This window comes from Coffea arabica, chromosome 11e (genome assembly GCF_036785885.1).
Source record: "Coffea arabica cultivar ET-39 chromosome 11e, Coffea Arabica ET-39 HiFi, whole genome shotgun sequence".
In the NCBI taxonomy this organism is placed as follows: Eukaryota; Viridiplantae; Streptophyta; class Magnoliopsida; order Gentianales; family Rubiaceae; genus Coffea; species Coffea arabica.
Window position 1 is genome coordinate 62,048,468 of NC_092331.1, and position 66,826 is coordinate 62,115,293.

At 36.4% G+C, this 66,826-nt stretch overlaps 6 protein-coding genes and 1 pseudogene across 22 annotated transcripts in view; 2 read left to right on the forward strand and 5 right to left on the reverse strand.

Annotated features, from left to right (window-relative positions):
* Positions 1–2,864: 2,864 nt before the first annotated feature.
* Positions 2,865–7,973, reverse strand: LOC113718828 (agamous-like MADS-box protein AGL9 homolog). Of its 9 annotated transcripts, none has more exons than XM_027243745.2 (8): positions 7,311–7,970; positions 5,324–5,438; positions 4,593–4,660; positions 4,402–4,501; positions 3,744–3,785; positions 3,610–3,651; positions 3,341–3,474; positions 2,865–3,117 (listed from the first exon to the last, which is right to left on the reverse strand). In XM_027243745.2, exons 1-8 carry the CDS (start codon positions 7,493–7,495, stop codon positions 3,042–3,044), a joined length of 762 nt encoding a protein of 253 aa, XP_027099546.1. In that variant the 5' UTR covers positions 7,496–7,970; the 3' UTR covers positions 2,865–3,041. The 9 variants fall into 9 exon arrangements, with proteins under 9 accessions (XP_027099546.1, XP_027099547.1, XP_027099548.1 ...); XM_027243746.2 differs by having other exon boundaries at positions 5,324–5,423; positions 7,311–7,967; XM_027243747.2 differs by having other exon boundaries at positions 5,345–5,438; positions 7,311–7,966.
* Positions 7,974–8,760: 787 nt separating this feature from the next.
* LOC113718656 (uncharacterized) lies at positions 8,761–11,172 on the forward strand (annotated as a pseudogene).
* An 8,338-nt stretch (positions 11,173–19,510) lies between these two features.
* On the reverse strand, positions 19,511–26,079 carry LOC113718998 (teosinte glume architecture 1). Of its 5 annotated transcripts, XR_011825424.1 has the most exons (6): positions 25,760–26,079; positions 23,566–24,082; positions 22,128–22,261; positions 21,311–21,991; positions 20,602–21,170; positions 19,511–20,516 (listed from the first exon to the last, which is right to left on the reverse strand). XR_011825424.1 is itself a non-coding variant. In XM_072072667.1 (5 exons), the coding sequence occupies exons 3-5, from the start codon at positions 23,775–23,777 to the stop codon at positions 21,366–21,368; spliced, it is 972 nt and encodes a 323-aa protein (XP_071928768.1). In that variant the 5' UTR covers positions 23,778–24,082; positions 25,487–25,516; positions 25,760–26,078; the 3' UTR covers positions 21,194–21,365. The 5 variants fall into 5 exon arrangements, 3 of the variants coding, with proteins under 3 accessions (XP_071928768.1, XP_027099756.1, XP_027099757.1); XR_003454701.2 differs by having other exon boundaries at positions 19,511–21,170; XM_072072667.1 differs by lacking the exons at positions 19,511–20,516; positions 20,602–21,170 and adding an exon at positions 25,487–25,516 and having other exon boundaries at positions 21,194–21,991; positions 25,760–26,078.
* A 3,891-nt stretch (positions 26,080–29,970) lies between these two features.
* Positions 29,971–38,078, reverse strand: LOC113717940 (probable DNA primase large subunit). 3 transcript variants are annotated; one of them, XM_027242788.2, is made up of 21 exons: positions 37,862–38,078; positions 37,392–37,453; positions 37,178–37,281; positions 36,989–37,070; positions 36,804–36,863; positions 36,559–36,616; positions 36,411–36,430; positions 35,833–35,916; positions 35,683–35,747; positions 35,063–35,111; positions 34,934–34,981; positions 34,754–34,843; positions 34,552–34,611; positions 34,267–34,326; positions 33,973–34,047; positions 33,450–33,535; positions 32,995–33,088; positions 32,791–32,898; positions 31,934–32,005; positions 30,664–30,946; positions 29,971–30,423 (listed from the first exon to the last, which is right to left on the reverse strand). In XM_027242788.2, the coding sequence occupies exons 1-19, from the start codon at positions 37,995–37,997 to the stop codon at positions 31,985–31,987; spliced, it is 1,362 nt and encodes a 453-aa protein (XP_027098589.1). In that variant the 5' UTR covers positions 37,998–38,078; the 3' UTR covers positions 29,971–30,423; positions 30,664–30,946; positions 31,934–31,984. The 3 variants fall into 3 exon arrangements, with proteins under 3 accessions (XP_027098589.1, XP_027098588.1, XP_027098587.1); XM_027242787.2 differs by lacking the exon at positions 30,664–30,946; XM_027242786.2 differs by lacking the exon at positions 29,971–30,423 and having other exon boundaries at positions 30,637–30,946.
* Positions 38,079–39,762: 1,684 nt separating this feature from the next.
* On the reverse strand, positions 39,763–45,959 carry LOC113719386 (uncharacterized). 2 transcript variants are annotated; one of them, XM_027244596.2, is made up of 14 exons: positions 45,704–45,959; positions 44,973–45,046; positions 44,773–44,850; positions 43,867–43,945; positions 43,141–43,205; positions 42,634–42,735; positions 41,878–41,967; positions 41,702–41,776; positions 41,576–41,608; positions 41,397–41,477; positions 41,254–41,313; positions 40,711–40,779; positions 40,298–40,336; positions 39,763–40,207 (listed from the first exon to the last, which is right to left on the reverse strand). In XM_027244596.2, the coding sequence occupies exons 1-14, from the start codon at positions 45,744–45,746 to the stop codon at positions 40,019–40,021; spliced, it is 1,077 nt and encodes a 358-aa protein (XP_027100397.1). In that variant the 5' UTR covers positions 45,747–45,959; the 3' UTR covers positions 39,763–40,018. The 2 variants fall into 2 exon arrangements, with proteins under 2 accessions (XP_027100397.1, XP_071928592.1); XM_072072491.1 differs by lacking the exon at positions 45,704–45,959 and adding an exon at positions 45,275–45,415.
* Positions 45,960–57,079: 11,120 nt separating this feature from the next.
* LOC113718755 (probable WRKY transcription factor 75) lies at positions 57,080–60,526 on the reverse strand. Its single transcript, XM_027243667.2, has 2 exons — positions 60,013–60,526; positions 57,080–57,399 (listed from the first exon to the last, which is right to left on the reverse strand). The coding sequence occupies exons 1-2, from the start codon at positions 60,405–60,407 to the stop codon at positions 57,219–57,221; spliced, it is 576 nt and encodes a 191-aa protein (XP_027099468.1). The 5' UTR covers positions 60,408–60,526; the 3' UTR covers positions 57,080–57,218.
* Positions 60,527–66,534: 6,008 nt separating this feature from the next.
* LOC113719067 (sphingosine-1-phosphate lyase-like) overlaps positions 66,535–66,826 on the forward strand; it is a 6,444-nt gene continuing 6,152 nt past the window's right edge. Inside the window, exon 1 of one of the 2 annotated variants that reach the window (XM_072072365.1) lies at positions 66,535–66,826. This exon is cut by the window's right edge and continues 53 nt beyond it. In XM_072072365.1, coding sequence (XP_071928466.1) covers positions 66,674–66,826 — 153 coding nt within the window. In that variant the 5' untranslated portion in view covers positions 66,535–66,673. The other variant, XM_027244073.2, reaches the window with a different exon arrangement.

Sequence of the window (66,826 nt, forward strand, 5' to 3'; positions counted from 1 at the left end):
TGCCAAATTTTCTGAACTTACTTCTATTGGTTTTATTAATCTTATTCCTTTACTTGCCATAGCCTCTACATTGGCTTTATTTCTACTTTATATCTGGTTTTACTACTATTTGTTAATCTTCCTATAAATCCGATACTTATTGTTAAATTATCTCCTTGAAAATTTTCATATCCTTTAGTTTGTATTCCTATTTCTAAATTTTTTATATCTTCTAAGGTTATCATAAAATATGGGCTGCAATAAAATATTCCTCCATTCTGATTCATATCTACTTCTATACTGGCTATTAATGCATCTTCTACTTTTTTATGTCTCTTATCTAATACTGCTAATAATACTTTTTTCCCCAATCCTTTTCTTGTTAGTCCTTTAATTCCTATAACTATTAATCCTATATGCATATATGTATACTGTTTTCTAATTTGGTTTATGCTTTGTTGTGTTATCATTCTAAGATTTACGGGGTTACTTAATGCGCTCACTGGTTCTTCTCTGCTTTGTCTAAATAATCCTGTATTACTTCTGAGAAATCCTACTGAGTACAAGGTTCTTGGGTTTAATAAACTTATTTCATTATTCCTGTATATTTCCAAGTCTCTATCTACGTCTATTGCTTCTTCTAAATGCATGCTCCTACTCCTTCTTAATTGTCTCCCTATATTTAATACACTAGTTCCTACTTGTGTGTTTTCGTTGACTGTTCTACTAGGTCCTGAAAATGATGTTCTACTAGCCATCTTAAAATTTTTGTGGTTTAGGATTTACTGAAAATATATTACTAAGATGTGGTTTACTTTCTTTCTTTGTTACAGGTAATTTTTTAAATTGGTCCGTTATTTCTTCCAAATCTTTTTCAAACTTATCTATTTGTAGGACTCTGACCTTTTCTGTTATTGTATCTACTTTTTTATGTAAGGATATTAATAATGCTATTATAGAGTTATTTTGTTTAGGATATATTTTATCTGATGCACTAGCTCCTGAATAATCTGTTAATCCCAAAGAGTCTTGATGATAATATTTTAATTCTTCTAATGTTTTTAGATAATCTGGATAAAAGACATAATGTGAGGGAAGTGGCTTATTACTATTACTACTCATATATCAACTTAAAATGATTTTTTCTATTTTATGTAATAGTACTTCTACTTGATTGTAAGATTGTTTTAATTCTATAGATTTTTGTCTTATCTCTTCTAATACTTCTTTAGTTATTTTTTCTGTATTAATTTTATGTTCTATTTTTAATTGTTTTAGTTCTTCTAAATATTTTATTCTTTTTATTATTTTATTATTTTGTTCCTTTAAGTAATCCTGATTTTCTACTAGCGTCTTTATTACTTTATTTTTATTCTTTATTGATTCTAGTAAATTTTCTATTATCCGAGAATTATTTTCTTTATGTTTCTCTAAAGACTCCCCTAAAGATATTACTAGATCAATAAGGCTATTATAATTTTTATCTTCTTTACTATGTAAGGTATGTTTATAGGTGTTCTGAAAATAACAAATATGCTTATGATTATCTAAAGTTATTATATTCCTAGATTTATTTTTTATTTCTAGATCTAAGTATTCTAATCTTTTATCTATCTTTGACTTTAAGGAATCAGGCTCACCGGGAAGGCAAGCTTTGATACCAAACACTCTAGTGATTGAACTTTTACGGCTCCAATTAAAGACCTATGTTGGACTACACTATGTTGGACTTTTACGGCTCCAATTAAAGACCTATGTTGGATTACACTATGTTGGACTATGTTGGAATTTTACGGCTCTAATTAAAGTCTTTCGTGATTAATCAAATGTTAATCAGATGTTCTACAAACTTTATTACAAAAATTCCTTTTATTTTTATATTTTTCTTGTTCTTCTAATTTTTGTCTTTCTATTGATTTTAATTCAGAGTATTTATGCCAAAGTAAATCTACTTTTGCGTGTCTTAAATTTTACGGCTCTAATTAAAGTCTTACGTGATTAATCAAATGTTAATCAGATGTTCTACAAACTTTATTACAAAAATTCCTTTTATTTTTATATTTTTCTTGTTCTTCTAATTTTTGTCTTTCTATTGATTTTAATTCAGAGTATTTATGCCAAAGTAAATCTACTTTTGCTTTGGTCTATATCTCTATGTCCTGGCTCTGATACCAAACACTCTAGTGGTTGGACTTTTACGGCTCCGGTACACTACAGTAAAATTTTAGACAAACTTCCAAAAAATTTAGGTTCCAAACGAGGCCTTAGAATGATAAGGAAAATTTTGTGTAGAGCTATTATTAACCAATGCCAGGATTAGGTAATGAATTAAGACTGAGTGTATTTGGATAATAGATTATTTGAAACAATTTTTTGAAAAGGATACGGTAGTACTTTTTTGATGTAATCTGTGTAAGATGAAAAGGTAATTGAAAAATGTATTGATGATTTTGTTTTGTTAAATTGTAAAGGGCGAAATGGATTAAGATTCCCAAAGTTGAAATATGGGCCTGAACTCCATGGGATTGATGGACCGGGTTGCAGAAGCCCAAATATCAATTGAATACCCTTACAAGCAACACAAAGTGGGGTAAAATGTCAACGGATAGGCTTGAGCAAATCCCCCAGTTGCAACAGAGTCTTCTTATCTATATTTTAATTTAAATTACGCCGTGCATTTTACTTTTCTGGACGGAACACGTTAATGGGGTTTCGTGAAAGAAAATGAGAATCCAGAGTTATCCTCAACGAAGAATAATGTTTCTGATTTAACTTGGGGATGAACGGCCTTTTTTTTTTTATATATAAAAAAAAAAATACTCTTTTAACATCAATGAAAGAAATTGCATCTGATGAAGGAAAAAAAAATATGACGAGATCAAGTCTTAGAGCAGGCAAACATGACTTAAGGTTCGTCCACATTAGGAGATTATAATAATAGTGTCTTATGAAAATTCACGCTATTACACAAGTTCTTTAGTCAAAATAAAAATACATAGAACATCAATTGCATCGAGTCTTATGAAAGGAATCATTAGCATGACAGGCATTTTTTCTTCTGATCATGGTAACCAACCTGCCATGTAGTTATTCACACTCGGGCCTGCCGCTGCCACTGTTATTGCATCATTCTGGTATCTGTATTTCAGTGAATATATATACATATATATATGTATATGTATGTATCAGTTTCTTCTCACTTCTTCTATGATGCAACATAAAAAGGATAGTATACTATACAGTACAGTAAAATATGATTGCCTTGAAATTTGATAACAATCTAGGTACTAAATCTGTTGCTGTAGGATGCTAAGTGGAAACTGATGCGTTATCAAATGTTACTGAATTATAGAGTTCATACCCAATCTGTAATGTCGGTTCACAATCCAATGGATGAAAAAAACCATCACCCTGAGCATGAGCTGGTTGTCGGCCGTACCCAACATCCTGTGCATTTGGATTCCACTGGAGATTTACTTGGTTTCCTTCCATCAGCTGCAAGATATTTATTTAGAAATGTTGTACGTGCTGTCATGTTGCTGATCAGGTGAATGCAGTTCAACTAACGTCTAGACATTGGGAAAGATTTAGATTGTAAAAACATTTAAAGATCAGAAAATTACAACTTACCCTTTGTTTTAGAGTTTTGTTTGCCTCGTTCAAAGCATGTTCCTGCAAAAATAAATATATGATTAAAAGGTCTCAACAATTTGATAGAAACTTGAACTCTGGATTGCTTGAAAATTTGCAGAATGTTTTAATACCTTTCTCTGGAGATCAGTGAGCTGATCCAGCATTACTTGAGTCTGCATGCATGCAAGGCGTAGAGTTTAATGCACATACATACGATCTATTCAGTTTCGTTTACAGCAAAATTTTCGATGCTAGCTATTGCTCCAAAATTACAATGTCAATGATTTCATCTTCTCATTATCTTCTTGATTATTTTGACAGTAATTCATGTGATGCCTAGCTATATATGCCATTGACATTTCAAAGAAAAGTATGAAACGGCAGGAAAAGAAGCATGGGTCAATGAGAGTACTCTTGTCCTCATGTTTTATGGTGAATATAACTGGAAATCATCCAGTCATTAATTTGCAGCCGCTTTTACTTTATATTTCTCTTAAGCATCATATACATATATATTGGACTATCTATTGGATCCAAATTAATTAGAGCATCTATTGCAAAGTATCTCAAGTTTAACTGATACTGTGAATGTCAGGTGACTAGTAGGCAGACTACTAGAAATGCTAGCTAGTAGGACTTCACAGGCCATTAATGGCTAGACTTGGCTTCAAACAAATCAAAGAATCCAGTTTCAAGGGCTGATCAATGCGAAAATTAGAGCGAATAGGACGAAAGTAGTGCTAATTAATGAAAATTTTGCATGGAGAAGAAGAGGATGGGAGGGATTACCCGTGTTGATCTGATTTGCTTCAGCGACATATCAAGCTGCCTTTCCAATGATTCAAGTTCCTTGCTGTTTAAAGGACCAAGGTCCTCGCCCAAAAGATTCCTACCATCACAACAGCATAAAGGAAAATGATTTTACTGTCCTTCCACTTTTCTTTTTTTTTTTTTAACATGCATAATCTATTGCTAGGTACCTTTGTGATCTTTGTAGAGCTTCGTAACGTGCTTTAAGCTTCAAATACTCCTGCTGACTACTCAGCTCCTAGAACACAATCAGTAAGTAAATGAGAACTTGCAGTCAATGGCAAGGAAAACGAGTGCCCTGTAATCTATTATATCTAATGAACGGGATTTCTATGGATCTATCCAAGAAAATATAGAAAAGAATCTAAAGGGCAAATATGAGTATATTTTGTCCTCTAAAGGGAAAATATAGAGGAAGAATCTGAAGGGCAGGAGTAGACAATAGGAGAGATCTATTAATATAACACATGTTAATTTATACAACACAGATTAGATGCAAAGTTTACTATGAATGCCTTCTTTATAAAGTAGTAGAGATGGTTGAGACTCGGATAACTTCATGTGCCGGGTAAAAGGGAAAAAAAAAAATATCTTGATGTTAAAATTTTATGTAAAGAAATTCAAAATAGCAAAAACCAAACAAGTACTGTATAATGGAAGTCACGTCACATACACATTTTATTCTCAGGAAATATTTTATTTTAATTAGTACGTAGTAGTATCTAAGCGACTTCTAAGCAAACTTTTTTTTTTTTTTTTTCTACAAACGGACTTCTAAGCAAACTCGTTTAAGCTTTTTGTTGACATTTTAAGAAATTCAACACTAATTAAGCTAGTTAGAATATTAATTTTCAACATTTTCTCTGATCACCAATTAATTAACTAACTAATGTATACATACCATATAATAATAAGTGCTCACCAGTGCTTCCCTGGTGGATATGTTGGGCTCAGGTGCTCCATAGTTGCATTTCTGATACCTCTCTAGCGTCTTGACCATGCTGTACAGCGTCACTCTAAACATTGTTAATTGAGTGCAGAAAAAGGGATTTCATTCATTCAACAAAAACACAATAATGCCAGAACTAAGATCTCCACTAATAAATGTTTATGCCAGCACTACTATTATCATTAATTACTTTCAGTTCCTCCAAGCTTCTTCTTTTTGGTATCACATCCCCAGTACGTAGCTAGGTATATTTATTTATACGCAATCCTTTCTATTTATTCATTCATTTTTTTTTGAATGACATTAATTAATAAGACTTCATTACTGCTCAGAGTTTTGTCAAAAGCATTAATCAGTGCAGCCGTACTGCTTTCTTTCTCTGTTAGACTCATTTAAAAGGAGAAGAAAACAAATTAATAGCAAAGCACAAAATAATTACTGAGCCTATGTAATATAGTATATCCGTAGGTAATTTTTTGCTGTTCTGCCCTTTTCTGTTGCTTCCAATGCACCTACAGCTAATCATGGTACTTCATATGATTCAAACTACGGTTTTACATGTTATCTATCTGTATATATGTACACACTCACACACACACACAAAAACTCAAAATCCCTTTAAGTTAGCAAGAGTACTTCAAAAAAAAAAAAGTGTCTATGGCAAGCACAATTAAAATAATCATTACATTACAAAAAAAAAAAAAAAAACCAGATATTTGCAGGAACCATAAAAAGTTGTGATTTTGGATGATCAGACACGAAACTGCATCAAAAACAACACTGAGCAAACCCTAAATCCGTCGTACCGAACCCTAGACCTAATTCAATGATTGATGGAAGCTCTCTCTCTCTCTCTCTCTCTCTACCCCACAGAAAAACTTCCCAGACACTTTGTTAAGCATACCTCCCCAAGCTTTATGGAGGAGCTCTATTTCCCGAACGGTCCCCAATAAATGATTAAAAAAAAAAAATCATTATGCATCAATAACATAGACCACGAATGATCCTAATTAAAAAAAAAGAAAAAAGATTTTGGAGGGTACCCAAATTGGGTAGATGGCAAATTTGAAACAGATTTGCAAAGAAAGACCGTAGAAACCCTAAAAAGGTACAAACTTTGGACAAGCATCATTCAAAGGAAACCCTAAATTGTCATGTTTGAGGAGCAGCAGCTGCAAACTTACAGATTCATGAGCATCCACTCCCGGACTTCTTGTAAAAGATGCATTCATAAGCAGAAAACATTTTTTCAATTAGCTCCATGAACCTTAAGGGCATGTTTTTGAAAGCATGTATAGATCAGACCATATTGATGACATAGAAGAGAACGGAAACCACTACAATTGGATTGTTAAAAAAAAAACCGATCAAACTCCTCCTCTTTGAGGAGTTAATAAAAGAACTAGCTAGGAAGATCAGAAAATAAAGGTAAGAGAGAGTTGGGAAGAGCAAAAACTAGATCAGCGAAAAAAGGGTTAAAGAAAACCTCAAACATAAAAATGGAAATGATCTTCTTTTCATGGTTTCCTCTTGCAGATCTAACATCATCCTTAAGCACAAAGTCCTATACGCTCCAAAATATTCACCAAAACGGCATACTTGCTCAGCACCGAAAAAGAGAAAAACAACCATCACCCCTTCCCCCTTCAATTAAAGACGACCTTCACTGTTCTCCTCTCCTCTTCTCCTACTTGCCATTGATTATTATTCAGATCTCTCAAAACCAACAATAGCACACGATTACCTAGCTAAAGAAATGAGGAAAAAAATGAAAAACAAACGGGGGCAAAAAAAAAAGAGGAGATCTTGATAAGGAAAGAGAGATAGTTATAAACTAGTCTTGCTAAGAAATGGTTATACTCGATAGCAGTACATGACTAGTCGGTATATGGGGCGTGCATAAAGTAGAGTTGTTTTTATGTATAATAAGGGTGTATACCTAGAGCTACTGCAAAACTCATAGAGCTTTCCTCTATTGGAGAAGATGATCAAAGCAACCTCAGCATCACATAGAACTGAGAGCTCATAAGCTTTCTTCAATAGCCCATTTCTTCGCTTAGCAAAAGTTACTTGCCTATTGATCTTGTTCTCTATCCTCTTTAGCTCCACCCTACCTCTTCCCATCCTCTCTCCTACCTCTCTTTCCGTTCTTATTACCACTGAAACTCACAAATTACAACCACAACAACAGAGTATTGTTTCCCCCTCAAAACTGCTCCTTCCCTTTTGTTTCCCTCTTTTTATATGCACATCCCACAATACATGTAATCTTCTACACATATACTAGATAACTATTCGGTCCTGTTTATACATCCCCACAGTTTAGATGAGAAAAATTATTTAAGGGCGGGCCCTGAGACAGATACACAATTTCCCACTCTCAAACAAAATGAGAACCCTTCTGGGATTCTTCAAGACACTAACCACAATGATTATAAGGCTGTGTGAGCGTCTCAAGGGACGGATTGTGTGTGGTTGACGTGCATGGTAAGGATGTGGACCATGGTTGGTATCTCGGGCTTAAAAGGATGGATCGGACGGTGAAGAGATGGGGTTGAGGAAGGACGACAGAGAGGGGAGGATGGTGGGACGAAAAAAATACTAGTGGGCATGAAGGGTTATTGAGGGAGGAAACCTTAAAACCTACGAGGTAATTCGATGTCGATGTGCTACGTGTCAAGATGTCAAGTGATTGACAGCTGATCAAAGGATTCAGTTGATTCATCTCTTGACAAATCCTTGAGAACCTAAACCTTTGTAATTACAGGAGCTGCTTTTATCTTTTGTGTCCTGACTGAAATACCCTTGAAATGTACCCCTTATTATTATTATTTTTTTTTAACGGTGAAAGACTGGTTTGCTCGGACCACTTTGCCCTCCACTGTGACGTATAGCTGGTACTACTAGTATTTTGTTGTATCTGGTTGGGAAGAGGAAATTTTTGAAGCAAAAGAAAAAGAAAAGCGGAGAAAGAGATTTATTTATGAAAAAGAAGGCGATTATCTGCCCAATAACCGAGTTAAAATGAACATAAACGCAGGGGTCATGCGCAGCTGCCAAGAATATTACAAGAATCTTTTGAAGAGTATAAGACATAATATTCGTGGATGACCTTTTTTGCCACTATATATGTATCTTGGATGAAGGATATGTACGTGACTAGCTGGTTGTAATGAATAGTTTCTTTCTCTGGGGCTGGGAGACTCAATTGCTTGACGAGACCACAGAAACTATCTGCATATGACCTAACAGAGATTACTAGCTAGCGTACAACTAATTAAACAGCAATGCGCAAGCCATTGCATAAACTCATGGCCAATGACACTGCCACAAACTAAAAGGCAGCAATGTGAAAGTTAGAGCTTGCAATTCTTGTAATACACCGTAATATGAAAATCTGTGAGGTACTTGATCAGTAAGTTAATGTAAATGGTTCCAGGGACATCTTTTATTCAACATAGAAATATAAGTTGCAAATTACCACCCCTCCTCCTTACACAAGAATGTCCTCCTATCATTCCCACCCGATCGACAAAGAGTTCTTGATCAGAGGTTCACCATGATTCTCTTCCTTGTCATCCCTTTTATTTTCTACCTCCAAAAGAGAGGAGTATAAGGAAATTACTATATATTGTTCTGCGATACCTTTACAGCTTTACTTGATAATTATGCTGATAAGGGAAATAAAAATCATTCGTGTCCAACAAAATCTTAATTTTCTCCAAATATATAAAAGAGACGGAAAGAAAATTTAAAAAATAAATAATAAGAAAACAGAAAAGATAGAAGGGAAATATTAAAAAAATAAATAAGAAACAAAAAATACAAAAAAAAATCTTTTTTTTTACTACAAATATCATTATAAGTTTTTAAACCAAATCTTTAATGGTATTTTCTAGTTCTTGTTTATCTATTTTTATTTCAATTTCTTCATTTTTATGTTTAGAGGGAAAAAAGAAAAGAAGTAATGAAAAGGTAAATTTATCAATTTATTAGTTTGACTTTGACTTTTTATTAATTTCAACAGAAAAGCTAATGATGGCGCTTTAATCTAATTCATGAGGGAGTTATATATAGGGGTGTGCAAAGTCGAAAAATTTCGATTTCGAAACCGATTTCAAATTGAATTCAGAATTTCGATAATTCGGAAGTGAATTCGGTAATTCCGATTTCGAATTGGTCGAAATCGGGTCGAATTCAAAAACATAATATTTGAAATCGGTGATTCCGATTTCGAATTGAGGAAAATAGAAAATACAAAAACGCGGTCTCCTCCTCACCACCGTCACCTCACTAGGCTCCAGTCCCCGTTCTCATCCTCGGCTCTGCTCTCCTTGGGACTCTACCATCTCATCTATACCACCAAGAACCACCTCAAGTCTTCCCGAGATTACACCGCCAGACCTTACCACCCTCTCCCCAACGGCGCCCACCGCCTCCTCAGACCTCCGCCATCTCCAGCTCTACCTCCTCATTCTTTGCATCCTCGTCGCCTTCACCCACCAACCCTCGTTTCCTCCGATTCCGACCCCCTCCTCAAGGGCTGCACCCCCGTCCACCGCTTCACCTCCCTCCAGTCCGCAGCCATTCTCTTCTTCATCCTTCTCCTCGCCCTCACCCTCCTCCTGTCTGAGTCCACCCCTCTCCTCCCATCCTTACCTCCAGATCTCTTTTTCGGCCTCGCCTCTGCCATCTTCTTCCTCCACTACTCCATCTCCTCAGCCTTCGCCTCTGTCCAGACCTCCGATCTCCAGGCTGAGTGCGACCGTGTCTCCGCCCGGGTCTCTGCCCTCTCTTCCCTCCTCGGCCTCATCCTCGCCTACCACCCTAGGCTCTTTTTCGCCGATGTCGGCCCTCATCTGTTCCCTCCTTCCTCATTTGTTCATTCTAATTCCCTCCCCAATTCGAAAAAAAAAGGAATTCACCGAATTTCCGTATTCAATTCGGTATCGAATTCGAAATTGGAATTGGCCATTTCGAAATCGAATTCGGTCAGGAAAATTCCAGTCAAAATTTCGAAAATTTCCGATTTCAAACTTCTGAATTACCGCTTTCGATTTCGATGCACAGCCCTAGTTATATATAAATTTTAAAATCATATGAGTGTTATGTCGTAAAATATCAAACTGCAGGGCAGATAAAAGGTAATATACCCAAAAAAGAATGAACTGAGATTTCTAATACCGAACTCCTGACATAAAAATAACCCACGGGAGACCATCGGCGTAAGTGTATAACCCAACAAAGGTGTGTTTGTCCAATGTTGTACCCTTTGATCCAGAAATTGCGAAATTATTGAGGCAATGGGTGGAAAAATTGAAAAGTTCTTAAACATGTATAGACACAAAATATATCAAAAATTTTCTAGTGCAGCGGCTGAGGACACAGTAAATATCTTGGACTTGGACGCATTTGCAGAGTCTATGACAAGGCATTAATAAAATCAACCAAAATTGATTCTATGAGATTTATTGCGTGTTAATTTAAGCCATCCATAAGTAACGTAGGTTCAGATAACTTGCTTAGTATGGTTTAGCTGGATAAACAAAGTGGCAATGTGAAGGCGGTTTTTCCTTTTTCTTTCTCTTTTCCTTGAAGAAGAGGAGAGGGGTCGCGGAGGGTTGGGGTTTAAATTACATTAACATTTCCGCTTTCTGTCTCACGCAATTGAAGAAAAAAGACAAAGGTGTTGTGTCAAAATATACAGGAGTGCAAAAGCACGTATGACGTACAAGCCCTTCCTAAGCCTAAAAGAAGACAAAATGAGGTTTGATATCGTATTACAAGCACAGCCTCGTTGATGCCTTTATAATGAAACATAAAGTAAAAGAAAAAGGAATTCTTAACACTACTACTTGTACGTAAAGATTATAATCCACCATGTTTCACCAAACCCGGTTTCAAGTATGTGATCATTCTCTAGATCTATGAAATTCACCTATATATTGAGATTTGTCTGGTCATATTTTCGAATAGATGGGCAAGATTCAACCGCAGAGTCTTAGTTTAACTCAAGATTTGGGATAATGCCATGGTGACTTTACGTCACTATACTTTAACGGTAATTAAGTTCTTAATTATGAGCTATTATTAGCGTGTTTAGTGATTAACTACTAGTACATTTTGTTATATAAGTGATCATAAAAATATTTTCCTTATTAAACTGTTTTTAAACAAAGCTTAATTATCGTCTACAGTATGAAATATAGATAATAGTCAGGATAACATCGAAAAAAAGAAAACTTTAACTTTAGTAAAATAACGAATATTTTGAAACATTTCAAAATGAAAAAGATGACGCTTTCAATGAGACGACAAAACTTAGCATTTCAGATTCGATTGATTGAAGTCGCCACAACATTTGTATTTGATTAAGACGCCTGAGTAATTGCGTGGAGAACAAATTCATAGGAGTTGTTTGTTCGATCGGCCCTTCCATCCCAAGCATGCATTTATTACACAGTTACACGTCTTGGCAAGAGTCAAAGGTAATTAATAATAAATAACTGCCCACAACCCATTAGTTCAATTGTTCGTCTGATCCAATTTTAATTGCCAGTGTAAAGGAAAAAATTATTATTATTATTATTTATTATTGGTAGTCAGGAAATTAACGAGTTGACAGAGAATGCGATTACTTTCTCCGACCTCTTCCTCTAATAGTTTTTCCGTATATATACGCAGGTGCTTGTGTTTTATCCTTGAATTCACCATTTATAAACCACTACCTGGACAGCTTATCCAATAAGTGCTAGCTCACTTATATATGTAAGAGAGAAAGCAAATATATATATATATATATGTATATGTATATTTGCAATGATAGTTCCTGTACCAACTGAACTTACCAATTAGAAAAAAAGAGAAAAAAGGATTCTTTTCATCCTTTAATTAGGCTAACATGTCAAGATTAATTAAGCGGTACATAACAAGAGCAAGGACGAGAGGATGTTTGGAAGAGCAAACGAGAAAATGGTGCTTTATATGGATACTTGGATTAATGGTAATTAATACTTGGATCTACCACTAGTTGAGTTGTTAATTGATGTAGATTTTGTAACCGGTACTTCTAAACGATCCTCAATCGTTAGAATACGTAGATAACCATTCTTCTCCTCTTTGGGTTTGAAAGCAAAACATTCCATTTTTGCCTCCGACTTGAAGACGTTGCAAACACCCATATTGCCAAAATGAGGATATATATATATATATATATATATATATATATACATGCTCATACATGTGCGTGTGAAAGCAGAAAATTTTTCAAGTGGACCTAAGCTAAGCAGTTGTCAATTGTGGATTAAAAACAAAATTCTGTGATTATGAATTAATAAGTCGTTATTATATAATCTTCCAAGATGTTGACGTACTGGTATCTCATTGATTGTGGTAATAAGTTTTTTATCCAATGTCTTGCCATGTTTAACGCGTTAACCATTTTGTCACTAAAACAAAACAAAGCCCCCTCCCTCTTCTGACTACAAAGGAAAAATTTTTTTTTTTTTTTTTTTGGGTGCAAGAACAACTTAGAGGAGGACCAAATACTTTGAATGCCTCCAAATTCCACCCCATTGGACTAAGCATGTCTTCTTGGCCGGTGAAAAATTCAGAATTGGTTACGACCGAGAAAGGACAAGTCTTCTCCTGCTTCAGGCCAAATCACAGCCACAGTTCAAATCTCTTCTAATCTACCTGTTTGAATATTGTGACATTTATCTAACGGATTTGTGGGAAAACATCTACTTAGGTCGTTCGGAAATTGACCCCGTGTTCGACCATCTATCTGTTCATGAGTCATGATGATGATCACCTCGATCATCTTAGCCCTTCTTTGGCTGATTTTAACCTTTTTTTTTTATTTTTATAAATGTCATGGAGATTGACCCGTGTTCAAAGATGCTCATGCTACGTCTCAAAATTACGGGTCAATTTTGATCAATCCCGGTGGTTCTTTTTTCTTTTTGGGGGGGGGGGGGGTTTGGGGTGTCACCTTCATTGAAATTCTTTTCGTCTTTGCTTGTCAAAATTCAGATCAACCCAGAAATTCCCCCGTAAGTGTCTGGAAAAGAACGTGCAAATACATCCCAGCGAAACATTAATATAAGAATGCTAGACAAACACACTAGCACCAAAAAAAAAAAAAAAAAACTTAGGAAAAGGGGATATATATACCTTTTCTCTTCTTGATAATGAAGGATTTCTATTGAGAAATAGCCGCGTTGTGGCTACTGTAGCTATAAAATAAAAAAGAAAACAAGGCACTGACTTAAAGAAGACGATGAATGTCACCAGACAATGGTCCAAGTCATGCTCCAGCTATCTGTTATTTTCCCAAATGAAGCAAAAAGGAAAGGTGGATTTTTGTGTAGAGCGGTCCAACATCTTTTTTCTTTAAGCAAAAAGCGAAACGCATGCAGAACTCTTTATGCTTCATTCTATGTTTTCTACAAACTTATTCCCCCGCTTCAATTGTGCACCACCAACCTTAGGCTCTCAAGGTAAATATGGTGATATGTTTTCTAAATTTTCAAATAAACTCAACATATTTGCTTTTATTTCCTTTTCAGTCAAATGACTTTTGTTTTAAAAGAATTACGTAGCCAAGACAAAAACATTCTCACTAAATAATTATGATCAAAAATTTTTTTTTTATACAGTGACAGTATATACACTATCATTATTAGGTGACAATTAATCTAAATCTGAATTTGAAGTTTAAATTTTACATGTACGTTGTCATATGTTCAATAATGATAGTGTATGCAGTGTCAATATATTTAAGATTAAGTTGAATAATTAACTAATCCAAAACAAGGTGTATCTGTGACTATATATGAGACCATGACTCTTAGGGGCTGCTTGGCAAATGGGTCTAAAGGGTAGGAATGGGTATCAAAACTAATGATACCCTTATTTATTGTTTGGTAGACTACTATGTCAATTATTCAATGGGAATCAAAGTGTTAGATCTTTCTCCCTATGATTCCCTACTTGAGCTTCAAATTATTTAGGTCTTTGATATAACGAAAACTCATTTAACTTTCAAAACCAAACAAGGAAGAGAGAATTACCGAACTCACACTCATACTGGAATTTATAATTCTCATTCCAATTTGGATCCAGATTCCGAAATTTGAACCAACAGCTTCTTAATGTATGAATTGCCATAACGATCACACGTGGAACTGCAAACACGAGCTTTCACACCTGTGCTCGCATTTGCTCGTAATATTTGAATCGAATCCGCATTGGGAAGTTGGAATCAAATCCTTGCCGAAACCTGAATTCGAACAAGTCCTTGTGTGAAAAAGGGATGGGAATTAGAATTAACAGAGATAAACTTTTCCTAGAAAAGTAATGCGTACTTGTATTCTGCACATCATTTCTTCTTCATTGCTTTGCTATAAGCTTCTAATTCCTCGTCCGTCCAGTCTTAAACTCTGCACCTCTCTTTTTCCCTTCTCAAATCTTAGCTATCATTTACTTAGTGTAGTATTTGTCCCATTGATTTTTTTTTTTTTGCCAATTGTGAACACCTACCGCACCTCTATTCTAATCTATTTAGAGGAAAATTCAACCGGATTAAAAGAGGTTAGAGAACCTCTAAATCAAAAGAATGTACTATTACACACCTGCATCCTTTTGAATCTGTACCTTATACACGATTAGCTCATCTAAGGCGAGTTGGTTGTTTCATTGAGATTAAAGGTTCTGATTTTTGAACTTGGTTACATGGCAATACGGAGTCAAATCAGTCAATTTAATTGGATGCTGGAGGGATTGTGCCGCAAGAGCACATTATATTAATGGCATGTCCAGCCTCCCAGTCTAAGTACCAGGGATAAACTGGGTTTGTTTGGATAGAGTATTATTCGAAATATTATTTGGAATAATTACTGTAACACTTTTTGTGATGCGATGAATGTGAGATAAAAAGATGATTGGAAATATAAAAAGGTGGGTTGAAAAATGTGTTTATGATACAAGCGAAATATTATTTGGAGAAATCTGCTATCGAAACACTCCCATGTTTCTTCTTCTTTTTTTTTTTTTCCTAGAATGACTCTAAATACACGAATACTACCACGTGACATTTAATCACCCCATATATTATATATTATATAATAATATATAGCCCCATGCCCATTCTATTGCACTTTGCGCTTCTTCGTAGCTGTAGTCAATACATCTAGCTCCAAAAATGACATGTGACGTTCAACCTCTTACGGCGGTGGGGACACCAAATACACTGCATCGAGTATATGTGTGGGGACAGAGATGGAGCCCACGTCGAAATATCAAATACGGAGGCAGCCTACCCTCAGAAGATAAAGAGGGAGCATAGAGCAGCAATGCACATACACATATAAGATTCAGAGCTGTTTCGTGGTCCATTGTTTCTGCTATAGCTTGCTGACCTCAAGAACGTTCGTTGGTGGAGTCTCAATCTTAAATCCGGAACTTCAATTCCATAATTAATCGGAGGGCCAGCTAAAGAAGCTCGAAATGATGACTCGATAATGCATTTCTTTTTGTTTTACAAGTTAAAATCGAGAGCCTGCAGTAACCTTTTTCTTTATGATGAATCGGGAATTTTGTTTTCTGCTAGCCTATAATACGACGGAAAAGCGGAACAAGCAGAGTGAGGGCGGAGGGGCCGTGTACGGAACTTCGCGGACGTCAAGATGGGTACGACTTCTTTTGGCCACTAACCTGTGCAACTAAAGTAGTACCCACCGCCCAAAAGGAAAAACAAGGAAGAACATTACATGGCAAGCAAGACTAAAAAAGATGAGTGTTGTAATAACTTATATAATTTATTCCTAAGAGTCAGTATAAGATTATCTTTCACTAAATCGTCGTGAGAAAGCGTATTAACGTCTAGGCATATGATTGAGTATAATGTGGTGGAAATGGTTTGGATCATCATCATCATCATGCCTCATGAGCAACTTCACACTCATAAATCCAATCAGATGCACATTGCAAGGAAAAAGCAGAAAGTTAGAGCCCTTGGCCAATGGTCATCCTTGTTCCAACCCCCTCCAATCAACCAATGACTCGGACAGAAGAGATTGCGACGTTTTGCGAAGACAACTGTGCGCTCAATAAATACGACGTTCCGGCTCATAGATCGGATGGACGAGACACGCGCACCCACCCAAGATGATGGGGTTGTTTAGGTTGGATGATCTTGATCTATCAAGCAAGCCGCTGTGGCCTTGTAGCCAATAGGGCCAGAGCAGTAGGGTAGGGTAGGGTAGGGTAGGGGAGGATGGGAGAAAGAACCCCATTAAATTGGATTTGGGGCAGGGACGGTCATCAGTATGACCGTCCCTGCACGGTTAAAAATTTGTGCGGCTGAAAATTGGCCCTCAAAATTTTGTGCGGCTGAAATAACACTATGTAACTCGAAATTCGCGCCAAGTGTGGCGCCCATCACTATCTGTTGTGAAAATACATCCTGTGAAAAAAAAGTTACGCGCAGTTGAACCAATGTTACGCGCAGTTGAAATGAGCTAAAATTGGCAGGGACGGTTGCACCTGCAACCGTCCCTGCCCCGAGTCCCCATTAAATTAGATGTGAATTACTACATTACTGCTTTTAAAGTGGAATTTCCCAAAATAGAAAGGCCATCCGCGTGTCCCGGTATCTGATGTTGATGCTGCCCGCCCTTTTAAGGTTGTAAATCTGACCCGATTTGTACTCTCCTCTCCGCCGGGGCCCGGGGGGTGAGGGGTCCACAGTACCGTTCATCAATTTGCAAAAAAGCTTCGTCTCTCTTCACTCCAATTCATTGGTCCCCCACTCAGCTGCACCATCATCTCAGCTTCACCTCCCCAATTGATTGAATCTTGGCCAAGCATAAATTCTTTTGCTCAAAATTCATTTATTTTGACACGTACTATTATAATATAACCACAGCGTTGTTTTGCATTTTCTTGAGAACCCCCCCAGTTTGTTGTGTATTTTAGATAATACCGCTAATTTCCGGCATCCGTGTGAAGTGGGCCCTCTCTCGTGGTACTAATTGCACAACACCACCATGCACCATCACCGCAGCAGGGGAAGGGACTAAAAGTAAAAGGAAGAAAAGTAACTTTTTTTTGTTATCTTTTTGGCCAGAAATGCCCACTTCACACAATTTTTGACTGCCATTGGTGGCAAAGCGTTTGCATAAATGGTGTTTGTGAGTGTTTCCTGGAAAACTTTTTTCTGCTGACCACTCATATATGGAAAGTATTGCAATTGAGTGAACCATGTGAAGTGCAATTTCTTTTGAAGTTTGTCTCTCTCCTGAAAATCTCTCTCTCTCTCTCTCTTAAAAGTTAAAACCAAACCCAAAAATCAAACCAAAAAAAAAAAAAAAAAGGAAAGAAATTCTTGCTTGTTGATCACACAAAAAATTGCAAATGCGGGGGAAGCACTTTGTAGGGCGTTATTAATTTGGCCAAAACTGGCTGAAAACTGCACAAAATAGAGAAGACAATAGGAAAAGCTTTGTTGAGCTTGATCTGTTTGTACATTTGATTGACAGTTCAGAGATCCAAATTAGAAAATTAGTACTGCCTAAACGACCACTGTACTGTAACTGATGATTCTCAAGATGAAGGGGCAGTACCCCCCAAAAAAAACCACAAAAAACAACAAAACAATACAAAAAAAAATAGAGTACTTGTGGTGGGTTCTCAAATTAGGAGCTGTTTAAGGTTAAAACCGCTATTGATCCTTGAAAGAAAACCGAGAAATGATAATCTCAACCATGAGGATGAGGAATGTTATTGGCATGTCTGCATCAGCCATGTGGTGTCATTAAATTTGCTCATGTTTTGGAAAGCAACCTCAGAGCCAAGTGACATGTTACAGCTGCTAACAGCCTTTTTTTTTTTTTTTGGAACCAAACCATCATACTTTATTATTAGCAGAATAAGAATTCATTTCTCAGGGGTAAGCGTTGGAATATATTGCGTGAAAGGCTAAAATGTCCTACGAATGATCTATAAGGGTAATTTTGTCAAATTAATATTTTATGGCTGCAAGAAATTCCGCTATTAATTTCCCCAAAAATTCTTGAGATCTAACACAACTGTAATTATCATTAACGACTTAGTTAACCGTGAAGTGTCTAATTCGAGACTCTCTCAGAGTCTTCCCTTCCTAACATTTAAAACCTCCCTTGAACGGTTCAAAAGAAAAAAGAAGAGATTCTCAATAAAGGGTTGTTATCTTTTTGTTCATTTTTTTTTTTTTACCAAGCAAGTTAAGACTTTTGTGGTAATAAACTAACCCGAATCCCGTGAGAACCCCAAAAGCCGGTATCTCTTGAGGTCTCACAGGGAACTAATATACTACCCTAATCCCCCTAACAACCCCGATGTGGGATCTTTTTGTTTATCAATTAGAAAATTTTTAAGAGAGAGAGCGAGAGAGAGAGAATCTTTCTTTTTCTTCCTTTTTGGGCTAAGGTGTTGGTAAATGTACGGTGTACGCAAAATGGTATGGGTCATGAGCATCAAATACCAGGCCTACAAGTCATTGCTGGCCCTGGGCTTTATACATGCATATGATTTGTACTTAACATAGATAATGGGCTTTGAATCATTTGTCCGACCATCTGATTATGCAGTAAAAGCCCATATACAATGTCCAGCTACGTAGATTGAAAGATAGCCAGTGAAACAAAAAAGTTGCTTCTGGAAGCCCATGGATTCGATTCCTCGTCCGCCACAAGCCTCGAAAGTGTGTCATTTTCAAAGGAAACACTTTTTTATTTTATCCTCCTCCTCCGGAAATGTGCGGACTAAATATTCCTTATTCTAAGAACCATCAGCAATATATATATAAGCTTTGGTAGCAGTAATATAATAAGTATGCCTGGTGCATGCAAATGCAGAGGCTTTTTTGCTATGCGGGGAGAAATGCTAAAACAAGACTGAATTTAGATAATCGCTTTGTGGAATATTAGCACGGCTTCAGAACAAGAAAACTGTATACCCCGCCCCCGGGGGGGGGGGCTATGTACAATCTTCCATAACAAAGGAATATATATATATATAATGAGTGATGATGTCTTCTGCACGCTTATTCTTGAAGCTCGAACAACAGTAGAAACATCCAAACTACATCACAACACATCAGAAAGTGAAACGACTTCCATTTCAAAGGTTCTTGTAACATAACAAAATTGGACTGCTGCTTCCTAGTCGACTAGTCACTCGCGTGACTGAGTTTCACGCGACACACCATACTGCACCATAAAAAATTCAGCAAGGCTACATGTATTTTCCTGATCAGTTCACCAATCAGTTATAAAGGCCTTCGTTCAGGATGCTCAATTCTTCGAGTCTGCGACGCTCCTTTACGTGATTAATGTAGCTTGTGGCCTTTGTGTCAACTTGTTCATCTCCACCAATGCCTGTAGGGCCGTGAACGTAGCCATCCGAACTAGGAAAGCCTCCGCCTGGCTGTGAGAAAGACTCTGTTTGCACCGCGGCCGAAGATGCGCGCGGCTCTGGCTCAACCTTTGTAGCATATTGCATCATAGATGGTGCAGGTTTAGCAGCTCTGTAGAAAGACATAACCAGCTTGCTCTTCAGAAGGCTGCCTCCTCCTCCACCTTGCATCCGGTTGGCGATCTCCATTTTGAGTTACAGCACAAAATTAGAAACTTATATACAATTTACTGGGGGCAGCTCCACTATTTATTGGACTGAGGTTGTTAAGATAAAAATGAATCTTCTTGATGATCGATCAGTGGTCCCCTAGCTAATTACTGCTTTGCAGTCATATAATACTCAATTAGTTGTAGTTGGATATATTCCTCTTTATATTTAATTCCAGATTCGGACCCATTTTCCGAGATATGCTTAATGCAGAATTGCGTTGGTGGATTAAAACATATCCAAGGAAAGATTGAGCCGACTGTGGACTTTCTTTATGCATGGCTTCCTGCTTCGCTTTTTATTCTCTGTGTCTATCCCGTGATTTGGTACAAGATCTTGCGTTTGTTTACTTATTCTTATTTGTATGGTGCTATAGGCCAGGCTCGGTTGGAGCTGCCTTTGACGAACTATAGTTAGAAAGTACAACTACTAGTTCAGCGCCTTTAACTAAGATATACATCCCTGATTTCCTGTGGTCCTGGAACACAGCAATCACCAATCAGCGCTGCTCGATGATGATGATGTTTATCTCATGCAAACAACCCAATATTGTGATAACGTACTGGAGTTGATAATTCATGCACTAAGAGTGGGGATCAAGCGAGTTGCCACTCCAAGACCTGCCGTGTAAATGGCCTGCATAAGAAGCTTGTTGCTGTGAATAAATGTTCATCAAAGATAAAACTAATCAAGAAACTCAACATAGAATTAGCCCATATATCAGAGAATGAAGAAAGTCCCTCCAGATGATTGCGTATGAAACAGACCGCATTTGCAGATGAAATTCTCAGCCTGACCTCCTTTCACAGTTGATTTTAATTAACCTATGTCATTATTTCATTACAATGATCCACTAGCAGAAGTGGCAGAATTACTGTTGTATGACTTTGTTCTCAAACTCTGTGAGGCTGAGGAGAGAATTTTCAGTTCAACGGCTGCATATCACATCAGCTTATGCATCACAACAGACTAGGATTATAATTTGGAGTTCCACTTTTGGAGATTGTAAATCTTCAGCACAGGATCCTGGGATACGCAATTCCATTTTCTCCAACGACCATTAGATAATTATACTACTTAAGATGGGAACAACTGCATTGAAGTTTTTCTCGTTGCAGAGGGGCTGAATTACCTGGAAGTGGAGAAATAAGAAAGTAGGTGAATGGTGAAATTTTCATTTCCTCAACAGGTATCAAGAATAGGTCACACAGATAAATCTAGCAACAGCAAACATTCTTAAGAGGGAGGTGAAAAAGAATTAGTGTCTAGTACAGCAACAGTTTATTGACGCAGTCAGCACAGTGCAAGCAACGGCAATTAACGAGAGCTACTCCCACAGGAATGTTAGAGTCTGCTGAGATCCACCACTTGTAGATGACTCTTCAGGTCCATTCTGAAACATTTCCTGGAAATGAAGGGTGGCATTGTTGCTCACTCGGGAATCTGATTCAGAAATTACTGGCTTGTTTTCTATTTCCTGAGCATATGGAAACTGGCCTGGACTGCCGTACTGCAAATTGTGTACTAAGGACTGTGCCTGGGAAATGGAGTCAGGCTGCACCATGTGGCTAAAACCAATCTCCCTAGTTACGGCGGGTGCAGATGACAGAAGAGAGAGAGCACGATCAGAATTGATAACTTGATTCAAACCATCGGAAAAGATCTTTTGGCTGCTATTATTATGTCCTGATGCAGAATCAGGATCAAGAAGCGGTTGGCAGATGGAAGTTTCAGGAAGAGTGCGGGGGGTGCTTTGAATGAATTGAAACTGGTTCACTCCTTTGTAGTCATGAACCGACTCTGGGAACGCGTTTTGCCTGTCTATGTAATTTGTGTTTGATTGGCAGTACAGCACCACATCATTCTCAGGTTTGACAACACCACTCCAGCTGGAACTCACCACAGCACTTGGAAATATTTGAGGTGTACCAAATGACAGAAGCCTACTACTACCTGCAAAGGTAGCCATTTAAATTTCAATGTTCACTTGAATGAATCATGATGAAGTATCTAATATGCGATTCACATAATATGCTAGTGCATTAACAGAGTCAACAAACAAGAATGCTCGATCTTTACTCATCCAGACCTTGTTGACTTGGAAAAAGCATTCCAGAGTTTCTGGAAAGTTCTGCCTGAGGCTTCCTTCGCCTCCTATTATGGCCATCAAGACGTTTTCTGCAGCTCCTTTTTCCTTCATCAAACTCCCCTAAAGAATGAAACCTGCACATGCATACAATGAGTAAGAAACGAGCAGACTGGAATCTACAAGAGAGAAAATCTTCAATAACAATTGAAATTCTGCAATGAATAAATATCAGAACATGTGCAATCCAACGTGAATACAGCTTTCTTTCCCCTTAATGTGTCAAATTCAAAGAATTTCACGTAAAGCATGCACGGATGGAGGATACCATGCACAGCCAAGTCATGAAAGTAAGTCACCTACTGGGAGCAGCTCAACCTAGATTGCATCATAACAACATGGAACTAACTACCATTGCACTCATTGCTCACAAGCTTTAAGAGTCATAACACGTTGCATACGTGATTTATTGTTCTGGCATCTATATCTTTTCACTTGAAAAATACTTTCAGGTAAAAAATTCATTAGAAGAAGAGACGTTAGCTCCACAACATGCTCCAAATATACACTGAATTCATGATAGGATGACTTTCAGTTGAATTTAGTTAGAAACTGTTCTATGTCTCGAGTCAATGATTTGCCAAATGTTCATTGGAATATTTACATTTTGTGGTCAGACTCAGCTAAACTATCATGAAAATCACATGGTTTCAATTAGGGATACCTCATCATGTGAAAGGCATCAATCAACATTGAGCATCAAACCACTACAAAAAACATTTCTGAATGCATACTTATAAAATTATGTAAAACCTTGTAGTAACGGCGGATCAGCATTTTCATGACTAAGAGATTAGGGAGGGAGTTGATGAGTTTCACATGGCACCTAGAAAATACATGATACTTTGATTAAAGGAGGTTCAATAATTGACACTTTTATGCCACACTTTTTATTCTTTTCTTCTTTTGGGCCTATTGGAAAGGTTATTGACCTGTACCTAACAACTTTAAAAAACAATAAATATAAAAAGTAAAGACAACTCCAGAACAAGAAATACTATAGCATGAAACTAGAATCACCGAACTTGAATGGCGCAAAACCCACTAAAGTGGTCTACGATAGTAAACCATGAACTAGCAATACCAGCTTACAGATATTCTACCCAACAAACATCCTGCTATAACTAAAATTGCTAGACACAGCTTCAATCAACAAGAGATCGGCCTTCTTCATGCTGGAATCCATAAGATAAAGAGTTAGGAGTCTGAAGGCAACAAAAAGCACAAGAGTGTGAAGGAACGGCTACCAAAAACTGGGGAAAATGAAGTGAGAGAGACAAAGAAGAAGCATAAGAAGGCAATGAGATCTAATTGATCACAATCCTCCTTAAAATTTATCAATAGCAAAACTGCAGACCATTCTTGATATAAAGTGGTTTACCTGCTGCATTGTTGACAAAACCGTAGCTCACGACCCCCAATTGTGACTTTTGAGGCCTTAGAGTGGTGCTCACAGACTTTATGGCGGCGATGATAATCTCGACATTGGCTAAGGTCAGCATTACATCCATCAACCAAGCAATGAGCCATTTGGGTCACATTCCCAGGTGCTTTGGCCCTCTTCGATGATCCCGTCAATGACGATGATTCCATCAACAAGATTTGTGGTGCTCAATGACTTTCCAACCCCCCCAAATTCGAAATATCGACAGCTTCTTTAACTAGAAAGATTAGCTCCCTTGAGTCTCTCTTCACTTGTAAGCTACTTGACTCCAGTCAACAACAAGATTTACACGTTACAAAAAAGGCAGAATAAGAAGCGTCTCCCTCCAATCCAGCTAACTTCCAAGAAATTGTCCGCAAAGAGAGATCCCAGACTAACTTTCCCTCTCAGTCAAGTTCTTTTCATATGGATCCTCCATTAGCCTCACAATCAAGTTCTTGACAAACTTATCCACCTGGTACAACATTCCATAACCGTTGAGATAAGAGGGGAGAGAAAAACAAAAAGACAAAATCATTAACTCCTTAAAGATAGACTCTTTTTGGGTTCATATTCGTGTAAATAATCAAAATAAAAGGGGAAAGTTCAGAATTAGTGTAACAATGAACAGGCTAGTATAGTTTTGGTCCTAAAAGTCCTAAAAAATGAACCCAAATAATTCCCTCGTGTAAGTCAAGGTCTTCGATAGACTCTAGGGGAACATCTTCAACAAAGGAAACTGCGGAGCTAGTTCCTTGAAACCAAAACCATCCTTCTAAGATAAATAAAACTCAGGAACATTAAAGTATAACTGCTTCAAGTTCTTGCGTTTTGTGCAGACTATACAGCTCAGGTCATTGGTTTTCTTGCTGGAAATGTTAGGAAATGGTATGAGCAGCAGTTGGAATATTCGAGATGTATTTAGCATAACTAACCTTTTCAAAATTTACATGTCCGACAGCCACCAAAAGGCTGGGGCCTAAAGAAGAAATTGGACATGCCTCAGCATCCCAAACCCTCAACAACTCCTCAACCACCAAAAACAAATTAGGCAGGAGGAGGAGGAGGAGGAGGAGGAGGAGGGAGGGGGGGGGGAAGGAAAAAGATATTAGTACTGCTTAAAACATATATCTACACTAGTCATGGTGCAGGGGGAGATTCTAAAATGCAAAAAGTAAGGTTATGGTCATGTAAAAAGGACAGAATTGTAGGACCATGGTCATTCAAGATGACTTCCACGGATTGAGAGAAGAGGGTTACAGATGGTTGTTCAGAAAGAAATGTCTCCCAATTCATGTCAAGTTCTCTGCCAAAAAGTGGAAAAATCTCAAAAACCATGTGCAAGTTGTAAATAATGCAACCCCACTTCGTCCAATTATGAAGGGAGGAACCACAGCTATGAATCTTACTAGTCACAGTTCCAGGCCCAGAGAGAGAGAGAGAGAGGCCCTCTAAAGAAAATAGGGAGGAAAAGATGTACGTAATAGTAGTAGCAGTAAAAAGAGGAAAAAAGGAAATATCACAGCTGTCCTTTGTCTTTTATAATATTATTGCAACAATAGTAAAAATCCAATCACTACCCATTACACAAAAAAATTTCATTCTAATAACATGCTAGAAAAAATAACATGCTAGAAAAGGTTTCATCACCAAAACCACTTAATATACCATAACTACTAGCGAAGGCAAGAAAAGAAAAGAAAAGAAAGAAAAGAAAAGGGTGTGAAAAAGGAACAGAGCCCTCGAAGATGGGTGGATAGATAGACAGACACACTGAACAGCCCCCGCGGATTCCCAGTTCCATCTCAATTAAAAGAAACAGCAGAAACAGCCAGAAAGGCAGGTAGAGAAAGTGGTGAGTACAGAACTACTATAATACCTTAAAATCAACAGGGAAGTTGGCTTTGGCCTGTTGAGCAGAAGCAGTTAGATATTTTGGAGATTCATCATCAAAGAAAGCATAAAGATTAAAACTTTGGGCCTCTGAGCAAGAAAAGATCAAGCAAGATAGTACACGATGCCCTTTCTATATGGTACTAGTAGCACATCCAAAGAATTACTACTTGAAAAGATCACAGCATAATAGCAGTAATAATAGAGTAATAAAAGTATCTAAGAAGAAGTAGGAGGAGCAAGAACTTGGGAGACTTACAGACAAGTGCAAGAGAAGAAGTCTGACTTGGTCTTCTCAGCCATTCATTCTCTGACAATGAGACCATTATAACAGTCTAGATCAGTAAAGTGGCAACTAGCAAAAGACAGTCATAAGCCGTGTGTCCCTCCGCTCGTTGTGGTGTTTTTTGTACGCGAGAGAGAGAGAGAGAGAACTGCGAAAGTGAGGAGGAGAGTTAATTAAGGCTAGGAGGGCTGAGGAGCTGAACAAGACCAAGAGCAAGAGCAAGAACAAGATAGAATAGAGACATGATGGTACCGCGAGTGAGAGCAAAAGAAGCAATAGAGGTGTGTTTCATGTTGGAATTATTGGGAGGAGCTTTTATAATTTACACACTTACATCAGCACAGCAGCTATTGGATAACGCCTCAAAGACACATACTACTATTACTTGTGCAACGAAAACATGCCTACTAAGTAGCACTCTAATTCAATTTTCACATACTAACTAAACCGGTCTGTGGGGTGGGGTCGGAGCAGGGTGGGGTGGACGATTGCTGAGTTAAAAAACTTCAAACTTGGAACTGTTTGTTCACTTTCTTTCTTAAGCCTCATTCCTTTTTAAGCTAAAAGCCTTGCCACAAGTGTTTAATAAAAAACAACTAAACTGAACTATTTGATTAAGTTAAAGAAGAACAAGAGCCATAAAATGAGTGGCAAGGAAAGCGACAGGGTGTGTTTGTAGCTTTCAACTTTATTATGGACTCGAGAGAGAGAGAGAGAGATAGACGGGGCAAAAGATAAAGTACATGGGAGGATGAGATTGAAACGAGGGGGGGCTGGTAGGTGCTGGTGGGCGTGGAGTGGAAAAACTGGAAACTGGAAAGTTTGGTGTGGTTTCCCAGTCCCAGTCGTTGTGTCCCATAATAGAATCATGTCCCCTTGCCTCTTCTAGTTACACTACCACTACTCCTCTCCTTTTCCCCTTTTTTCTTTTAAATTAATACTTTCTTCTTTATTTCCTTTCTTTTCCTCTGGTGTTATAAATTTTCTTTTTTTTTTTTTTAAGATGACCTATTATTCCCTCCTGCAAACAAAATTGGTTTTATTGTCCTCTACACACACACACATATATATATATATATATATTGAAAAGATATTATTATTATTGTCCTCTATATTTGAAATGGGAATCTGTTACACATATTATTAAGCCAGATTCTTATACTACTAGAATGATTGGCCAGCGCACCCTGTCTTGAGGATGCATGCTGTGCTATGGGTCCTCTGAGGAGCTCAAGGAAACAGCGTACATCAAATATGGAGCGACAAAAATGGCAAATACAGCAAGTTGCAGAAAGAGTATGGCAAGAAGAGCAATAATATTTAAAGTCATTTTCCGTAAACACAAAGGTACACAAATATTTTCTGTAATTCCTCTGGTCACCCTGTCTATTAGAGGGGGAAAAAAATAAAAGCATAAGCAGGAGCTGAACTCGCATGTTTTTCACTCTCTTTCTCTGTCCGCTTCTTAACTCCTAATTCTTTCCTGCTCGAGGGAAGGGAAAAAAAAAAAAAAAAGGGAGAGATAAGGGGAGAAGCCATGTGAGTCTCTAAATTTTCGTTTGGATTAGCTATTTTTTGAAATGTTTTTAAAAAATTTCACTGTAACAGAGTTTTTATAATATATTTTGAGATATTTTTAAAAAATATTTTGAAATATTTAAGAGTAGAAGAGTTTTTAGAATATATTTTGAAATATTTTTTAAACATTAAAAAAGTTTAGAATACTTTTTAGAGTATTTTTGAGAGCACTTTTTAAATATTTTAATAACATTTAAAAAATTAATTTTTGAAAAACTCTTGAATCCAAACAAAGCTTGCTCGGTTACTACTTATAGTAGGCAATGATGTTGAAAGTCATTATAAATATGTCAATGATTAAAAGCTAAAACCTTTAACAAGGAGAAGTGGCAGTCTAGTCTTCCTTCTTTACAACTAAAGAAGATTAAAAAATTCGGTCAAAATCCAAGTTAAGAGAATGATGCTTTATTTAAGCAGGACAAAGTTCCATTTCATTTCACCTGCAATATGGGTTTTGATGCTTGTTGGAAATTGCAATTCTTGGAAACCATAATTTATGCTATTACAGGAAAACCCTCATCAACCTCGAAGTCTAGATTTTGTGTTCAAAATGGCCCTCTTTAGCTAGGGTTTGGACCCAATAGATGTGACCCAAACTTGTTTATGCCTCGTTTCTTCTTCTTCTTCTTCTTTTTTTTTTGTAATTGACATTAAGTGAGAGAAACCAAGGGAACACAACTTTTTTTTTTCATTTAAACAAGAGAACTTTTTATACACGGAGAGAACTGTCTCATTTTTTGTTTTTATGTCAAAGCATTCCTTGAATAATCCCTCAAATCGCACAAGTTTGACAATCACCATGGACAAGCCTCTTTCCTCCTCATGTTTGCTCTTCGGAGCAATCCCTACTACCTCTCTTGTCCTCCGATTTCAAATACTCAAACCAGAGGGGCTGGGGCCTGGGGCCTGGGGTTGGATCTGGACATCGAATCAGCAATTTTGTTTACCCTAACTAATAAATTTTTTTTTAACAAAGAATCTATATGTAATTGTATCACAAAAATTGACAAATGACACAATAGACCATTTAAAAAGACGCAAAACGACACGAGAATGTCATAGACTGTATGGAAAAAGACTGTCACAAAAATATATGCTACCTGATTACATACAGTTTTCCCCAAAAATTGTGACCTGTGGTCTACCTGTGCGTAGTAAATCTGTACGCTCATGTCGTTCGAAGGAGACAGTGTACTTGAAAAGTTTCGAATCGAGAAGTTTTAAATTCAAAATTTTCATTCATATTAAAAGAAAAAGAAAAAGAAGAAGCACTGAGGGGAGAAACTGGTCTTGTTTGGAAAGTAATTTTTCAAATAAAAATTGCTACGTTTTTTCTAAATATACTTTCTAATCACCTTTTTATCTTACATATATTAAATTGCTACAGTATTTTTTTTTTACAAAAAATGCAATCCAAACATGAACTAAGTATTTTGATTGGGAAAAAAGCATTTTGTATTGTATTTTCAAAAAGTTAAGGGCACACCATCTGAGAATTTAGATAATGATGTTTTTTTGTTATTTAATTTTAATTTTTATGAGGGTTGGATGCACGTATGTAGTACGTTTGCGATGTCGGCCGTTGAAAAAGAGTTTTGTAGTTAGGTAGTAGTATTATAAAACGCCTTTATCGTTCCACGTGTCCCAATCTGTTAGTGTGTCAATTATGCAACGGAGACGGAGCCTTCGACTTTATGTAATTTATTTATATATATTTTTTCTTGGCACACTATTATAATTGCAGCATACCCCATTAATTAATTAATTAATTAATTATGTGGGGACGCTTATATTACACATGTCAGTAATCTATAATTGTATATCACCTCAACTGAGCGAAGGGGCAGCATTTTATGCATGGCATTGATAATTGATTGATGGATGGATGGATGGATGAAATTGGGTCATGGCCGTGGAGCCCTTAATTTGGTTGCTTCTAATGATCCCCTGTTTGTCCACTAGCCCGATTATGCATTTCTATGACTGACATCTTTGCATCTTTTAAAATCTTTTTCCAATCATTTGACTTAATGCTCTACAAACACTACTATCCACCTTCCGTCCTTCCTGGATAAGATCCGGGTTTCTACATTTAATTGTTTGTTATTATTCGTAATAAATATAAATATTATATATATATATATATATATATGTGTGTGTCATGTATTCAATAATAAAAATACATACACTATCAATATATAGAAAATTAATGCTATATATATATAACGGTTTAAAAAATGATAATTAATTATTAAATAAATAAATACTAGTAAATGATAGATGAATGGCAAATCTTTTGCTACTAAACTCTCGCTCACTCATGCTGGCTCAACCAACCTTTGGCTTTGGGAGCATGTGGGCGTTATCCTGGAAAACTATTCAATTTCATGAACAGAGTGCATTAGTAAGTACAGTAGAGAGAGAGCAGGGAAAAAGATGTCCATCTGAAACAACCAAACCCCGCCCCCCGCTCATAAGTTGGTCGGTCCAATTGATGCAATGGTACTTTTACCATCAAGAGTTTCGACATGAAAAGGTTCGCTCATCCCACCCGTAACATCAACCTAGGATTCAGGAAGCAGCGGCAAGTGAAAAGTAGATGGATATGTTCTTTCACACTTTGGTTAATAATAATTAGGTGAGAGCCGTTGTGGGAAAGAGGAACCTAGTAGCACACCACCCTTCCGTAGATGATATACACTAACACACCTCCCTTCCTACAAATCCCAAAAGCGGAGCAAAGAAGTAATCGGTTTATCATCTATGCACATCGGTTTCAAAAGCTCGAATAACGGCGGAGAACGATTTTATTCCTTTACTCTTGGAAAACTCTGGTGCTGCAACACATCTTCATACAAAGTAATCGGTTTTTTTTTTTTTTTTTTTGGTGATTCGCATCCCATCCTCTCTTACCTCTTCCCTTTTACCACAGTAACTATATTCAGGGAGTACCCAGGCCAGTGCAGAATACAGAAGCAGAAATCCACCACATGATGTATTCAGGATAAATGCTACAAGAAGCTTTCTATCACACTTATCATTCGGTCCAGGAAGCCAACCTGGAAAGGGCAAAAAATGAATCAGCGGATAATAAACCAACAGGTAAACAACTCCCCGAACCCTTCTACTGCTGATGATTAGTCATCAGACATTCCGGGGCTGATAATAGTCAAATAGAATGTGCCCTCATCGAAACGCATGGGAATGATGGCATGACAACAAAATAATCATCGACAGACATGATTAGGATCCTAAACTCACACACGTATCCATGTCGAAAGGAAAAAGGCTTTGGCTACCTTATGCACGCTAAGGAAATAACATCATTAAAATCATGGTTTCCTTTTTGTTTCACACCACTCCAACCAGTCTCCACAACGTCCTCTTTAGTCCTGAAAACTGGACACGGATAGGAGTTTACAAGGGCCAAACGGGATTTTTAATATCTAAAAGCCGAAGACACCACTCAAAACTGTGAGGGAAGTACATCCACCAAAGCCGATCTGCATGACGTGGGAAGAAATACCTCCGAACCCTAACTGTTTGTGGTTTAAATTAACCATCCAAGCTCAAGCAGTAATCCTGGGATGAAATTTGTAAATATCTTTAAAAAAGTTATCATCAATTTGCATGTCCAACTCTTTTCAACATAAAGCAACCGTATGCGAATTTATAAGATAAGCATCCCTTTAGCTCCGTTGGAATAAATTCCACTATTCTGACAGCCAATTAAAATAAAGGATAAATCACCTTTTTATCCCCGTGTGTTTGGTGCTTTGCCACATAACCTTCCTATATTTTAAAAACTCCCTTTTATGATTTGGATTAACGTGTTACCGTTAGTTTTTCTATTAAAACTAACCGTCAATAGTCAAAAAGTTAATATCAAACTAATAAATTAACAAATTTACCCTTTCATTACTTCTTTTTTTCCCTTCAAACATAAAAAAGAAGAAATCGAAAAAAAAAATACATAACTAAGAACTAGAAAATAACATTAAATATTTGGTCTAAAAACCTACAATGATATTTGTAGCCAAAAATGATTTGCTAATTTTTGTTTCTTATTTATGTGTTTTATATTTCCCTTCCATCTTTTTTAGTTTCTTATTTATTTTTTTATTTCCCTTTCATCTCTTTTGTATTTTGGAGAAAATTAAGATTTTGTAGGTCAAAATATAGGTTTTCAAAATCATCTCTTCTCTTTCCTCCTCCCAAAAAAAAGAGAGAAAGAAAAGGAATAAAGAAAAAAAAAGTAGTGAAAACGTGAATTTGTCAATTTATTAGTTTGACTTTAATTTTTTTACTATTGAAAAACTAACGGTGATACTTTAACCTAAACCATGAGAGATTATATATAAGTTTTTAAACCATAGAAAATTATGTGGTAAAGCACCAAATTACTGGAGGATAAAAGATAATTTATCCTAAAATAAACTGTATCACCACAATCCATCATCTTGTCCATTTTACAGCAATGCAATCACCAATGACAGACCACGAAAAACAAGAACTGGGAGAAGAATGCAGTAGGGCACTTGATCTGAGAATCTTGTTGCAAAAACTTACCGATGATTGGAAAACAGCTTTACTAATTTTCACAATGCAATACTCCAGCTCTTATGCAATATTGGCATTGTTCTGCAAATGAAGAAGGTAAAAGCTAAACAGAAGACATGTATTAAGCGAAATGGAAAAGCACAACCAAAAAAATCCAATGCACGCAACAAGAACAAGATATCATGAGATGCACAAATAGTTGCAGTTATTATTGGATTATCTTTTTTGCGTTTTTACTGATATTTATTTTAACAGCTATTGTTTTTAATGCTTGATCCATCGTTTCTTATTTTTACTTTGTAAGGGAGCGGAGTGAGTTGAGGTTCAGCAATTTGCCAAATGATATTCCCTGTTGCAGCAACCCGCCAAACACAAACTTGCATGTACAAATCACATAACCCAAAATGACTTGAGGCTTGGTTGAATTATTTTACAATCTAATACCTAGACCACTTCCTCAAGCTGTTTCACAAACCTAAAGGAAGATATCATCAAAGCAGAAAAAGTGGGCAATTATAGGGAAAGGGAACAGCCAATACGAGCAAAACCTCCCAATGTGTGACTACTAGCATTAGCCATACCCTCATTTTGTTTAAAATCGTAAATAACATGACATCTGATGTTTAACCAATCTGCCCATCCATACAGCCTAGGCGATTCCACAATAACGTTAATCAAAACACAGAAGCCTTCTCTGTACTAAGATAGCACACAAAATATTTAAAATCATTGTGTAGTTAAAATCTTCATGGATTATTCATGCGTACCAAATTGGGGACTTGCAGGCTCTCAGGATGATAGTTATAATTCAATCATTCAAACATACTCGCCAGATTGAAAGCACAAGTTCAAACAACAGAGCTTACCCTTGACTCTAAGGTCTTTTTACTGTCACTGAAGTACTGGTTTGGATGATTAATCCCAGCATCATAAGATGTGCCGTGAACAGCCTCAAATGTCAAAGTACATGCCAACTGCACATTGCTTTCAGCATTTTGATTTCCAACCCCAAGCAAAGAAGCGAAATTATCAGAGGCAATTCAAGACAACAAACAACACTGAATACTAACCTGGTAATGTTTATTTCGCACTTTTTCCATTACATCCTCTAGTGCACGACTGCCTACTCCCATCCTTCCAAGGGCAGCTCTCAAATTCTCTTCACTGCTCAAGAAAGATTGTCCAGCTAATTATTTCAGCCACAAAAACTTTTAAGCCAAAAAAGAACATAGAATTATAAATGATAACGAGTACAATATAAGCTTAAGTTTTACAAAAAAGTATTTCTGTTGATGATGACGATGATAAAAAACTGACACTGATAAACATGTCAGCATTTCATCAGATAATTTTCAACTTAAAATCAATGGTATAGAACATGGTACCCATATAATTGGACTGCTTTGACTCAAAAATATAAAGAAAGTCATCAGAAATATGAATTTCTTGAAAATTCAAGCAGGCACAATGTAAAAAATTCAACATATAGAAAATAAAGCCTGTTACATTATTGCAAAGGTCTGACCTGAAATGACGATATGGACAACCATGATGATCTCCAACACCAGGCATCGAAGAGATAATTTTTTGGCACGAATAGGGAGTGTAATCCTGCAGTTACCACAAAGAGAGTTGAAGAAAGTTGGACGCTAGTGTGAAAAAATTGGCCAATGCACCCATGCAGAATTTCACAAATTTTGAAATGAGTTGTTTGATTAACAATAAGGAAGAAAAATGGGGCAATTTGAACAGATAGAGTTATTCTAACATGACTACAGCTCACATGGAATTCAATTTAAATCTACTCAGAAAATTGTTGAAAGTAATTTGAACAAGATGATTTTTATGTCATACACAGAAGAATCAGGAGTTTCCTTTTCTTAACTTAGTTTCCTTTTCTTCTCTTTGTTTATGTTTTCTACTGAACACAAAAGATACATTAATCTTCAGTTGTGCATTCTATCTCTATAGAAAAAATGTCATATTAAATCCAAAAATTTAAACTTAAAGAGAAAATTGAGAAGTATCAGAAACTGAAAATAACTCACTGTTCTCTTCCCTTCTTTTCCGTAATTGTGGCGTATGCTGTATGCATATTCTTTGTCAAATCTTTCAGCACCAAACTGCAACACCCAATGTGCACTTAAAAGGCTATTGCAGCAAATTAATAAGAGCAAAAGAATTTTTCTGAAATTTTGCCTCTGTTAGGTCTTATGGTACAAAAAAAAAAAAGCTATTAAGATTTCGTATGCTAAGAAATACATTGTGCCTCTTCACAATTGGGGCGATCAATGAATCTAACTTCTCAAATACAGATGAAATGGCATAAAGCTACATCTTACTTTTCTTGAGAATTCTGCTTTCCAGAATGCAAGAGCATCATCTAACTTCAGTCCAACACCCTAAAAGCAAACACTCAACAAGAAAAATCCATAAGAAACATCCATACATGTGCAATAAAATGCTACGATACAATTTTCAGAAATTATTGCCACCACTTTAACTATTATAAAACAATTGTGTCATTTTATGCATACGAAAGATCAGGTTTGACTTCTATAGATAATATTATATATCCATAAAACAGAGTTGTGTTAAAACATATCTAATATCTAGGACATGCAAACCTTGAGAAATAAACCCAACTGCATTCTGCCTCCATGCTTCAGATGGTGATCCTCTCTCAACTGCATCAAAGCCATGCATATCATGGAGTAAATTAAATAAAATGAGGGGAATGCATATCCTAAAAATATTGTTTCAAAATTAAACTTCAATGGACAATAGCTGAAGAAAATTATACAACGGTGAAATATTAAAACCTCCAACCTTCTCAAACAGATGACGCATGCACAAGGGAAAAGAACTCTTAGCCACTTGGTCAATATCTTTTAAAGAAATTTCTGTAAATTCTCTTGGCTGCAGAAGAGGTTCAGCTATATGATCAGGATTACCTTAAATGGAAATGAATCAGGGGCTACAGACGATCATATTGCATCTGTCAAATACCTGACTATAATCCGGACCCAAATAACTCAAGGATAAGGATTCAACGAGCTACAAAATAACCAGCGAAGTAAGAATAACAAATTTGAGAAAAACAGAAAAATGAAACATAAGAATTAATTCACCACTCACAGGCGTCAAACGATCTTTTTCTTGTTCTCTGATCATCGTTGTCCATTTTCTGAATATAAAATATAAAAGCTAAAGACCATCGCAATCTCTTATGAGATTTGATGCAAGAGATACTAGGCTAAGAAATCTAATACATGAGACACCAAGACAGATATCTCCCGACGCCATATAACAAGACAAATCAAACAACTAAAGCCTCGACTAAATCGTGTCTTAGATCTATCCATGCCCTACTTATGCAATTATGCAGCTGATGGAGAAAAATTTTAAAAGCCAAGGAACGTTTTTTGGAACTTTTGGGAACAGTAAGGACCATACATCAAAACACAAGACTGAATTTTCAAACAAATAGGCAAACTACTAAGATATAGAGCATACTAGTGCTGACTGCTGGGAACAGAAGACACAGTGCAAACAGACCACCGTCTACGGTGCAACTGGAGGTTTGGAAGGCAATAATACTGCCCTAGCGCAAACACACTTGAGCTCATAGTATTAAAAAGGAAATGGCAAATTCATGTGCAACAAAAACTGCATAGCACCAACTGATACAGATTAAGTTTATTTTTGCCCAAAAAAAAAAGCAATGCAAAAGTTTAGGGTCAGTGAAAATAAACTACCTGTTTGTCAACACAAGTGCTTTCGAAAGAAGAAAGCGAAACTGTGTAACAACAAGAGATACCACCTGTAAAAAGTCGTAAATACATTGATCAGGTAGATGGAACCCAAGTACATACAGATGTGAATGAATCAGTAGGCACTAAATTCACCTGATTCATTGCAACATATGCTTGGCCTTTTTGAATATATACTCGGCGGCCTGCCACAAGCTCGGGCACTTCTTCAAATGGCACCTTCATTCATCAAATTCAAGGATTCATTGGAGAAAAGATTAAGATGACCACAACTTCTATTAGACAAGATGCTCATTCAACTCCACAAGGTAGAGGAGGCTCTTTTGCAACTTTTAAAGGAACACGAACTATAGCATTTACTTCATATACGAATAAAAATTTTCTCCTTAATTACAGAATTATTAGTTTTGACGAACGTACTAAAATGATAGATTATAGTTCACAATCACCTAAAGATTTAACTTCTGACATTCATATAGACATCATGCTCACCAATCAAATATCGGAGGCATGACTAAATGCGATTATCACATACAAGGAAGTCTTATAGGCTTAAAGGAATTGCAAGAATTGCTATCGATCTATTCTCATAATGCTTGTCAAATTAAATCCAGATCAGCACAATTACGTGTGTGACAGTGCAAACCTCAAAAGTAACTTAGAACCCCATTTAGATATTCTCTTATCAGGGGAGGTGGGAATGCAACATTTACCTTGTAGAATATACCATCACCTGTAGAAGAGAAAGTGGAAAATGTATTAAAATCAAGAAATGAGAGGATTGAAAGTAAGATCTGAAAATTCATCAGTGACAGGATCAACAATCACAAAAATTGGATTGGCAAGTATGACAGCAAATACCACTTGACAGGGATTGACCAGTTGAACGCGCAACTTGGCTCAGTTTATCTTTCACATTCTGCATAGGAAAAATAGAAAAAAAAAACATGAATCAGATATTATTGGTTGACAAATGCATTATCACATAAAGAACCAGCATGTACAAATACTAATTAAACAACTAAACTTGAGGAATATTAAGCGAATGAAGATCATGAAGAACATTTCACTGCAGGAAGTGTAAGGTAAAATAATACATAAAATACCTCAAATTCGGCGCTGGTCACAGTTTTGTAAGGGAGATGAAATTCTGCCATCAGTGCCCTCTGCAGAGAGAACAGAAACCTGAAATAATCAGCAATAAACACACAGCAAAGAAACCTTGGCCCCCATCCCAGGCCCCAATCCATGAAAAGAAAGAGGATAGCCGTCACAAATTACTCAATCACACCTGGGCTTCATGAGTTTCAGACCGAAAACGGTAGCGAAACAATGAAGTCTCCATGGAAAGAAACCATTTTCTCAACTCTTCCCTAAAACATAACATTTCAAAAAATAAAATTGACTATCTAACAATACGGAAAACAGACGAACAATATGAGAATTACACGTGAAGAAAAAAAAAAGTGAAGAATCTTACGTTCTACAGTAGACCAAACGAAGGACAAAATGGGAGATTATGTCCTTGTTGACAACTTCAGATGCATGCGGATGGCTCATATGCAACTTCCACAACTCACGTACCTAACAAAAAGGCATAAACGAGTCCAAAGAAAGAAAGGAAATGTAACGTTCTCAGAACTGGCATAAACATTACTGCATCTGAAAAGAAATGGAAAGGACATATCGTCTACCAATTTTTCCATTTCATCAGACTTCTTTCCACGCGACAGTCCATCCGAAATCTCTTTTAGAACTGCATTTTCACGATTCGAGACAATACTTATCTATCAACAACTCAAATTTTAGCATGTGATGCATCCCAAGAAAAACGTCTGGGGAAAAGAATTTCTTATAAGACTGCCGAAAAAATCTGATTAAAATTTGCAAAAGGCTTTCATCAAATGTAGTTCAGAGACTTAATTCTTAAATTCACATACAAGTCGATTTTTTGTACGTTTAGAAGAGAGGTTGTGCTTTTAAGGAACCGGTCACCGCACATATACTCAATGAAGAAACAAGCCTAATCAAGAATCCACCATAAACCCGTTTGCTTACAAACAAAGTCTAAAATAAGTCCCATTTCTTGCTAATTTTAGGGGGAAATAAGAATGGATCTGTGGAATCTATGGTCACTAAAAAAAAATGAGGAAGAGTGAGTGACCTCTGAGGCGATCCACAGCATAAAGCTCGAAATCTTCCAGTCGAACTTGGAGAGCAGGCGCCGACAGGTAAAGAGGCAGGGTAGGGACGACGTCGTCTGCTTCGGCGGGCTTCCTATGAGATCTTACCACTTCCATTTTTTTTTTTAAATCCCCCCTTTCTGCTTTTCCTTTCGCCGTTCAGTCGTTTCTGAAGGTTGGCCGGGGGGAGGGGGCGTGGGGGGGTGGAAAATGGCGGGAAATGTTTTCTGGTTCCCTCCATCTACAATTCTGCATTAAAAAAAAATGACGTCCGTTGGGCTCAAGTTGTGGGCCCTAAGGAATTTATTTCCCTCCACCACACCCCGCCCCCCAAAAACCGGGCCCAAAAACACACACAAAAAAAAAAAGCAACTCTATATTTTTTTTTTCAGTTATTAAATACAGGTACCTGTTACTCTACATTTTCTTTGTTCTTGGATGTCAAGAAGCTAAGCCGCCATGTGCTTTTCTTGTCCTTTCAGGAGCAGCATAATCGCTCTCAAGTGGTACATAGTTGATGGAAAATTAAACCGAGCTAATTAATTAAAAGGTTTTACATAATTTGAACGTCAAAGTTTTGTTGAGTGCATTAAGTGGTCACGTGGAATTTATGGTCTTCAAGAATTTGTTTCTAGCAGCCGTGTTACTATCTTATTTAGACCATACTTGTTAACCTAATTCAGCACTTAATTTTAATGAGTTCAGATATTAACATGTTCAAACACATTTGATAACGAAAAATAAAACTTTAAAATTAATCAAATAGTATTGAAATTTTTTAGGCAAAATTTGATCTAAAAAATAAGTGATAAACAATTCACTAATCACTTAATGTGTACTCAAATGTATCAAATTTAGTACTTAACAATTCAGTAATTTTATGGAATCGAGGTTTAGATTTTAGTTTTATCAAACGCACCCCTAGTTTCTGTCTTTCTTAAGTCGGTGGTATCTAATATTTTGGTAAGTTTGCGTCTCTTGTGGAAATAATCCAAGTCCCAGTTGTTTTCTTGATTTATTAGTTGGTTCCAATTTGTATTTGATATATAAAGAAACTCATTAGCATATAAATACTTGTAGTGGTGCTAAGTTAACACTTCAAAAGTTGAATTAAATCTTGAGAAGTAGATTTCAAAGAGCCTCTAAGAATTGTTATTTATGAATTGTCCTAAGTAAAAAGTTACAATTTGATATTGTTATTTTTGAATTTTAAGTTAATAAAATCATTAAATATTTATTTGTGTGTTTATTCTCTTTCTTTTCTCACATATTTTTTATTCATGTTAATATGTATCTTTTTTTACCAACAATAATAATCGCTCGAAATCACACAGTGCAATCTTCCTTTTCAAGTATAATATATGTTTTGATGGTCGCACAAGTTGCCTCGTTTATTTTCCCTTCATCTTTGTTTGGTGATGCTTGTTACCCTGACCCATAGGTTTCATTTTTCATCCGCTTAAAGCAAATTGAAGCGAAAAGATCTAGGCAGCTGACAGATGAAAAAGACCAAAACATGATATAAAACTTCAAAGAGCGAAAAAAGACAAAAATTGTGCGTCTCGGAATCTTAAAGCAAGAGCATAATAAGGTGGTAAATCGAAAACAGGGGAAAAAAAGGTTATAAAAGCAGTAATACTCGACTCGAGGGTTTTCCACTAGAATCATCAAATCCAACAGCATTACCCAAGTTCAATTTCTACGTTATTCATCAAATGGCAAAATTTTAAATTAAAAAAGAAAGAGTCAAAACTGCATCACGGACAACCTACTGCAAAAAAACTTGGTGCCACACCGGTACCATCTTTTTACTCAGACCTAACGAATCTTAGCGATCAGAGACCACACGTCAAATGGGGCAACAAATCAGGGAAAAATGCGCTGACAAAACGGATGTGATTCCACGTATCCTTTTCCCTTCCAGAAGTCTCACTGTATAATATAGGCAGTAATTTTATCCAGAACTTCATACATGTATCCTAAATTAACCTTATAAGGTGAACAGAAAACCCTACAAAATTCGAAGACCATGAATATGGCTTGGCACCCCGTACGCGAGGCCAATATATAGTAGTATTTTAAAGGGCAAAAAATATATCCTTTCTCATCTACGTTTCATGTGAAAAGCATGATAAATATTAAATATTGAATGAAAGCTTCGCGCTGCAGCTTCTTCTCACCATATTAAAAGCACCGCCAGAAGACTTTAGGCCGAAGATACCAGAACCAGAAGACTCGTTTGCCACTTCTGAGACAGGAACGTCATTGGAAAAAATCTGAGAACTCCTTTGGCTGGACATTTCAACTCCATTTGACATTCCATGCAGCTGGTGAAAAACACAAAATCACACACTCACTCTGCACGATGATATCTACTACACAATTAAGAAGCCAAAGAAGAGAAACTCATCAATTACCTTCAAGCCCGAGTCTAAGACACCACCTTGCAAAGGACGCTGGAGAAAAGAAATAGATACACAAGTTGAGTGAGGTATTAAAAAAAACCGAGTTTCAGTAAAGAGACATCCAGAGAAAGGATAAGAGAAACGAACTCCGAAAAACACAATAATGATCAATAACTTCATATCTTACGCCATCGACATTACTTTAGTTAAAAAATGGCAAGTTCAATATAGTAGAAGCGAACTTCAGATAGAAAACAACTGTTCCAGATCCAGTCCATAATAACAGTTAAATTTCAAAATGACAAGCATTTTATCTTCGAATACAGACAACCACTCCACTTGCCTGCTAAACATTTTCAAGCACTGTGGATTTGAGCATTTCCCTTATCATATTAACGTCTTTGCATAACAGGAAGTTTGCATACCTTGCTGGGCCCATTAGATGCAGATGACGATGGCGATTCCACTGAACAATTAGAAGGCAATGACACAGCCTGCAATAACAGCAAAAGGCAAGGGAACCAATAAGTGGACTAGGCATCAAGATGGAAAAGAGCAACCCCAGATATTTGGCCCAAGGGCACCCGAGCCCTACACTAGAACAGCATGTTCATTCTCTTCCCCCAGTATTACTAATCAGGAGAACTACAACCACCTCGTGGTAAAATGCAAGCTTTGATCAGCAATACAGTATTAAGACAAGTTTCAATAGGTTGGCCAAAAACAAAGTAAATAGCCATCCACCAGCAAAAATATTTTCAACTCAGCTAAGATAATTCTGCAGAGTCTAACTTGAAATACGCTAACAAAAGTGAAGCCGATGTGATCTCCCATGTCACAATGGAGGCAATCCAGGATTAATCCAGTACTCAACCCATAAATTTCTAAGATGAGTAGTACCACGGCTGACATAGGTTCATGAGTTTCCTCTAAACACCAAAAACCAATGTCTTACAGAGATATCATACCCTAGATGGAGTTATTTGCTGCATTTCAAGAGCTGGCCGAGATGAACTTGGCAATGCACCCTATAAAATCCCACAAAATGTATTTAGGAAGGAAACATTGCAAAAGGACAAGCATTTATGATGTAAAGGGATGCTTCTCCTGCCTCAATAGGATCCAAGGTTCTGCTATGTTCTAGATTCTTCACAAATGAAACCAATCTGCCAACCCCGAAGAGTGTTTCACCCTGCACACGTGTGATAAACCATGACCATGATTATTAGCCATTAAAACCCCCAGCAACACAATACACTGAACAAAAAGAAAAGAAAAGAGGAAAAAAACCTGTTTCCCTTCTATCTTGCTGATTTTTGTTTCCTGCAACATATGAAGTACTTTATTTAGTAACTAGACCAACACAATAATGCTTCTGATGTGGCAAGCTACATGAAACTCAATAACATGGATTACCAGGGATCGGACTACATGGTGAACTGACTGTACATCGGCACCCATCAATCTCAGGTCCCCTCGTAGTTTAGACACCTGTACAAGGTCCATGAATTAGAAGGAAACACTAACTCATGAAAACAAAAGGGCAAAAAGACAATTTTCCCATTTACCAAAATACATTTTACTCATCCTACCTCTTCTTTTGTGGCAGATGTATTACCCGCACATTCATCAATTTTACTATCCACACCATCAATTCTCGAAGACAAATGGCGCTTAGTGGCCTGGACAACACAACCAATCTCAAATACATTGTAAATCCATGATCAATTATCATGTAGCTACATTTTAAATTTACCTACTGAAGACAGAATTACGATTCTTGAGACACCAAATACCTATGGAAATAGATTTATTTCCTTTCACAAAGTTGACTCTTAAAGGCATAATCACCTTTAGTCACTTCTTGCAGCTATTTTCCAGTATGAAATCTTAAAGCAACCAATCATCACCATACATATTATGTGAAAACATATAAGCAACATGATATGTACGTAGCTGACGAGTGTTATATGAGTACACAACATGAGGAGCAAAACTGCAATACAAAGCAGAAGCAAGTCATTTATCATTAACTTTCTCTGTCACTGTAATACTGTTAATAATTCCTCACTTCCCCCTACCCCCTTGAAGTTCCCCTAAAAAAATCAGAACTCTCTCTCTCTCTCTCTCTCTATTGGGCCCAAGGTTGACGGGATGTCCATAAAGAAGGGCAAAACAATATATATATATATATATATATATATATATATATATCTGCAACAATGTCAAACACAAAATGCAGTTCAATAACTCTTTAACTTATGCAGTAATTATGTGAAGAATGTCTTTGAATTACTCTCCTACCAAATTAAGTAGCTATCCTAAGCGATACAATATGGAAAACTTACAGAAATTGCAGAATAGACACTCTCAAGTTGTTTGGATACACTAGAACACGCATCAGACAAACTGCGTCTGGTTGCAAACATCATATCAGAGAGTTTCCAACCCTGCAAGCACACAAAATAATTTAGTAGTCTACATCACTCTTCTGTCAACCCCTTCCCTGCCCAAAACACAATGATACACAAGCAGAGGAGAGAAGGAATAGACCTTAGTAGAAAATCCTATTAGGCTTTTGATTACTAGCAAATACCGACAGGTGACGACTTGTCACCCTTTTGCATAGAACAGAGCCTAAGAAAGTTTCAGCTTTCACACAAGGAATCATACATCTTAACAGCACCACAGCCATTATAATGTCAAACACCCTAACCTGGGTGAACAACTTTTGGTACATGCAGATACCATGGGACAAACTCTATGTGATACGGAGGGGGAAATGTAAAAAAAAAAAAGACAAAAGGAGATTTTTATACTCAGATTCAGACATTGTGCGACCACACATTATTTACCTTCCACCATATACAGCCATATCCAACCACTATAACAATCACAATTACACCATATCTGCCAGAAGCTGCACAAATGATTATTACAAAGGGTCAAGGATTGAAAATTGCAATAAAAAAGCATACTGTTAAAAAACAAAAGAAATATGGCATGAGTAATGGGATTACAAATAATATTAGCCTATTCACCCCTGCAAAGTCAAATCAAGATATTCTTATTTTTCTATAGAGCTACAACTTGACAATACAATGCATAAATATCTACATTTAGGGCTTCAATTTCAGTGATAAGAAGACAAAGCAAGTCATAGGAAACTTTGGATTCTATAGAACAGAACACAGACATGTTGGTGGATCTATCAGTGTCCAAGATAATTGGTTCAAAATTGAGAAGCGTGTATGAAATACGGTGGAAAAGCAGGAGGGCAGCAGATGAGGAGACAACTTTTTTTTTCTGTACAAAAAGGAGGATAGTTAATGTATGAAATTTACGCCATGACAGAGATCGCCAATTCGTGGAAGTGTCTATCTTGTGAGGTTTTACATTGGAACCACAGGCATCCCAAAAGCAAAAGAAGTAACAGCTCACAAAACTTTCGAGGCACCAGATCACTTGACCACTAAAAAAAAAAAAATTTTACCACCCTGTACTCAAATCACAACAAAGCTTGGTATGAAAACATCATTTACACAGCTATAGAAACCAAGACAGAACTGCATTCAACCAACCAGAGCCAGCACTTGATGTCACAATTGTAATTGATCTATTTGAAGCCAAAAGTTGCAGCTCCTCTCGAAGGCTATTAACCTGTCAGAATGAAACATTGAGTTAAGCTATTTAAGTAGATCAATTGAATGCATAGAAGACCATTAGAGATAACATTGATGTAGTTAAACGGACCACATCTTTTTAAAGGTGCAGATTCATACAGAAGTTGGAATTTAGAAAGGATTAACTTATACAGCCAGGCACAGATCAATTTCTTTTTTTTCTTTTTATCCCAAAATTTCCAAAGGCCCAGGCCATATATCAGTTCTACAATGTTTACAAACAATCTCCTAGACAATTAAAAAAAATCTTTTAGGAAAATGACAATGCAAATGGTATGGACATCATAAAGTTCCATGACCAAGTACCAAGCAAATCAGCTAACCTGACCAATCGCCACTCTCTAGGCTTAAAGATTGTATTTTCAGATGGCTGACAGCTGTTTAAAAGGGAACCATGCACACAAACCCTCCAATCAATGCAGATTTAATCAAGTAGAAGCTATCAACAAAGTAACTAGAGAGCAATTCTTTTAATATGGAAAGTGTGGCCTCCAAAGTTGCCGCTGACTTATAACTAATGTGTCACAATCAAATCCTATCATAAATTCCTAAGTACATCAAAGAGGAATATAGATTTAACACCGCAAGTATACTGAAAGTACACTGTTTTGAAAGAAACCGGTGAAATGTGACACATTCTTTTAAAACTTTCACAAATCCATGGTAATTTAAAATTTTAAGTGTGCTGATGCTGCATACACAAAAGATCCAGGCACCATAAAGATGAAAAAGGAACACTCTACAGCAAAAAAAGGTAAATAAAGAGCATACTCTGTAAAGAAAATACAAGAGAAAGCTTTAAACCTGTTGCATGAGAGAATCATTCTGTGGTTTGGGCTTTGAAGTGGTAGATTCATCATGTCTAAGTTGCCTCAGAACAACCTGCAATAAACAAACAGTGACTGTTTTTATAGGAGAAAGATGAGCAGACAGCAAAATACTTTTTAAGAAGAACATAGTATGTTGAATAATAAGATGCATTTGGTATCCAACATGAAATATACCTTCAAGGCACCTGAAAAGAAGTCAGAGACATCTGATATACGCCCTTCTTTAGCTAAAACTGATCCGACAAGGCCTACAAGAATCACAAGTGACATCTATCAACACTTACAATGCTTCTTCCTCTTTAATTGAGAAGAAAACACCTCAAGATCCATTTATACAGCTACAAATATACATACAGACACTTTGCCATGGCCTATACGGCTCCGAATTCTTTTTCTGAAAATGTCTTCCCTTTATGGTTAGTATTTCCATTCTAGCATTATTTTTCCATAGTAGCCAAATAAGAGGAATAACTTACCCGGACTAACTTTTGCTTCTCCTCACCATTATAGAAGTTCCAATTAGCCCAATTGCTTAGTATCACTACCTCTTGATAACCCACTTAAAAGATGATTTGAGGTTTAAATTCCAAAAGAAACTCCCCACTTCAACTGAACCCAATTCAACAGCATGACTGAAACAATGAAATAGACGAACTAATGTACCTTCACCATAATAATTACCCGCCCACTCAAAATAATTATCAAATTGCAGCAAATTTACTGGTTTCCAACAAGCCCTCAGTAACCATCTTAGCAAATGAACAGATGACATTAAAGACAGTCACAAATTTAAACATCTAACCAATTAATTAATCACACGATAAAAATAAATACATATCAACAGATAATAAAGTTCAGAAAAGAAAAAACAGAAATATAAAAAAGACGAATTAAAATTTAGGCACCTGCACCAACGATGATAGTTAGCTTGCCGAGAGGTAGGGCCATCCGCTGTCTGGAGAATCAATCAAAAAGAGGATGTTACGAACTGAAGCATTAAAGCTTTTTCTTTTTTATTTTTTGGGGTACAGTCAATTTCTTTTCTTGCAGCTAAATCCCTGATTGTTCTTCAGAAACCAAACTTCAAAGTCGGCCTTGTGGTTTAGTGTGTGTTTGTGTGTGAGAGAGAGAATAAATCGAGCAAAGCTGTAGGAGAGGAGTGAAGAAGAGCTTGGAGAACAAGGCTCCACTTAGGGCTATTAAGCGTCAAGTGGGCCCAGCGAGCCGGGCTTCCATTAGCCAGAACTCGGCTCGAATACGAAAGTTCACCCCGCGGCTCTCAGCCCTTCTAAACTATTATTAAATCCAATTCTAATTTTTGTTTTAATAAAAAGGAAATTTGTTGGAAATAATCAAGCAAAGGTCCGGTTTAGATATCAGTTTTTTAGAGTTTTTATATTGTGATGTAATATATATGAAATAAAAAATTATTAAGAAATGTATTAAGAGAATATCTTAAAATTTTTTGGCAGAAAAAACGCCAACAAAGTTTGGAGCAAATTAAGCATAATGGGCCAATTCATGCACAACTTTGTCTGCCTTGCATGAAACCCAATTAACTAATTAATATGAGAAAAATCTGATAGATATGATATATTATTTCTTGAAAAATCGTGGATAAAAGGGAGATATTAATAATCCATCTGTGTGTAATGAATACAACTTGCCATGGTTGGGCTTGGGCCTCAAACAAGTTGAACTCATCCCAATTCAATCTTAGCTCATTTCTTAATTGATCGTTTCTTAATTGATCTGATTATTACAATCATGCTTATTTGACACCTGAAAGATTTTCAGCTTTTAACAAGCAGAGCTCTAGCTAAAATTCGACCCTAGTCACAGTTTTACTGCTTTTGTTTCAGCTTTTTTTTTTTTTTAAGACTTTCCGAATGGTTTATATTACCCCAAATTTCAGCAGTTTTGCTAGGAAATTTCCACTCTGTGGATCAATAACAGCAACAGTAGGGGACTAAAAGTCACTCTAGGGGACCCAAGTCAGATGACTTCGATATATGGGCCTCCTTTGCAACGGAAGATTTTTGTACCCGTCGGGCTTCCTTGATGAAGATTTCAGTTCATAAAATTTGTAAATTGCATATTAACACCGTGTAGTTTGAACATTTTATCCATTATCCTGTATGATTTTTTTTTCTCACAACGATAATATTCTCGTAACCTAATCTATCATAATCTACAGAGACCGGGAACCTAAAGAGGCTATGTAAGGGACTAGCAGGTATATAGATCTGACTAGACAAAAGGGGTGTTCTAACACCTCTTTTGGATCTTTTCATTGCTTGTGAGGTCCAAACCTCCGACCTATAGTTCAAAGAGAGATTTAATCCCTTTTTTGTGGTCATTGAGCCAAAGCTCAGTGGTTATTATCCCATAAGATTCTACTGTTTGGATTAGTGGGTATTTTAAAAACAAGTTTTTGTTTTTTAAATTTGCAGTAACATATTCAAAAAAAAAAATGTCTTTCAAACATGCTCCAAATACACACAATCTCAAATTCATCTAACAAAAAAATATAAAGTAATAAAAAAAAACTCTATCACAATTTTTTTTATTTTTGAAATCTACAATAACACACTAAAAAAAATGCCCTTCAAACATACTCCAAATACACACAATTTCAAATGCATTTAACAAAAAAATAAAATAATAAAAACAACTCTATCACTATTTTTTTTCACTCACCACCCATATCTAGACCTGTCAACGGGTCGAATTTGGGCCGAAATTCATTATTTCGGACCCGGACCTGCCATTCTATACCGATTCAAGACCCGATCTGTTTACCCGACAGGTATTAGAAGTTATGTCTCGGACCCGGATCGGACGGATCCCGGATCCGGGTCTACCCTGAAAAAATTCTCAAACCTGGTTTACAGCAAAATAAAAAACAATCATTGTTCCATATCAAGTGGGATAATCATCATAATTCTTAACAGAATGGATAACTTCAATTTTCCAGAGACTGCCTATGACAGCCCCATCTCACCCTAAGGCGAACCAAAGGATTCGGCGGACCGCCTGCCCAACTCTCGTCAGAACTACTAAGACGGTTAAACACAACTCAAAACGTGCCGGAATACAGTAACGCGCTTAAACAAAGCAAAATCACGAAACAGAAAAATGAAAATTGAAACGGAAAGTGAATAGTGCTTGCCATGTCACAATCCGACCGGGACCCAATCGAATACAAATAACTTCATATAATTCTTGAAATGGACATATACAAACCAAATATAACACATGAACATGAGTACACGCTTTTATAAATCATATTCGTATTTTTGCAAATCAAAAGAAAACATTTGAATCCAAGTACAATTAGGGTTTCCAACCATTGAGGAGCTATACAAAATATCTAAACTAGATCAACTCATTCTTCAAAAATCAAAAGTCCAAACGATGGTTTCCTGTAAGGAAAATAAAAATCAAGGAACGGGGTGAGTTAAAAGCTCAATGAAGTACCAAAAGTATAACAGTAGAAATCATGAGAAAACACTTTTAGGCCACATATACACATCAAGTAAGAGAAATGAACGAACACCACAATTTAAAGGATACAGGTGGCTCTCAGGAGCCAAATCCCCGTTGCAATACTTGATCCAGTCTCGTTGACTCTCCGTCAACGTTTAATGACACACTCATGTCCGTAGACCCCTCTTGCGCCAAAATCCCGTTCACCAAACATACCCCTTACCGGGCCCGAACGACGAACAGTACAGAATTGGTAATACTCGAATATACCGGAATCAAGAGTCTCAATACCCAAAGATTCCTCAGGAACAGGCACCCATGAATTGTCAATTACCTCGACCAAGCCCTTGTTGGCTCGACTTAATTAACTCCCCATGAGGTTGAACTCAAGTTAACAGGAAGATCGTTGGATACACTTCCAACGATCTCATAACAAGCGCAAGTAACAAGTTCAAGTTCATAACAAGTACAAGTAATAGATTTCAGTTCATTCAATACAGGCAAGAGAACGAGTGTGATAAAGTATACCCTCGTCTCATTCAGAATAACAGAGTTCATAGTTATCCATGTCACAAATTTCAAGTATAGATGAACCAATTAAACAACAATTCAGGGGAGTGGTACACTCACCAGTTAAAGCAGAGTTTCTACCAAGGTAGGGCTCTAATCACCAAGAAATCCTAAAATAGCCAAGGTAAACAATTATGATTCTCATAGCCACAATTCCAGTAAATAAAATGCGCAAATGAGGCTCAACTACAAGTCGTAGATTTCGCCAAATAATTACTCATGCAAATGTGCAAAACATGATTTTGGGACGAAAAGGTAACATGAAAACCTAGGGCTCGAACAACCCCAAACCCTTTTTATATATATCCCAAACCAAACCAAATTCGAAGAAATCCAACACTCCCAAAATTTGGACAGCATATCCCCTAAATTCCTTACTTTTCCATCCTACAATCAAAACCAATTCATCTCAAATCAACCACATACAAGTCATAGACTATAAAATACACCTTTCGGCACAACAACTACAACTGAAGCTGCACTTATCGGATTGAAACGAATCTTATAGGGTTTCGAAGCCAAGACATATACCTACATTTCTTATGAAGACCTCCAAAGCCAAATCATGCATTTTCATGGTCAAAAATGAAAATCTCCACGAAAACAGAAATCTGTCCGCGAAACAGGGTTCATGGGCAGTCAAGGATATTTCGGTCATTTCACAAGTTACAGTGCTCCGATTGAACAGAAATTTTGCAGGCAACTAGTTAACATCATTTTATACAACTTTCATGTTTTAACCTAAGCCTGATTCGGCCTCTAACATGCACTAATAAAGCCGGCCAAAACAGGACAGATTGGAACCCTAAAACTGAAATTTTCCGCAAATAACCGCAATTAACGCACAAGGGATCCATTTAACACAATTTAGAACCATCAATCCAAGGCCAACCATAATCATCATATGAAAATAGAAAAATCCCCCAAAAAATCAGAAATTTAGCTAACTTCACTTTAATCCATGAAATCTTCCACAAAGTAGCATCTATAACAACTATAAGCCACTATTTATCAATTAATTGAAGTAAAGAGGAAGTTTGTCAGCAAAGTACCTTGACACTTCAAGAAATATGATAACTTAGGATTTTTCTTTTCAAAACAACTCCACCAAGACCTTCAAACTCCCTTACCAAGTCACTTTAGTGGACAAATTCGAGATTTAATCGGTTGGATTTCAAATTGTAAGCAAGAAATGGAAGATGAAAATTGAAGCTCTCTTTCTTTTTTCTCCCTAAGAGGTTTGGCCAAGAGGATGAAAATTAGAGATGATTTTGGGTCAAAATTATTCTTTTAGTAAAGGTAAGAAAGTTAGGCAAGTCAACCATCCAATCGGGTCGCGACACATGGCACTCTTAATGGTTCAAACTTATCCTTTTGTCTCTCCAAAATTAAACCATCTAAGTAACCTCTAATTATCTCTTAACACCTAATAAATTAATCCCGGTATACAAAACGTAACCTAATTGATCAAATTTATCGCGCTTAACGCCACTAGCGGGTCCCACGTCCAATATACACTTCTAATATCTCATGAACTAACTTATACTAGAAAAATAATTTAAAACTATATTTACTTATAAAAATATCTCTAAAGTTAACATAATAACACAAATATAGAAAAACGGGTGCAAAGAAAGAAAATAAGGCCTAGAAATTCAGAAAATTTTCCAGTTCTCACACTGTCAAGCAATATATTTTTGTTTCTAAACCAGTGCATTTCTTTCTATCAATACACACCACACCAAATTAGAGAAATTAAATACATTATAAGATTATCATTATCTCTGATGTTGATCTCAACTAGTCATTGTTCCATAAGAATAATATGACTCTTTTTACTCCAAATTGAAACTGAACCCCAAGCAGCGAAGCTGTCTACACCAGCTTGGACAATGAGCAATCCAAAGCATAAGACTGAATTTTTCTCCGCATCTTAGATACTCAGGTTTCAGCAAGAGCCAAATTGGTCGTATCATTATTCTGCTTCTGCAGCAAAAAGTTTTTTTGTTTCTTCCTTTTTTACCCATCCCAGTTCCGTATTTTGCTACTCTCTGATTTTGTCTTGCTCCTCTTTGAAGCTTGGAAAAGGGACGAAGTCTGGAGCCTGGAGGTGGAGGTGGAGGAGCAAAAGAGACTAAGAGAGTAAAGAGCTTCCAGACGTGAAGGAGGTGCAGTGCGGCGGCTGAAGTGAAGTCTAAAGAGTGTATTAGGATTTGGATAATATTTAGTTGTTTGGGGTATAGAAGTAAATTTGGGGTATATTATTGATAAATATATATATATTTTAATTATTAATTTATTTTATATCCGGATACGGGTCGAAATATTATATTCTGTATCCGGTCCGTTTTTTTGTTTGATAAAACGGATCTGGGTCCAGGTAACGAAATTATATCACTATCCGGACCCGTAAAAATTTGACGGATCCGGTCCGAGTCCGGGTCCGTTGACAGGCCTACCCACATCCTTTCATCTTCTCATTCCTCTACTGCCATCATCGACCCTTCCATCCTTTCTCGTCCTCTTTCTCTCCCTACTTTCTCTTTCTTTTTCATTCCTTTTCTTTTTTCTTCCCTCTCCTCCCGTGGCTAATGCAACCAAAAAAGAGGAGAGAGAAAGGAAAGAGAATGAAGGAAGTGGAAGAGAGACGAGGAGGAATGGATGAGCAACAATAGAGGAGGGAAATAGGAAGAAGCAGTGATAGGTGAAGGGTCGTAATGTATGGTGAATGATGGTGAAAATACATCCTAAAAAACACTTGATCCATGTGGATTATCTACAACAGAAAGTTTTTGAAATACATACAGTGTACTTTTTTAAAAATTTCCAAAAACACCCAATCCATATGGACTCTATATAATTAATTTTTTTTCCACATTTCACACTTCCAAACGGTATATCTATATAATTGGGAAGGTTCTAGGGTCCGTCTGGATGGTGTGTATTTTGAATGTTTGTATCAAATTTTACCCTAGTTTATTGTAGGATTTGAATAACAATTTTTTGTGGAGAATTTGAAAAACTTTTTTACTCTTCTTTTTATTTCTTCCTTTTTTTTCCCCTTTATCTTCTCTCTTCTTTTTCCTCCTTGCCACCACTACTACTCCAACCACTGTTGCCCAACATCTCCACTGCCATCACCCCTTTCTCTTTCCCTCTTTTTTATCCTTCATATTTCTCCTCATTTTTTTCTTTCCTCTCCTCTGCCATACCCTCCTCATTGGAAATAGAGGAAGAAAAGGAATGACATATAACTCATAGCCCATGGACTATCAAATAACTTTGGATTAACCATTTTAAATATGTGATTTCAGATCAAAAAATTATTGGACCATTCTAGTGGGATCGGGGTATTTAAATGGTATTAAAACGAATCTCACGTAATCTTTGCATGAGGTGAGTTTGGACTAAATGGTGTTGTGATTCAAACTCCAGAGTGCAATAAACTAAGTGTTATGGAGAGTTAAATACCACGTTCGACAGGAGTCACTTATAGAACTTGCAAAATTAAGCATCAAGTTCGATGTGGGCCACTTTTGGAACCCGTACAAGTCACATCTAGAATCTGTATATGATTAAGTGGATAGTATGAATGATAATCAGACTTTGCAATGATGCAAAATTTCTAGGGTGGAATAAGTAAAATGTCCCACATCGGAAATGAAGGAAGGAAAGGAATGATATATAAGTCCAGACCTATGGATTATCAAATAATTTTGAATTGTCCATTTTGAACCTATGGTTTAAGTTCAAAAAGTTATTAGACCAGTCCAATGGACTAAGAGTCTTGCAAGGAAAAAGAGGATGAGGAAGAGAAGGAGGGAGAGGGAAGGAAAGAAAAAAAGGAGGAGCAGCGACACCTGTTGAGGTAGGAGAAGGGGAAGAAGAAGAAAGGAAAAAAACTCCTGTGTTTTGTGATATTTTGGTATGTATTTTGAGAACCTTGAGGTGTTTTCCAAGGGTTTCTATCCACAAATTTGTTAAAAAAAATACTTATATATTAAAAACCAACCTTCCAAATAGAGCCTGTGGTTGACTGTCAACTTATGTTTGGTAAAGTTTGTGCTTGATTTTCTAGTCCTATGAAGGAAAAAAAACAAAAATTCTTGCTCCTTTTATCTTTACTACATTAAACGGGGATATGAAACTTTCCCAAAATGCACCAATTTATTTTTATCCTTGGTACCGATAATTTAATAGTCATGCCATACACTGCTTTTCTTCTTCTTTTTTCTTCTTATTGGGTTGATTAAATTACTGTTTCTATCATTCCGGTTAACTCTTTTGATATATATTTTTCATTAACATTATACTTACAAATATAAGAATTTCAACTAAAAAAATTGAAGCAAATTGCAATATGTATATCAAAAAAATTAAAACAACAAAATAATGGGAATTGCTAGTCAATAATTTTTTTTAACAAGGATGAAACTTTATTGAGGTCAAATTAACTAGAGTTAACTTCAAGTGATATATACTTCTTGGTTTATTTACTTTCGGCTGAGGATACCTTGATGTCAAAAACAAGTTAATTTTTGTTCCATTGCACGTAAAAAACTAACCAGCAAATTAAACTCAAAAGCGTTAAGTATTAACTATATATGACGTAAATTGAGACTTTACTTGAGTTGTGCTAACGCAGGACTATTCCAAAATTTGTACTTGAGTCGTGCTGTCGCAGGACTATTCCAAAATTCATCCAACAATTTTATTTGATGACCATGTCGAGCTCCAGTCTACTTGCTTGAATTTAAAATAACAAAAACTGGGATCTGACTAAACATGAAAAAGAGTTAAATATTCTACATGTTTGCGTTGGATTAGTAATACAGCGAAACAGGTCACACAACATTTTTGTGGCTACATGATCAGCACAAACACCTCGTACGTAAAGCTGACTGAACATATATACATATATATATAGTTATATAGATATATTGAAAATGAAAGTGTAAAATGAATTTTGGAATTCGTTACATTTTGGTATGAGCGAAAAATCTATCTGTAGTCGAATGACCATAAGTAGAGGAGAAAACTGCCGCATTAAAAACTTGAAAAAAGATTTACCCAACATACACAAGGTTTCTACAGTCCGCTTTGTTCTACAAGTCAGCGTTTTTGAATTGATAAACACCGGCATCAGTGACCCGTATATTCATTCAAAATCTGCATCATCCTTTGTTAATTAACAAATTTTCAGCAGCAAGTAATTTAGACTTGGCTGTATTATTCTGTCAGTTTTAGGTTGGGTATGAGTAAGTTTTAGGTTGTGTATAAGGAATTAGTAGGTATAAGAATTTATTAGATTAAAGGGACGCTCTAGCATTTTCTTTGAATTTTTTTCATTGTAAGTAAGGTTCGAACTTCGGACTTACAGTCTAAAGAGGGATCTTAATCCCTTTTTGGTGGCCACTTGAACCAAAGCTCAATGATTTTATTCTGACAGCTTAAGATGAATCAAAGTAAGAATGGGCTTATCTATCGATTAAATAATGGAAGGTGACGAGAATTGACAAAATGCCGTGGCGTTTGTCAACGGTCATAGGAAGAAGCTCTTAATTCTCAATCGCTGCATCATTTTCTTGACAATTTACATAGGCAGATGGGCTCTTTAGGGACGTGGAATAGAGATCAATACAATGGTTGACACGTTCCTTCTATAGTCCAGTCGACTGCATTTACCTGAAAAAAAAGAAAAAAAAAATCCAGTCGACAACTACATTACCACATCTAAGTTCTAATACCATATATTCTGATGTGGCAAAGCACTTTTTTTTTTGTAGATTTTATTTCGACAGGGTGCTTTCATGATGGAGATTGAATATTTTTTAATTGAATGCTGAAAATTAAATGCGAAGCACCAATTTTAATGTATCAAAAAATTTATGGTTTTTTTTATCATGTTGTGTTACTGTTTACATTTATTATATTAATGTATACATCCTTTGACTTAGTGTCTATATACTATATCTAAGGGTTGTAATAGGGTCGCACCTTTGTCAAATAACTCTCCCCGTCCCATCTCCCCTGCGGTTCTCCACGGGGAAGAAATCAACCTATCATATTTAATAATCTGCTTATTCACAGGTCAATTTTATCAGTCATTCTATCTCAAAATATTTAATAAAAACATGTTTAAGTACTCAACTTTAGACCATTTAACAAGTTACAAATACTAATAATTAAAAAAAAAATTAGCAATTTGTCAATACAATAAAAATGACATTAAAACATTCGATTAAGATGTAATAGGACCAAGTCACAATTGTTTGTTCACTTACAATAACACAATTGTAAACAATAGTAAATAAGATTAACAAGCTGTCAAGATAGAAACAAAACACAACAAGTCAAGTTACATTCCTGTATTCAACAAATTCAGTCAAGTTGATTTCTCATATTCAACAAATTAAAGATGCTCAACAATAAGTCCAGCTTTTCACTTCATCAACCTAGCTCAACAACTTCAGAACATTTGCTCTTCATCAATCTCGAGATGTGATAACTCATTTGATAAAACAACCCTAAAATTTGATGCCATAATAAAAGAAGAAACTTGATCAATTTAGATGAATCAAATTTCTTTAACACCTATTCAGTAACACAATCAACATCATCTTCTTCATCAAACAATGTATTACATGATATCCTTTCCGAAATAGAGCACGTAGCTGCACCAAAATAAAAAAAAAAAGCCATAGATTTAATAAATAAAGAAATGCAAAAAAAATTATATAATTTTAAAAGTAGAAGTTAAATCTTTTGTATACCATTTATTTATTCCATAATCAAGTGCGAGTACACATATAGTACTATTGGTTTAGTTACTTTATTAAATAATAGAATATTACTTATTAGTCATTAGAGATACACAATTATATTATTAAATATAAAAAATTAGATTATAACTATATTATTAGATTATGTATATATATATGTAAATCTATAAATTTAAATAAATAAATAAATATAATTTTTTATGCAGGAAACGAGACGGGAGTTGGGATAAGTATATGTTGCCCTGCCCTTGCCCCATTTTAACGCGGGGGCACCCGTCCCGTTGCCACCCTTAAGTGTACCGTATTGTCGTCAATATAGGATCCTAATTCTCGCTTTGACAAGTCCGTTTCTAACATTTGCGCCGGGAATAATCGTGTGAGATGCACGCGAAAGTCCCCATTTGGTTTGAATTTTGGATGCAGTTTAATCATTAATGGGAGTTGAAAGTTGAAACCGCAACCCTTCAATCAAGAGCCTTTCCCTCTGTTGCTGCTGCTATTTCTGTTGCTAGTCCTACTCATTCCAGACTTCCCGTTTGTTCGTTCTTTATTTTTAGTTAATTTTTTTGCTGGATAAAAAGACACAGCAGCACCTATATTTCAATAGAGGATTTACTTCAGTAGCATGTTGCTATCATGTGTTAATTAAACTGAAAGAGAGATAAAGAAGCAAGGGCTTCTGGACTAGTAGTAAAGTAGTAGTTATATAACTTGAGAAGCAGATGTACCGTCGTTCGCCTTAAAACTATTTCGGTTCCCCGCTTATTCCTTCCCGTCACAGGCCTTTCTGGGGAAAAAAAGGGGTCGAGGAAAGCATGCAACCAACCAAGAAAATTTTGAAGTTTCAATCGTGCATTGGCATCCCAATATCTTCCACCACCCCTCGGTCCCCTCCCCTTCCAAGTAAATTATAGGACTACATCCACTTTGTATTCCTAAACTTGTACATCATTCTTATTTTGGACCCTAAACTCTAATTTTAGATATTTTGCACCCTAATTTTTCAGGCGTGTCCCGATTAAGTCTAATTGACAATTTGGTTATCAAAATTAACAAGATACATGATAGTACGAATCAACAATGATGTGTCATGTTGTTCTAATTGCAATATCTTTAAAATATTTTGCCACTTTTAGAACACTGTCATTGATTTGCACCGTCTATCATTTTATTAATTTTGTTAATAATGTTATCGATTGGACTTAAGTGGGATAAATATGAGAGATTGGGGTGTAATGCGTTCAAAATTAATATTTAGAGTGCAAAGTAAGAATACGGTACAAACTCAACTCAAGGGGTGCAAATTGGAGTTAGACCTAAAATATGTTGTGGGTAAAATTCACGCAATAAAATATTTCAGGTAGGCACTCCGGTCCCCATACCATTCATGCGATGGGCTGAACGTAGACATGGGTTCAAGGCGAGCTATGAGGCTATATGTAGTGCTCATCAAATAATTACACCGATTTATTCTTTCTTTGCAACAGGATTATGGTGAAGTTCAAAGAAACATTAATCTTGCTGCGGTTATATACTTTTTTAAAAATCTAAAATCATCATTACAACATGGCAGTACATATCAGAAAGAAGTAGTGTAAATTTGCATCTGAGTCAAGATGTGCTCGAAGTTATCTGTGGATTTCTCGATTGGATGCGAATGCATCCCCTCATAAGTTGTCACCACAACTCCTTCGTCTTTAGATAGCCTCTGCACTTGCTTCTTCACGTTGCAGCCTTGATGCGTACAGCGATAGTAGCTCCTGTACGTCGAAAATTACAACAAAAATATGCGTGAGAAACAAGAAGCAAGTTTTATCCTTGTGCACGTATATAATATGTGGGATAGAGATCTAGACAGGCTAAAATATGCACGATTAGAATAGAACAGTTTTATTCTTATGCGCATATAAATAATATGTGTCCATTTCTGATATAATCGTGCTTTGTTCTTATCCTGTTTTCGAGATCTCGCATAAGCGGGCTGCTGTTCCACTTCCAGCCCCCAATCTTTGAACGGTAGAAACTAAAACTTTGACTGGCATTATTCAGTCTCCAGCCAGCCTTTTCCGTCAAAAGGGTCCCGGTCTTTTCAAACAACACGAGGAAGAAACGTGAACCCTGGACCCGCACCTGATTCACACATGCATATATTCAATTCAATTCACATCTAAATGCATTACCAGGACAACTAGAGTGCTTCTGCTATTAATTGTTTTGTTCAATTCTTATATCCTTCCTCAGCTTTTACAAAATGTCTCGAGTACACTGCCTTAGCTAAATCAAATAAGGCGCCGCCGACAATAATTGACAAGATCATACGCAGGTTCTCAAACGAATTATCCATTCCGCAGTCATGAACGTGCATTTCTTAGATTTCTCGCAGTCATGTTTTTCTCGATTTGTCCAGAGACAGACAGACTGATCAGCTAGAAAGGCGGGCGCCATGTGTTTTGACAATCCAGAGCTGAAGGGTTAATGTCATCAATGATATCACCGGAAATTAACTGCTTCCAAATTGTCAAGGGCACAACCTGGTTGGCTAACAAATATAGAGGGTCTCGATCACAATTACGTATTCTTTTTTTTTTCTTTTCTGACGGAGGGGTATCCGGACGTCGGGTAAACCGGACCCGACTAATCACAATTACGTATTCGGGTTGGACGATTATCAAATATACACTCGTCTGATACTCCACACTTATTAGCGCTTGAATTTTTTTCGGATTTCAACAAGTGTGTGCGTGTGTCATTTACAGCTTGATGAAGCTGGTAAGTAATTCATGACCAAGCCGGCAATAGTTGACGCTCCTTCCTCCAGACAGCACAACGTACGAATTAAGTAGCGAGTTTTGGAGGTTTATTGATCACAGTTATATTTATCAGTCGTAGATGAGCTCTGACTATTAGCAGAACCAGAACAAGTTCCGACCGAGAGAAACATGATGAAACTGATATTTCATAGTGATTTGGGGTCTGGTGGTCTACTCTAATTCGGGACCTTTTAGCGCATCAAGGACATGTTTTACGTGCAAAAATCCAGCAATCAAGGTCTACGTACGCACTACAACTTTATCTCTTACTACTTGATTGGCCATTCCTTCTTTCATGGCTAGATTCTACTCATGATCAACTAGTAACACTTAACATATACAGTATTTCTAATGGTATTAATTACCACTTAAACTCTTGAACCGTCTAAACTTAGTCGCTTCAGTGCGCAACAGATTGTAGAGAGCTAGGGAGCTTAACTGCTTATATATATATATATATATATCACCCAGCCACTTCAGTAAATGGCTGTTCTAGTCTCCCAGCTGGGTAATAGAATTAAGAACAGACGATCTCTTAATTGGACGAGGTCAGCTTTTAAGCATGCATTTAAAGTACCGAATTCCCATTCCGATTGTTATCCATCATCCTATCTAAAGCTCTAAACGTTGTGATTAGCGAAGTGACAGTACTTTTCTCATTTTTCCCCCCCCTAACCAGTGATGACTTTGATCACCATACCGGAATCCTTCAAATGCAAAATGCAAGGGAGGATATAAACGGTGCTTTTAAGCGTTATACCATAACATTTTACTATCAGATTAGTAACCATTATAATTCCTTTTTGAGTCTAGTAAGTAGGGGAAAGCGTGAAGATGGTAAAGGTACGTGCTAGTTGAGCTGAGTAGCCTGGGTCGAAGCTAGGAGGGAGTCCTCAAGAGCTCCACCCGACGTTCTGTAACAAGGTGTGGTCCACAACCTAGGGCCTAATTTATCTCTTCTTGGTTTTTTTTGTAAGAAAAAAAGTCTTACTTTTAAGATTTATGCAGAAACAGTTAAAGAAGCCAAGGCTTTTGGCCCATTGTTTAGTGTTAATAAGGAGTTAAAAAAAAAAAAGAAATCATTAGAGTTCAAAAAAATTGGAAAGCATTAGACGTTTTTAACAGTAGAAACAATCTTTCTAAAGCTAAACTCAAATTCGAACCATCAAGCCTAGTAAAAACAAAGGATAAAATTGGAAAGAAATGGCGTTAGTTGATTAATTGTGTCATCTGGTAACTAAACGCCTAGGTGTGATCGTGTGAGAGTTTCTTCAAGATCGATCTAGTCGTTCTCAACTAAGAAACTGCATCTCCTGTTCTTTGTTGTGACTACTAATTGGAGTTGAATTATTTCTACCCAAAAAAAAAATAGAGACGTGGAACTATACTGGCTTCCTAAAGATTTTAATTAAGCATGATCAAGGCCTTCCACTAATCAATCGCTTCAACATGCAACGACTAGATCTTGATAAAAACACGGGCTGCAGCAACCTAAGACGATGCATAAAGAATCAAAACGAAAATACTACTGTTATAGTGGGGATTGGAGAGGAAACTACTAACCTTGGAAATTTGTTGTTTTTCACAGCCTTTTGTCCATATTTCCTCCATCTATAACCGTCATCAAGAATATCAACCTGGCTTCTGGTTTGGAAAGCATATCTGGGCTTCCTAATTTTCTTGTCTGCCTTTTTCTTGCCCGATTTGACCTCAGTTTCAGTGCCAACAAAGCTGCTGCTGCTCCGGGAAAGATTACTTATAACACCTGAAGTAGGAGCTTCCACGCTAGACATCAAGCCTAGTACCCCATTATTTGCTTTGTCATGACTTTGATGTTCAGTACTGCCTGTGGCATTTGAAGTCATCGGGTTCATTAATAACATAGGAGCTGCTGAAGCTGAAGCTGAAGATGTTAATGTTGAAGAAGAGTATTGGAAAATCGGTGAATAATTTTCCATGACACGAAAGAGGGGTGCGGGATGGGGTGGGTAGTTGTGGGAGAGGGGAAATGAAGAATTCCAAACAAGGAAGAATATGGTTATATATATGCCGTCTGCATAATTGATTACAAAGGTTGAGGTGCTATGACTAAGGGGGTGGACTAATGACTAATGAGAGGCGGCTGGGGTTGATGGCTAGATGAGTCCCGTCTGCTACCCCATTTTTTTTGGTATAATTTGGTGTCGTAAACGGCACGTAAGGTCAAAAAGGACTTTTAGCAGTAATGGTAGTTATTCTAGCGCAAATCCATTGTTTGGAAAGTGACTTTTTTTCCGACAAATTTTTATATTTTTTTATAAACCTATTTTTCAATCGTATCATTATAATACATTTTTCAACAGAAATTTTAACAAATAGTAATCCAAATGGGTTTTGCTTTTAACTTTCATCATCCCACAACGAATTTAAAATTAATAAAATTCACAGTAGATCATCTTTATATTCAATTGGCTAGCTCCTCCAAACTTTTATTTTTTATTTTTCTTTTTGTCTTTTGTGGTTCTTTAGAGGGCCTAAGATCCATTACAAAAGTTGCTAAAGAAGGCTTGGTAACACCAATTGTAGTATATCCTTGAGAGAATCAAGGGTCTCGTGAAATTATTTCTAAACAAATGTGTTATTGTGTACTAAAATGCGACCATGACATTTAGAGTTAATTTTACATATTATATATATATATATATATATTATTATGGTTAGATGCATAACATATGTATATAATTAATCCTACCATTTATAGCTAATAAAGTTGTCATGTATTTTTTTTTCCCTCTACATGATCTTTGGCTGTTCAAAGTTGAGCAAAAAGTCTGTGAGTGAAATTGTTTCTGTCAATCATTTTCTATAAGTTCAGAAATTCTTTTTTATCCGGATTATAATTGATTCAAACGATCCATTTTACGGGCTGATAGGTTTCGTTGGCTGGCCGTGGCTTTGACCAAACCTTTTCTCCCCACGCCTCCCATCAATTCCCCACAACACGACGATCGGCAGCCACTCACAGGGAAGCAAGGCAATGTCACATGCACGGAAAAAGTCTTTTTTTTTTTTTTAATTATATGTACACAGGAAGAAAAGCTCATATATGGCCCGAAAAGGAAAAACGATTGTGAGCGCACGGGCAGCGAGTAAGTTGGTTGGTAGGCTATATCACACATGGCTGCGATTTGACTCGATAGTCGGGTCAAACCACGTGTTATCAAGAGCAACTATTTCATTAATTAAAAGTTTATAATACTCTCTGTATGTATTTTTATTTTGGATAACTTTTTTATACGCTCTTTGATATATATTTTCTTTATATTAACAGGTTTATATCATATTAATTTGAAATTCAAATCATGCACTTATGATATATATCAGTATAAAAAAATTACTATATTATCAATGTATAAAAAGTTAATCATAATCTTTTTTTTTTACCAAAAACTTGCATTTCAAATTCAAGTCCATAATAGCACCAATCTAAAAACACCTTCAAAAATAATCCAAATAACTCCTAAACACAAAATATTTTGTATCTATAATAAATAAATATTAAATATCTCTCTTCTTCTTAATCCATCACCACTCCCATCTTTTGTCGTCACCCCCGTCCTTCGCTCTAGGCACCCTCTCTCTCTTTCTCTTTCGCTTCTTCTCTCTCTTCTTTCATTTGTCTCCTCTCTTCCCCCATTTTTCTAGTAAACACGATCATATCTGGTCATGGACAAACAGGGAAGGAGGTGTCGGGGAGAGAAGGGGAAGAGGAAGAGAAATGATGGGGAATAGAGAGAGTGAGGAAATGAGAGAGACCAATGGCAATAGGGGCTAGTACTACTGGGAGAGGGCATGGTGGATAGTTGTGATAAGGTACTACTATAAAATTTAAAAAAAAATCAATAAAGTTTTAAATTTTAAAAATACTTTAAAATACATTTATAATACAAAATTTTAATATACAAATTTATAGTAAAGTTTTTCAAAAACATTCCTACAAATGCCTAATCCGTTCGAAATGGGATAATTATTATACCATATTGTTGTGCTTCATCCGGCCAAATAAGCAATTTTTTAGTTATTGAATACGTGCAATCGGATATAACTACAATAAACTGTATATCTTTCGGTCTTAGCTTATGATGGAAATTTGTGGTTTCAACAATTATATATTTGCAAAATATTGATAATGTGATTTATTGCTCAACTATAGAAAATAAAATTTGGAGATCTGAGGGTGCAATAGGCTTCTGTTTATGTTTTAATGTACCACACATTTACATCAAACAAAATAAGAAAACGATATTGATTTTTTCAGTGTTCCAAATTCAAATTGGACCACTTTCTTCAATCAATTAAATCGGGAACTCTTAAGTTGTGTTTGGATTGCATTTTCCTTCATTTTTCATGGAAAAATTACTGTAGCGATTTAATATATATGAGGGAAAAAGGTGATAGGGAAATGTGATCACGGAAAACGACAATATTTTCCGACGGAAACAAGCAATCCAAGCATGGCCTTAGAGTTGCCTAGTTCGAGATTGATATGAAACAAGATGGTAGAAACTCGATCAAACTTGGTTAAAGATAGAAACAAAATTGAGAGCTCTAGAGTTGTGAAATTATTTATAAACAAATGTGTTGCCCCATATAGTTTCAATCCTCAAAAAAATTTTTAAAAAATCAACCAACATTTTCCTGTCAAGGGTACGCCTTTTATTATTATTATTATTATTATTTTGTCTTTTACCTGATGGGAGAATGGTATTTTGGATTAGGGATAATTGCATAAACATCCCCTGAGATTTCTAATAGTTGCATTCACTTCTCTTGAAATTTTAAAAATAGCACTAACTTCCCTTGAACTTAAGGTTTTGATAACAGATTCAGCCTATGTCAGAGAAAGTGCCATTAAAAAAGTCTTTTAAGAAATGAGATAACAATTTTGCTCTATTTGTACTATGTTTGCCTCCTATGAGGTTTTATTAGTGAAAGAATAAGAAGTATTAAAAACTGAAAATAATTAGTGAAACTCAAAGGAATATAAGTGCAGAGAAAACAAGTGTTGTAGCAACAACTGGAAGAAGCAACGAGCATACATTCAAAAATTTGAGTTTCTAAAACATACAAAGTGTACAACCAACTCCAAAATCTTCCATTTATTAGTGTACATAGAAACTTTATGTATTAAGTTGAGATAACAAAGAATTACTTACCTATAGTCATCTAATTGTCGCAAATTTTTAACAAAAAAAAAAAAAACTTCAAAATTTGCCTTGATTTCTATTGTCTTTCTCCTTTCGTTTCATGAATGCTTAAGATGAATTGAGGTTAACTATAACCACCAAAACTTATTCCCTTATGGAGCTTTGCAGGGTGGTTTTTTTCCCTTACATCTTTCTTGCTTCCACCTCTCTTCTGTATAGACACGATTTGGATTGTCCTATCAAGTGTTGTCAATCACAAAAATGGCGCTATATTGGAGCATCAATTGGCACCATTTTGAGTGCACTTACAATACTTAGGGCCTGTTTGGAACCTGAGTTTTTTGAGAGTTTGTCTAAAACTTTACTGTAGTGCACTGTAGAAGTTTTTGAAAAAATTTTATAGAAGTTTTTGTAAGGTGAAAAATTTTATAAAAGTTTTTATAGGGTGAAAAACTTTTTTTTCTTTTTCTTTCTTTCCTTTTTCTTTTCTTTCATCTCTTCTTCTTCTTCTTATTCCTTCCCCTTCCCCCTTCCCCGTTACCTCCGCCACCCTCAGCAGCAACTCCACCAATGCCACCTCCCGCCACCCCTCTCCTCTCTTCTGCCCCGCCACCCCCCTCTGCGCCTTCGCCCTCTGGCCCCGCCACTCCCTCTGCCCCGCCTTCCCCCTCTGCCCTGTCATCCCCTCCCCCACCCCTGCAAAAGCTCCCCCGCCTCCCTCTCCCGCCACCTGAGTTTTGCACATGAGTTTTGCAGTAACAGAAATGATTTTTTTTCCATGTTCCATGTTCTATCTCCCTCTCATCTCCTTATCTTGCCAGCAGAATAAGCAGCAACAGCGGGGTGTATTTTTTATTTTTTTTTTGCAATTTTCCTTCTCCTTAAGCTGCGGGAGGGGAAAGGTAGAGGGAAAGAGGGGAGGGGGGAGGGAGAAAGAAAAAAAAAAGAAAAAAGAGATATTGGAAACCAACATATCGGTCAAAGGGGGAAGGGGAGGAGAGAAAAAAAAGAGAGGAAGGCCGGCAAAAGTTGGCCGAAATAGTTACCGGCGCGGGAAGCAGTGGTGGAGGTGGTGGCCGGTTAGGTGAAGGAGGAAAAAGAAAAAAAGTTGAAGGGAAAGTTTTTTGTGTATTATTTTGAAGCGTGTAAGTAAAAAACTTTGATAAGTTTTTTGGGGTTCTTGTAGCAAAAGTTGTTAAAAAACTAGTAGCTAAAAAACTTGGCAAAAAACTTCACTCCCAAACAAGCCCTTAATCGTACAAGAAATAACCATTAATATTGTTTAATTAGTTATCCTAAACTTGTTTATTGCCCTAAGTTTTTTGCCCAAATTTGTTTACTAACAACCTTAAACTCACAGGGTATAAAAGCAAATTTACCCTATCTTATATCAGCTATAGGCCCCAAATTCATGTTAAGAGAGATCGGTGCTTATTTTTAAAACCTCAGAGGAGATGAGTGCAAATGTTAGAAACCTCAAGGAAGGTTTATGCAATTATCCTTTTGGATTAAGTTAGGCCGCAGAGGAATTTTGCACATTGCAGTCATGATGGGTGACTAGCTTATGGACAAGACTTGAGGTGGCGCCCATTTATATGAAAAACTCCATTGTTCGCCTTGACCGCTTTCTTGGACTAGTTTATGGCAGTAGAAACCATAATTCCATTTTGTTGGGCCACTGAAATCATTTTAGTTGAGTCGTTTTGCTCCTAGCATAAGCTTCTAACTTTTGAGGGTTATAGCAGGCCCAATGAGTAACAACTTTCCGTCGTTACGTGTTCTGAAGTGCCTTCCCCGAAAGAATCACTTTTTTTTTTTTTCTTCAAAAACGATAGGAATTTCATTTAAAATACTATATAATATGTTCACACAATGAACAAAGGCTCGAATACATGTATACAAAAAGTGTACTGTGGCTCCTCGCCCATATCCATGCTTAAGACGTACTTGCTTATCAATATGCTTTTATTAATAAGATTTTTCCTGGTTTGCTAAACAAAATGAGAAGTTTTGAAACAGAGAGCTTAAGCAGCAAATGTCCTCAATCTGAGTTGCTACCCTGACGTCACTGGTCCGCTTTGACTTAATCTGCTTCGAGAGTTTTTTCAGTGGAACTTCAACTATGATGTTGTTCCAATATCTTTCCCTTAGTTTGATAAGAGCAAGTTTCATTTAAAAAGAATCGCAATTTCTTTTTCCCCATTTAATCTTCTTTTTTTTGGGCATTCGACGGACAAAATTAGTAGCACTAAATTGTTAAAGCTGTAAATGGGATATTATGGGAGTATTTGAATAGTGAATTATTTGAAATATTATTCAAAATAAATTATTGTAGCTTTTCTTTGTGACATAATATATATGAAATTAAAAAATTGATTGAAAATATAAAAAATGACTAAAAACATATTTATGATGTAGCTAAAATCAGATTTAAAAAAAAATTTATGTATCCAAACAAATTTTTTTTTTCAACGTATTGCTACTACCAAATAACTCATTTGTCTCCGATTACATCATTAAATACAATATTATATTACGAGATATCTCTTCAACATATTATGGATGTAGAATTTATCACATGGAATGTATGGAAAGAGAACAGATAAACAAAGATTGAAAGCCATATTTTATGTAAGGTTGTCTAATGCTTTAATAATCATGATTCTAATTGCTGTCAGCTGACTCCAGTTTTGTTTCTCAAAGTTACCAATATCCATTATTGAAGAAATGAAAAGCGAAAAAATTGTTGTGGGTTGGTTGGGGAGGGAATTGGTTATGCAGCACCCTCAAAGGCAAAATAAAATAAAAATGAAAACTCGACGCAACGTGACAAACCCGCCATACGACGAAGTGATAACTTGTACGTATTCCCTACGCCTTACCAAGTAAAATTATTCTCCTTATCGTCGTGTCTTTCTATTTCCTGTATATATAATACAAACTCTGTTTAGGTGTTCCCAAATAATAATTTTAAAAAAAACCAACTGTTTTTCATACAGATTTTGGATTTCCAGAGTTCAGGCCGATCGGTGAACAAAATGGAGTCGCTGAATCAGCTGTCGTCTTCGCTGAATCGACTGAGAGCTTCGGTCAATGTTTCCTTATCCAACTACGAACCTCTCGCTTTGGTCGCCGCTCCCATTCTCACTCTGCTTCTGGCTCGACTGTTGCAATCATTTTTCGATGTTATT

Coding starts and splice junctions, on each gene's coding strand:
- LOC113718828 (XM_027243745.2), bottom strand. CDS start 7,495: ATGGGAAGAGGTAGGGTGGAGCTAAAGAGGATAGAGAACAAGATCAAT. Junction 3,652..3,743: donor TCACTGATCTCCAGAGAAAG/GTATTAAAACAT, acceptor TTATTTTTGCAG/GAACATGCTTTGAACGAGGC. Junction 3,475..3,609: donor ACAAAACTCTAAAACAAAGG/GTAAGTTGTAAT, acceptor AATATCTTGCAG/CTGATGGAAGGAAACCAAGT.
- LOC113718998 (XM_027243955.2), bottom strand. CDS start 23,777: ATGGAATCATCGTCATTGACGGGATCATCGAAGAGGGCCAAAGCACCT. Junction 22,262..23,565: donor TTTTGTCAACAATGCAGCAG/GTAAACCACTTT, acceptor ATGCATGTGCAG/GTTTCATTCTTTAGGGGAGT. Junction 21,992..22,127: donor GCTTTTTCCAAGTCAACAAG/GTCTGGATGAGT, acceptor CTACCTTTGCAG/GTAGTAGTAGGCTTCTGTCA.
- LOC113717940 (XM_027242787.2), bottom strand. CDS start 37,997: ATGGAAGTGGTAAGATCTCATAGGAAGCCCGCCGAAGCAGACGACGTC. Junction 37,071..37,177: donor CGTTTGGTCTACTGTAGAAC/GTAAGATTCTTC, acceptor GTTATGTTTTAG/GGAAGAGTTGAGAAAATGGT. Junction 36,431..36,558: donor TGGTCAATCCCTGTCAAGTG/GTATTTGCTGTC, acceptor TCTCTTCTACAG/GTGATGGTATATTCTACAAG.
- LOC113719386 (XM_027244596.2), bottom strand. CDS start 45,746: ATGGCCCTACCTCTCGGCAAGCTAACTATCATCGTTGGTGCAG. Junction 40,337..40,710: donor CATCTAATGGGCCCAGCAAG/GTATGCAAACTT, acceptor TCTTTTCTCCAG/CGTCCTTTGCAAGGTGGTGT. Junction 40,208..40,297: donor TCTTAGACTCGGGCTTGAAG/GTAATTGATGAG, acceptor GTTTTTCACCAG/CTGCATGGAATGTCAAATGG.
- LOC113718755 (XM_027243667.2), bottom strand. CDS start 60,407: ATGGAAAATTATTCACCGATTTTCCAATACTCTTCTTCAACATTAACA. Junction 57,400..60,012: donor AAAAACAACAAATTTCCAAG/GTTAGTAGTTTC, acceptor TTCGACGTACAG/GAGCTACTATCGCTGTACGC.